This window comes from Gossypium raimondii, chromosome 2 (assembly GCF_025698545.1).
Source record: "Gossypium raimondii isolate GPD5lz chromosome 2, ASM2569854v1, whole genome shotgun sequence".
Classification (NCBI taxonomy): Eukaryota; Viridiplantae; Streptophyta; class Magnoliopsida; order Malvales; family Malvaceae; genus Gossypium; species Gossypium raimondii.
In genome coordinates, this window is record NC_068566.1 from 7986896 (window position 1) to 8058984 (window position 72089).

The window sequence follows — 72089 nt, forward strand, 5'->3', positions numbered from 1 at the left end:
TATCAAAGATGCAGGGGACACAAACCCGTGTAGTCAGCCGTATGGCTCACACGATCAAGAGACACGCCTGTGTCTCAGGCCGTGTGGGCACTCGAAAGAGGGACACACAGCCGTGTCCTAGCCTGTGTCCAAAATTGAGAGCTCTCTGACTTGGGTCACACGGCCAAGCCACACGCCTGTATGTTAAGCCATGTGAACAATTTGAGTATTTTGTTTTACAATTTAAAAGATGCAGGGGACACACGGTTGAGACACACGCCCATGTAGACGAAAATAGGTCATTTTTCTAGCCATATTTCTAACCCAATTTATCTTCAACCTACATTAACATTTTAACACATTCACAAGCCAATACAAGATATTTAAACCAAGCCAAAACCATGTCTTATATATGACATATCATCATATATGACCAAGTATACATGCTTATCAAATTGATCAATTAAATATATAAGCATATTTGTACCAAATATACCAAATCAACCCATGCCTCAATATGCCTATTAGTAAACCATTATTCAATCATACCAAAACACACATCAACCATAATAAGGTCATATACTTATATGTCAAAATGTATCAAACATAAGCCATTCAAATGGCTAATCACAACAAAACATTTACATACCATAAATGACCAAATTAACCTATATATGCCATTATAACCAAAGTTGATTTATTAAATATACAAAAAAGGCCGATAAATAGTGTGATGTGACTCCGACCAGCTTCCAACCTTAACGAGCTTCCAAGTTACTATAAAACATGAGAAATAAAACAGAGTAAGCTTTAAAGTTTAGTAAGTTTGTATAACATGGAATTTAGCTTACCAATTAATTCTCATTTAAGGTAAACAAACTAAACATGCTCAAACCAATTTGGCCAAATGCCTAAACATATATCTTCATCAAATATGTTAGTCATATAATTAATATAATAACTTATAATCACAATTGTACATAGTCATCAGGCAAGTTTCACACACATGTATCTTTCATATCATTTTTCAACTTATCAAGTAACATCATTTTCATGTATTTCAGGTATATACGGGTAATAATTCATTTCGTATTCATATTGTTTCATATCAGAATTTTTTGCCCGTTGAACCATTTAAAATATCGATGGATACACGGGTAATACACACTAAGTGTACAAAACTATAATCCATCAATTCATATAATATTCGTCAATTCATATTTAGGGATGCTCATGTGAGCATATAAACAAGTAGCTCTTTCGAGCTATATAACGGGAAGCTCATGTAAGCCGTATATCGGGAAGCTCATAAGAGCCGCAATTAGGTAGCTCTAGAGAGCCATTAATCGGGAAGCTCATGAGAGAGCCTTTAATCAAGAAGCTCGTAAGAGCCATATGTTAGGGTGCTCATAAGAGCTAAATAACGGGAAGCTCGTGAGAGCCAAATATCAGGAAGCTCAAGAGAGACAATATTGGGATGCTCATGAGAGCGAATAATGGGACACTCTTGCTAGCTGTGGTGTGTCCGCAACACATGCAGGATCACAACCAATCAGAAACCCTTAATGACAATGTCATCTGTATCCATCGATTTTCTAAGGTTCAAACGAGACTCAGTACTTGTCGAATATATGATCAGTACATTATACATGACAATTATATATTTCACATACATAATAATATTCAATTCAAAGCATATAAATATTTTGATTTAGTTGCACGAACTTACCTCGACAAGTGTATGTAAATTCGTAGGCTACTAATCTAATACTTTCTTTTTTCCTCGATCTAACTCCGTATTTGGTCTATCCAGATCTACATGAAAGAATTTAACTCAGTTTAATATAATTTATATTAAATTCAGTCCAATACACATCTTTGACAAAATTACTATTTTGCCTCTATACTGCTAATTAATTACAATTGTCCCTAGGCTCAGAAAATGAAATCCATACAATTTAATCCTTATTCCAAGCCTAGCCGATTTTCATATGTAACAATTGCAGCCCATGTATTTCATAAAATTCAGAATTTTTCCATGAGTTCTTTTATCTTTTCAATTTAGTCCCTAAATCACAATTTCATCAAAATTCACTTTACAGAAGTTGTTTATCTATCAACAACCCTTCATTTTCTACCATAAAACTTCATAATTCAACTATACTCGTCCATGACAAAACTTTGATACTTTAATAACTTTACAAGTTAATCCCCGAAATAGCTAGATTAAGCTATTACGATCTCAGAAACATAAAAATTATTAAAAACTGGACAAAGATACTTACCCAATTAAGCCAAATAAGCTTGCTTACTTCAAATTCTTGTAACTAGGGTTTTCATGTTTTTAATTTTAGGAAAGATGATGAAAATGATGATATTTTTATTATTTAATTCATTTATCATTTTATTTTATCATCTTTCCAATTTAACCCTTAATAATTTGCTAAATTCCAATGAGAAATAATCATCCTTATCTACTAATTCCACTAAATGGTCTATTTGCCATATAAGGACCTCCAATTTTGAATTTCATAGCTATTTGGTACCTTTAGCTACTAGAATTCAACTTTTACATTTTATGTAATTTGTTCCTTTTTATTAGATTGAACATAAAATTAGTAAATTTTTTTAACGAAATTTTCTTATGATATTCCTATCATAATACAAACCATAAAATAATATTAAAATAATTTTTCTTTCGGACTCGAATTTGTGGTCCTAAAACCACTGTTTCGATTTCACTGAAAACGGGCTGTTACATGGCAAGTCTATCTGCCACAATTTCTTATAAAATGTGGTGTAATCATTATTGTAGTGCCTAGGCTCAGGTGTATCCCCTCCCTATAATAAGCATTTGTAATAACTCTTCACTGTATACTCACTAGTTGCCTTACTCCACCAAACCATCCTATCTTCTTGAGGGTGTCGAGATAACAGAATACAAAGGATGCATTCAGCCTCTTTCAGGGAAAAATATCTAGCAATAAGATCTTCTTTCTAGCATCTTTGTCTTTGATCGATTAAGTCTAAAATTGCATTCAGTTCACTATTCCTAAACACTATTGCGTACTTTAAAATCCACAGATCCTAATAGCCACGCATCATCTCAAACTGAGATGTTAGTCCTTGCTCACACTTGCCAACACATACCTTCTTGCAACACTCCTTTGGTGGCCCAAATGCTCTTTCCAGGTATAAGATGTATTGTTCCATAAAGTCGATATTATAAATGTAATATTTGGGTAATATTTTTCCTTCAACATGCCCGCCAATAGAGAATTTAGGTAATTAACCAAACGTTATCATTGCTTCGCAAGCAAAGCAACATTAAACTTTGCTAAATTCCTAAAACCTAACCGCCATCCTCTTTTAACTCACATAGGTTTTCCATTCACACCACTGTATGCCTCTTTTTCCTTTAAAGTTTTGCCATCAAAATCTACTTATAATGTATTCCATATCCGTACAAAGAGAAACAGACATTAAGAAACATGACATTGAATAAGTTGGTATGGCTTGCAACATACTTTTAATGAACACCTCTTTTCCACCTTGAAAGAGGGGCTTAACACACCAACTATTAATTCTTTTAATCAGTCTATCTTTCAATATCTAAAAAGTAATTTTCTTTTTCGTGCCAACCATGTTCAGAAGCATAAAATACTTTTTTGGGTCTGATAAAAATCGAACCTTCAACGTTTGTGACACTAAATATCTGACATTTTCAATAACATTTGAATTGAAAAATAAAAGGGACTTATCAAAATTAACACACTGTCTAGAGCATATCTCATATTCTTTTAGAACCTCTTGCAAGACACTAACACTTCCTTCAATTTTTTCACCAAAAAGGATACAATCATTTGCAAAAAGTAAGTAACTTCTAGTCCCCTCTGACATACTTTTTCACCCCTTACTAGACATTCCTCCTTTGCCAAACGCATCAGTGATGAAAGCCCTTCAATACAAATCAAGAAGAGACAAGGGCTGGGTGAATCCCCTAACCGAATACCTCTTTTCGGTTTAAACAAATCACCTTTTTCACCGTTTATTGAAATTGAATAAGACACTGTGGTAACATATTGCATGATAAAATCCACCCATGACACCGCAAAACCCATTCTTAACATCATATCTCGTACAAAAGCCCATTCGACCCTATCGTAGGCTTTAATCATATTCAATTTGAGTGCCATGTAGCCTTTCCTCCCAACCCTGTGCTGCTTGAATGCATGGAGAATTTCATAAGCCAACAATACATTAATTATAATCAGCCTTCTCGGGATAAAAGCGCTTTAAGATTCATCTATGCAAACATTTAACACTTTTTGGAAGCAATTAGCAACTGTTTTTGAAATTATTTTATAAATTACTGTACATAAATTGATGGGTAAAAAATGTAACAAATTATCTGCGAAGAATTAAAAAATTCCAAAGTGCCTTTGTTAAGAACATTCAAACAAAATTGACCAAATTCCTAACCCACAATATGCCAGTATCTTTGGAAAAACAGTACAGATAGACCGTTAACTCTTGGTACTTTTGTTGGGGCCATATCTTTTAAAGCCATATAAACCTCCTCCAACCTATGTTTTATCGTAAGGATTTGATTCATGCTGTTTGAAATACTTCGTTTTACTCTTGCCAATATGCGTTCAGGATTACCAGCGCCTTGGGTCACAAATAATCCTTGGAAGTAGTCTTTCGCAATCTTAGCCAAGTCCTCCTTATTCGTAACAAGCTGGTCATCCATTCCTCACAAACCCCGAATTTAATTTGTTCTTCGTTGTTGAGAAGCAAATCTATGGAAAAAAGTTGTATTGTGACCACTAAGCTTTAGCCAATTTGCACAGGCCCTTTTTCTCCTAATAAAGCTCCTCTTTATCAATCTCCATGTTCAAATGTAGCTTTGTATCAATCAACTCCCCATTATGTCATCATTTCGCTCCTCTCCATTCAACTGTTCTAACCACACATGGAGCCTCCTCGAAACCCCATTTTATCTTTTCCTTAACAGATTCACCCATTCTTGCAAGCCCACTCCAATTTTATTAAGGCTATCTGGTATATTTCCTTGGTTGCCTTCCCACAATTGTCTAATATCACTTTTCACATGATTCTTCTTGATTCCACCATGCTTTAAACTTAAAATGCATTTCGACAACCTTTGTTCCTCTTGACTGGTATATATGAGCAGCAGGCAATGATCAAAGAACGAATGCAATAGATGCTTGATTGAGAAATTCAAAAAAGCCAAACACTATGTCGAGTTTGCAACTCCTCTATCCAACCTTTCCCGAATATTATTCTTTGGTAAATTCCCCCTCTTCCATGTAAACCAAGGCCTCGTATATCCTAAATCCTATAATTGATAGTCAGTTAGAGTATCCCAACAAATTCTCATTTGTCCTTCATCCCGCAGTAGACCTCCCTTATTTTCGAAAGAATAAAGGATCTTATTGAAGTCTCCGCAAACCATCTACGATAAACCTTGGTCTCGTCCAAGCTCTTTCAAAAGATTTCAAGAATCTTCTTTAAATCGCAGATTGGGTGAACAATAGAACCCAGTAAGTCGTCAAGTCATATTGTCTCCACTTGTTTTCACCTCCACATCAATATGATTTGTTGAGAAGCTTCTAAGAGTTATGATATTGTCCATATTCTAGTACATACAAAGACCACCTCGAGTGCTATCAACAACTACGTCAATCCCATTCAGAAAACCACTTTTCCTTCAGATTTTCTCCATTTGTCTTGAATTAATTTTTGTCTCCATGAAGATGACAATTTGGGGATCTTTTTTCAGTATCTTCTTCAAAAATTGGTGTACTTTATAAGATCTGGGTTAATACTTTCTTTCTCTAATGTTTATTCCCAAGAATTCTATCTCAAATTTGTTGGTTTGTATCTTTCTTTCTGACAACATAATTCCATATTGAATGACCAACTCCTTGAACTAACTCAGAAAAGCAATATTGGCTTGTACATTTGAACTATATAGAAAGACGTCATCAATATATATCAATGCATTATCCATGATGGGCTAGAAAATATTGATCATGGCCTTTTGGAATAGTAATAGAGTTGTTTTCAAACCAAATGACATTATTATCCATTGGTAGTGTTGATTTGGTAGGCAGAAACCTGTCTTGTTCATCCCCAAGAATTCTATCTCAAATTTGTTAGTTTGTATCTTTCTTTCTGACAGCATAATTCCATATTGAATGACCAACTACTTGAACTAATTCAGAAGAGCAATACGGGCTTGTTCATTTGAACTATATAAAAAGATGTCATCAATATATATATATATCAATGCATTATTCATGATGGGCTAGAAATTATTGATCATGACCTTTTGGAATAGTAATAGAGTTGTTTTCAAACCAAAAGACATTATTATCCATTGATAATGCTAATTTGGTAGGCAAAAACCTGTTTTGGGCCTAGCTTTATTCCCAATTGCCAAAATCCAGCTTTGAGATCAAATTTGGAAAAGGTCTTATCTTTAACTAGAATAGAAAATAATTTGTTCTGATTGGGTATTGAGAATTTATCATCTTAAAGAAAATGATTTAAGTGGTTCATAATTAATCACCAATATGAATTTTTCTCTAGCTTGCTCTGGTATTTTCCTAACATAGAATGCTTCACATGTCTATTAGGAATTTAAGGGTTCAATCAACCCTTGTTGTTTAAGCTCTTTGCACTCTTATTCCTGTATAGTTTCCAGTATGGTGATAAAGATATTATTGTAGGCTTTGATTTATACACCAACGTTCAACATCTAAGAAATCTACCTGATGGAGTCCAATTCAAGATGTTTAAACCTTTTGTTTCAATTTCCAAGTTGTTTGACATTTAGTCAAAAAAAAATCCAATAGATTGTCTAGGTGCTCAAAGATGAAGCTTGTGTGGACTCATATTTTGAGTTTTTATGAAAATGTGATGGGTCATTATGGAAGAATTCAGATTTCTTCATCACACTTCATTTCAAAAGAAATGAAGATATCAATCCCACAAAGGCAAGCCATATAGGAATTAATTATGATCATCAAAAGCTAGTTGAACAAGAATGTAAAGAGCTTCAACAAGAAAGGTTGATTGAACCCTCAAATCCCTAATGGGATGTGAAGCATTCTAGGTCAACAAAAGAGCAGAGCAAGCTAGAGGAAAACTTAGATTGGAGATCAACTATCAGCCACTTAATCATTTTCTTCAAGATGATAAATTCTCATTACCGAATCGAAACTCATTGTTTTCCAATTTAGAAAAAGCTAAGATCTTTTCTAAGTTTATTCTCAAAGCTGGACTTTGGCAACTGGAACAGAGGCAGTAGAGAGGCCCAAGACAAGTTTTTGCATACCAAATCAACATTATCAATGGTCAATAATGCCTTTTGGTCTGAAAACAGCTCCATCACTATTTAAAAAAGGCCATGATCAAGATTTTCTAGGATAATGTATTGATATATATTGATGACATCCTTTTGTATAGTTCAGATGAACAAGCCCATATTGCTCTTATAAATTAGTTAAAGCAGCTGGTCCTTCAATATGAAATTATGCTGTCAGAAAGAAATATGCAGACCGACAAACCTGAGATAAAATTCTTAGGGATGAACATTAGAGAAGTAAAGTATCAACTTGGTCCCCATAATGCACAAGAAGATTATTGAAATTTCTTGATGTAAATCTGACAAAGAAACAAATCAAACAATTCCTAGGGATGGTCAATTATCTTAGAGATTTTAATCCAAAATTTTTCAAGTACCTTTGAGCAAGATGTTGAAAAAAGATCCCCCTCCATGGAAGGAAGCTCAAACAAAAGCAGTCCAGAAGCTTAAACAAAGTCTCTAGGATTTGCCACCATTGCAAACACCTTCTGGTGGAAAAAGAATTATTTAGACAAACGCTAGCGATAAATATTGGAGTGCAATTTTGTTTTTTGTTTTTTTGAAGAATTAAATGAGACATTTATGTGAAGATTCAATCCATTACCACTCCTCCTTGTATCTCAAAATTTAAATTTCATCTATTAAGACATCGTTTCTTGGTACACAAATGTTAAAACTCAAGCAAAAAATTTTCCCTCACCCACAGCTCCTGTGATTCTCTAAGTTATCCTTTGATACTAAACATGTTAAAAGGAAAAACTAATATTCTTGCAAATAAAATCATGATGCACAATCCCTCTGCTTCGAAAAAATCCACTTCTAAAAGGTCAAAGTCTCCTCCACCCAATCTTCCTCCAGCTCTTAATCTCGTCCTTGAAAAGAAATTCCAGGATAGAATATTCCGATATCAATTGAAAATTTTTAAAAGATTATTTCTTAAAACCTCCATCTTGAATATCCTTTCATCATACAAAAATGAGGTAATGAGTTGTCATATCTGATATCCAGTGTGACAATGTGCCTAACTTTTCAATTAGATATTTTATCCTTATTATTTACTTTTCAGTTTAATTTGTTCAAATATGGATACAGAAATGTTGGTACCTTTTAATTTTTGAACAATCAAATAATGATTCGATACCAACTACCAGTATCATACCTCCATAATTCCATGTCCCAGTGTGTCAAATTCACTTTACGGGAGTCCAGAGAAGATGGATCTCAATAACAAATAGTGAAAATTATCTAATCACAATTTCCAGCTGCGACCATTTCAATCAAACATTTGTAAGCATATAAAGCAAGGAAAAGGCAAAAAGAGAGCAATACCCAGATATTATTTTCTACAAGTGAGAATCTATATCCTAAAATTCATCTATGGCTAAAAGAGGGATGTCCCATAACATACTCTTCTTAAATGATATATATTACTATTGTGGGTGTTTCATTGGATAACAACCATTTGGAAGACATGTTGTTATGCTATTAGAACAATGACACTGTAAATAACTCCTTTTAATAACAAAAGTTCCTCTTTTCTACCCAACTTCACAGATCATTATCATCAGCAGCAGCATTAACCTCTGCAATGACCATAGAATTTTTTTTGAAAAACTCAAAAGAAGTTGTAGCGAATTCAAAGATCGAGACAACTATCCACAGCCTGAAGATCAAAACAATAAAGGGATTCTGAACAAGTCCTTGCCCTTGTATGTGCAGTAAGAATGAAGTGTAGGAATTATCATACGTTAAAACAAATAGGATTAAATTAGTAAAAATACAAAATACATGTTAATAAATTTTTTATTCATCGTAAGGGCAATTTCTTTAGAGGATGACACTATCTATTTCAATAGGAGCCGAATATGATGCAGAGCATTATTATTATTATTATTAAGAAATGACCTTATCACGATGACAGAAAAATAAAAAAAAGGATGCAGAAAGTTAGAACCATACACATACACAATTTGTAGGGCATCAGCCTCTCCGGTTATCTGTTGTAAGAAGGCCCATTTGCTCTGTGAGATGATTCGTATGTTGAATCCTATCCCGCCCATTATTCTTCCCCAACAGTAATTCAGGTTCACAACTTGCGCCATTTTCTGGAGAACTCGAGTTAATTTCATCAGAGTCCCCACTGGGCGGGCTTGTTGTAAGAAACTGTTCCCAGAAAACATCACTAATTGCTGGAAGCTTGGGGGTTCCATCCAGCAGCATGTCCATATCACGATCACTAGAAAAGTCATCCGTTTGTATTGGTCTTGCACCATTCAAAATGGCTGACACAGGGTCAATGTACTCTGCATTCACTCTCTGAGACCCTCCTCCCGAACTTGCATTTGTAAAGCCAACATCATTATCAGTCACAACCCCTTGCATATGAGGGACAGTTGGAAAGACTGCTGCTTTTTGTGATTTATGCTGATTTATATCAGATATTTTACCCGAGTTAGTACTCTCAGTTGTTAAATGAGTGGCAGTACACGGACAACTGTTAGGAAAACCTGATTCTGCTTGCAGATAAGACTGTCCAGAAGCTGGTGGGACTTCTGACAGTGTCACTCCAGAAATTCGACTGGAGCAGCTCCTGCTGTCTAATGCATTGGAAGGAGGAATACCATCAATCATGAAAGCATCGGGGTTATCTATCGAAGGTTCCAACCTAGGTGACGTGTTCATCTTCAATATCTGGTGCAGCATTGCTTTCGCTGCCTCATTCAATGAAGGCTGAAATTTTACAATCCGTCTATTAGGAAATATGGTACCATGTTCACCGGTTAAATTTTCTTCATCCTGCCTGGAGAGTCTCCTCTTTTTGTTTCCACCAGTAAGGTGTCTGTTGCTTTCATTCTGCTGCTGTACAAGCTGGCTTAAGAAACCTGGACTTTGCATGGCCTTAGCAAGAAAAGACATCATTTGCTGCTGTCTCTGCTCCATCACCTGTACACGCTGGCCAACAGCTTGCAACTGGTTATCTGTGGCTTGTTGCTGCTGTCTCAACCTAACAAGTTCCTGCATGAGAACATTCTTGTCCCTCTTAAGCCTTTCAACCTCCTCTTCGAGCCCAAACGTCCCTACCTCAATGCAAGCTCCAACTGCCGAGCTATGAACTTGAGGTTGTTGATTACCATGGACATTAGCAGGTTTCCGCCTGCTGATAGTTTTCAAGAGATGTTTCTGACCTCTTAGGAACCCCTCATTTGCAAATTCCCAACGGTCTGGGTCAACTTTCCTAAAACCCTAAAGGAAAAAAGTTATGATGATCAATGACACGAGTTATCACATATATATTTTCCATACAATAGCAAGCCCACATATGTGTAAAGCAGGGTTGAATTTTAATATCTAATTGAATCACATATCATCCGTCTTGTTTGAGCCCCAATGCCTGACCACAATCAGTTAGTAATTACAAGCATAAACTTAAACCTGCAGATAACAAACACAATTACAACTCGATGAGTTCTTCAGATCAAGGAGAAGAAAAGGTGATCAGAAGAATTCAATCCATAACATCCACCCTCTCCAACACATAAGCTGACAAATAATACTGTCCTAGTTTCTCGATCATGCTTTAGTTCACTTGTTGGTTAAAATAACATTTTCAGAGCCAAAAGAACTTGGAAAAAGAAAAATCAAAAGAAGAAAAGCTAACATGAGGAAATCAGGAAATGAATTGTCAATTTACTGAATCCCCTGAATTTAGCATCTTACTCAGATCAAATGTAGTTAGATCAAACATGGCAAGAACAAAGAAAAAGAATCAACAGCGGTAAAAACATGGAATATATATGCATCTCCAGAATTGATGGCATTTTAAACAAAAAAAAACATCATTAAAGACATAGAATTTGTTTCAAAAACATGAAATCAATATAAAAAGCACACATGGAACAAACGCAAGACATTTCAGCTACTGATCTGAGAGCAAAAACACTATATATGAATATACTTTGTTTAATTCAAATTCAACATATAAGATTAATAGGAAAGAACTGCAATAAGTAGTATCATTTTATATGATAGTAAAATTGGTCAAAATATAAAAATGGTTAGTTGGGCATGCATGTGCATTCCATGGAAAATGGTTTTCAACCAATCATCCGCATGCCATTGACAATCCTATATAACAACAGGAACTGCATAAGCTAAGAGCTACCCAATATCCAATTTCGAAATGCACTAAGTAATATTTAAGATTGTTGTTATTAATATTAATACTAAACAAAATAATCAGCACATTACGGTTGCAATTCCCAGTTCCTATATTTCAAATCGATATCCCAATTTAATTCAGTTTAGACAATTACTATACCATAAATTCATGATCCAACACCAATATGGTTCTAAAATCTCTCCTCCCACGAAACTTCATCATTAAAACTATTCACAGTTCATTTCAATCTCATCTATGTATATTTCTTGAAGCCATATAATAGCAACCCAAGTTTCCATTAAAAGAAAAAACCAAAACCGTGAAAATCCAAACGAATTCAGAACCCCATTAAACCTCAAAATCGTAATTCACCTCAAGAAATCACACATCAATCAGCCTACATATGTTCAAAGAATTGGAAGTCTAAAAACTAATAACAATAACAATAAGATAGAAAAGAAAAAAAAACAAAAAGAACAAAATCAAAGAAATACCCACATAAGTATTGAGTTGTCTGACAAAGCTGGAGAAGTTATTGTGCTTAAAATACTTAGGCAGAAGGTCCCTTGAAAACTCCGGCACTTTCCAGACAACGAAACTGTTGTTAGCGCTACTCCACGAGATAACGGAGTTGGTCGATGGATCATCCACCACGTCGTAGGTTTTGCTGAGGAACGGCGGCACCGTGTTGCCGTTTGTGGCGACGGCATTCGCCGCTGATATTGAATCATGAAGGGAATCCATTTATCTTTTTTTTAAAATAAAAAAAATAAAGAAGTAGAAAACAAGTATTGGGAAATATTAGTTTTAAAGATCAGATGTGAGGCGATTGGGCATGGAACGGGAGTGAAGGAAGGAAGCTATAGATTCTGTAGAGAGAGAGAGAGAGAGAAGAAAAAGGGTACTGTAATAGTAGGGTGGCTTTGTTTTTATTGTTTGGGAAGGATAGGATGAAGAAGAAAAGGAGGAGAAACACTAGTCTGACCGACACGTTGCTTTTTGTAAAACCATTTTCTAACCGTTTCCCAACCTCGCCATTTTTTTCCTTTTGCTTTAACTAACCGCTAAGGTTTTTTGTTTTTTTTAAATCTACTTATAGAATTGACGGAAATGACAATTTTGACCTAAAAGGAAGGCTGTTTAAACTGACCTGGCCATTTGGACAATCAGAAACTTGTCAAAATATTAGTTTGGAGAAGTGGATTGAATATATTTTTAATATATTTTTTAGTTTTTATTATTTTTTTAATAATTTATTTAATTAATCAGATAGACCGGTAAAATCAGTCGAACCAGTTAAATTGACGAATCAGTTCAACCACCGGTCCAATTTTAAAAATATTGGGTAAAAATATAATAAAAGTCTCTTTATTATATTTTGTATTGCAAGTCGATCTCTTTAATTAAAAAAATGAGTAAATTAATCTTTGTATATTACGAATAAGAGAAATATTTTTTTGTTAGTTTTCTAAGGTTAATTGCTAATTATGTGGAGTTTTACTTTGACAATTTGGATTTAATGTCATGTAAAAACTTTTAAAATTACACAAAAATCTATTAATTGAATTTTAAGTAATTACATGGCATATCATGTAATTTAAATGTTTAAAATTTAATATAAACTCAACAATATTTTAATCTTAATTATTAAAAAAAGTACTCTAAAAAATTATTGAAAAACACATTTAATGTTTAAAGAATTTCAAAGAAGAACCTTATCTCTTAAGTATGGGTTTGGATGGGCGATGCAGTATGTTTAGCTTACTTTTTGTCTCACGTTACAGTATTGCTATAATATCTAATCCAACCACCACCACTGTTTTTACACTACCACAGGTGTAACTCACCGTCCATCTAAATTCACACTAAATTTAACATCCCCAAATTCGAACAACCTTAAGTCCCAATTAAATTTATGTAAATTTTAATCAATTCATGCTACCTTGAAATAGATCACCCAATTAAGTCAATTCTTCTGGTAGTTATGACCTTTGTCGTTATAAAACACAAATCTTAAAATATATGCTTTTTATTATTATTACTTTATATTAATTTAATTAATTAGAGATAAAATAATTTTAAAAGAATATGATTTCTTTATAAATGAGTTTTAAAGGATTTAATTTTTTGATTTATTTCTTTAATAATTAAATTAAATTTAATTAAAGATAAACAATAATGACAAATGATGAATTTTGATTGGTTCAAAATTTCTAGATAAGTCTTAATTTTTTTTGCTTTCAGCTTTGAAGATCTTTTACAAAGGATGCCATCAATATATATATTCATTTGGATGGAACTTGGCAATGAAACAAAGAAGTCTACGTACCCTCATTTTTTAAGGACCAAGTCATAACGTAGTTCAATTTCGTTTTGGATTTGCAATTTAAGCTCATACTCAAGAGCATCATTTTTTTGATGAGCAGTTTATACTCATACTTAGAAGGTTCATTATTTATTTTGTGCGAACAGTTTAAGCGTGTTAAGAAGCATCATCATTTATTTTGGATGAACAATTTAAGCTCATGCTTCAGAACATGATCATTTAGGTTGAATAGTTTAAACTCGTGTTTAAAAGCATCAACATTTTGGATGAACAATTTAAACTTGTACTTAGAGCAATGTGACAATTTAATCTCATGCCCAGGAGCATTACTTTTTATTGGCTTTTTTTATATGTGGCTAGAGCCCAATCGTGATCATTCTGATATCCAAGAAACAAACAATTGCCCCCAGTCCTTTGGAAATCCACTATCTTCCTTGTTCTTGGAATTGGTGTAATAGGATCCAAAGAGCCAAATTTTATAGTTCTATCCATCATATTGAATTCAGAAACCATAGTGGCTGGTTTCAAGTTTGATGATGCTACTTTTTCTTCAAACTCGATTTTCCCTTCTTCATAGAATTGAATAATTTTGTCTTTCAACACAAAGCACTTCTTGAGATCATTTATTCGACCGACTTCTTCAAGTTGCTTCATTTTTTGGCAACCAAATCAACATAGCTTTTAAAAGTTCTTCAAGCATGTTTGGAACATCAACATCAAGGAAAGGATACTATTTTCATTCCTCTCCTTTGGTGTGGCTTTTGTTGTACCTTTGACTTGAGCAGAAAAAGGGCTTCACATGTACGACAATAGACTGATAGACATCTTCATCATCAGTTAAAGTTTGCGCCCATTATGGATTACTTGCTCAAAAGGTTCTTGATTTGCAGCAATTTCCATACTCAAGTCCATGTCGTAAGCTTGAGTACTTAATTATTCAAAGGGCTTTGGCTTGATGCCTTAAAGAATGTAGCCCAAGCCCTAATTCATGCCATGTATGCACATATCAATGGCTAAGGATTCTAGCAATTTCTTCTTTCCATTTAGACTTAAATTCCTTTAGTGGTGGATGTAATTGATGATTGGCTCGTTTTTCTACTATTTGGAGCTTGTGAGCTCAATCATGCTAACAATATGACGAGTGCTATAAAATTGATTGAGAAATCTTCATTCAAGTTCTTCCTAGCTATCAATCATTGTAGGCTAAAGATCAATGTACCAATCAAAAGCATTTCTTTTCAATGATTGACGAGCTACTTCACCATGAGATCTTCACTAGTGTTGGTGTTATTATAGGTTTCCACGAAGTAAGCGACATGTTGACATCAATTTCCTTCACAATTGAACTGTTGTAATTTTGGAGGTTGATAATTTTTAGCCATCTTCAAATGATTAATCTTCTAAGCATATGCCTTTGAATATGCATATGAAGGTAGAGCAGCACAATCTGTTGGGATCTAGTATCCTTAATATAATATTTTCGTCAATGTATACTTGTATTTTTCGAACATATTGGTTTAATAAAATATCCATTGATTACATTAATATTCTTTGTACATTGTCCTCAATATTTTTTGCATGCAAAAATAAAATGGAAGCAAATATTAGCTCACTAATTATCTAACGTTTAACTAATACTAAGCGGTATTACGTAGTCGGATTGTAATACAAAAAGACAACATGTATTAGTAGATAACCTAAACATGTCCTTAGTCTAGTTGGAAATGATCAAACTAATTGAAAGACTACTATGCCATTTATCAAGTCCAACTAGAGAGATGTTTTGCCATGTGCATTGGAACAAATGACTTCTAGAAGATAGAGATATAGATGTGACTAACACAACTGACAGTACATTGGACATGACTCTCATAGAATAGATCTTAGATCCATTTATAAATTTATGCAATTATCATTTTCATAGTGTAGGAAAAAATCTGGTTTGAAAATGGTTTTTTTACACAACGGAAAATTAAAATTTTGAAAACAGACCCGATTTGTGATATTTATAGCAATAAACCTTAACCGAATTCATACATGTGTTTTTGGATAAGCGGATCCTTGATGTTTTTTAGTTTTCAACCAAATGATCTTCTCCAATATTCTCATACCATAAATTACTTTGAGTGTGGGCTCGAACCAATTGAATCAAAATATAGAACTAGAAAAAGTTATCCTTTTGGGGTGAAAATGAAATTCTCTCTTTTTCAATAGAAACTGGTAAAATTGTTATTCTGAAAAATATGTTTATAAGTTGGGAATAAATTTTCTCTATATTTTGGCAGAATAACAATCTCTCAAAAATTGTGTTAATAGCTCTACTGGTGCCATCTATTTATAGGAAGAGAAAGTAGAATCCTTGTAAAGTTATAGAGGTTTATTTTAAATAGAAAAACAACATCCTACTTAGAGTAAGAGAGGGGAGAACAACTCACCCTCGTATTTCTACTAGGGTTGTCGCCCCCTTTTTGTTATATGAAGGGTATTGGGCCTCTCTCACATCAGGTCCAATTACGAGTACTTCTTGGGCCTTTTTGACCTAATACTCTGTAATGTGATCCAACTCGATTCAAATTTTCTATTTCCCAAAATAAACTTTAATATTTACTTATTAAAAAATTTCCCATCCCAATTTTACTCAAATAAATTTTTGACAATTTTACCCCCGATAAAATTTTGACAATTTTACCATTGGTAAAATTTTGACAATTTTACCCCTGATAAAATTTATTTTCATTTCCAGGCTTCAAAATAGTCCAAAAACATAAACTCATTCTTCCATCATTTTTTAAGTAATCCTATATAGGATTGCAAATTTCCATTTTTGAAAACCTACATTCATTTCCAAATGATTTCATTTTTCCATTTCGGAGAAAACCATAATCATTCCTAAATGTTTCTCATTTCTCTTTTTCCATTCATTCCATTCATTTTTATTCAAACACGTAATTCATTTCTAGTTTCAACGAGCTAGCAGAGGGACCGATTGGACATATATAGTTGAGGCTCAAATGATTTATAATTAAGTTTTGACTTTTCACCTATTAATTATGAAAACATTTAGTCATGAATTCATTCCACTATAGTATCGTGACCGAGCTCTCCTCAACAACATACCATTATGAAAGCAACTACTCAGTGCTCGTCCAATGACCTTGTCATAAGTGTGTTACCCTCAAAGGATATGCTTGATCTCTTTGGGATAATATTTGTTCTTCTAATATGATCCAATTTTATCTCATGGTAACCATTACATCTTCCTTCATGAAAAGTCAATTACTATCAAATAGTGATCAAGTTATCCATCACAAATATCTTTGCTAACTCATTGAAACTATTTACAAAACTCAGCGGCAGTGAATTGTACTAGTTTATAGCATGACCTATAGAGTTAAGGGGAAAACCTTGCACTTCAATTCATCGAAGGCTCCCAAGATTTCCCTTTAGCTCTTAAACTATACAAGGTGATCACTGAGGTCCTTTTTCCCATTATACCTAGCCTTTGAGACTTTGAAATTGGTTGGGCATCCTATGGTGACAATGTGTAGGGCCGAGGGGTCATTGGCTTCTAGAATCTATTTCACGTGTCCTAAATGAACCATCCGCAAATCCTGCATCTCTTTTATGAGGATTTCAACTTCATTTCTCCATGCCATTTCTCGAGTTGAAACTAGCTCGGGCACATATTCTTCGTCTCTTCTTGGTAGTACATTACGAACAGTTCTTAGGTCAACTCCAGCCCCTTTTGGCCAAGTTATTCCTCTGTTCACATTATGCTCTTGTCTAATCAAAGAGACTCTTTCCTTTTCATCTTCCCATCAACCCTTATCTCGCCTCTGGCCATTCAAGAGCTCTTGCATAATGTACTATAGTTATTTTTGTTGTTGCCAGTATGTCTAATACTAGTGTTGCTGGGATTTTAGCGATTCTTGGTATTACTCTTGGAGCACCCTAAATTGTTCCTAAAGCACTGATATTTGTTGAAGGTTAAGGTCTGGGTTTTGGTTGGATTAAGCTTGAGGGTATTGGTATTATTGTTGCTGGTAATATTGAGCATAGTAGTAGTAGTACAGGTTATAATAGTAACCTCCTTAGTTCAGGTTGGTTTGATCATGAGCCATATTCTAACCATGGTCTTATGTTTGACCATGATTTTGACCGAAAGGAGTATTGTTATTGGGGTATTCCATTTGGAGTTTATTAAAATTTAGGGAGGAGGAAATGTTTCATGCTCACTGCACCAATTGTTGATATAAGAATCTAACAAGGGTGGTAATGCGGTAGTGGTAGGCGATTCACCTAACTTAAGAAGAGGCGGAAAATCGCTAGAAGTGATGGTAAAAAAGGAGAGAATCTGGAGGAAGCAAGTAGGAAGTGGGGAGTAAAAGGGGGAGAGATATGAATTTCATTTTACAGGATTCGACGTGGGCTTATAACGTCAAGTCAAGAACTAAAGAACAAGTACAACTGTATTGGCTCTATAAAAGGGACAGATCCACTAAAATATCTAAGGTGGTAATTCTCATTGGCAGTTATAAAGATAGGGTAGAACTAGTATTATTTATAAATAAATTTTAAATAAGATGAAAGACAAAAGAAAAATGAATAAATGAGCAGTTCATGAACAGATTAAGGTAGCAAACTAGCTAATATAATCAAATCTTAATTCTTAAAAAAAATTAAAGTGAGCCCTTTAAATTTGTTGCAAAACACACGTACACATTTGAGTTTAGATTTGACAAAGGTTGTAATCATCCTTAAACAAGACAACCTTTTGAACTCTTAATCTTTTTCTTACAAATATTGCATCTCAAAGAACTCTGAAATTTGCAATAGATCCTTCCTGTCTAAGTAAGGTATGCATAAATTGCATATCTTATAAACAAACCCCTAAAACATTTATGGCAGTTTCATTCTTCCTTAATATGTATTTAGGCTTATCAATGTCCAAAGTAGTCACGATGATAATATAGTATTGGATCTTTTATGCTTTTTATTTCTCATATAACTATGATCATATGCTCTAATCAAACCATCAATCATTACCATAATGTTAAACGTCTTATACTAAATACAAAAACTAGTCACAATAATTGCAAATCACTCTTTAAAAAATCTTTGCATCATGCAAACTAACAATATACAAAATAAATTTAAGTGTTGATTTTGAAAATTGTTATTTATTTAAATAATAATATTGTTAGAGAAACAAATTCTAGTTGATTAAAAGAAAATATATGTTAAAAAATAATACCGAAAAGATCAAATTTGCTTTTTAATCTACTTAATTATGATATTCGTGTTAGAAATAAATACTTGAAACTATGTATACTATTATCATTATTATTTTCTAAGTAAGAAAGGTGAAGGATAAGTCGAAGGTTAAAAAAACAAGCAAGATCTTAGAGGACTCTCCTAAAATCCCAAAGTTTTAATCCTTCTGAAAGTTTAGAGTTCAGACATAAATGAGTTTGAAAGCAGAACATGAAAAATTTCAGACAAAATATATACATGAAATATTAGAACATGATCTCAGAAAAACTAAAATGGATGTTATATTCAACAAGAACTAGGAATCTTACCTTTGAAAGCGTGATGAAATGACTTAAGTCACAACCCAAGACTAATCAAATCTCTCCTCACTAACTTGTTCAATTGAAGATGATAACCAGTAATGAAGAAAATCAGAAAAAGATAGCGACTTCATGTAACACCCTTAACCCGTATTCATCGCCAGAATAAGGTTACGGAGTATTACCGGAGTTTACAGTTCAAACAAACAGAAATTCGAGCATTTCATAACATATCAAAAACCAATCAAAATCATTCATATTGTCTCATATACGAGCCCTTGAGGCCCAAAGTATGTATTAGAAACAAGTCGGGACTAAATCAGAAACTCAGAGAATTTTTCAGAAAACGTTGAAAATTTTCAAAGCTGCATGGGTCACATAGCCAAGAGACACGCCCGTGTTTTAGGCCGTGTGGGCATTCAAAATAGGGACACACAGCCATGTCCCAACCCATGTTCATGCCCGTGTAACTCACTAACTTGGGACATACGGCCAAGCCACACGCCCGTGTGCCAGGCCGTGTGCTAGGTCGTGTAACAGCTTGACTTGCAACCCTTTGAAAACTACAGAGGACACACAGCTGTGTCACCTAGCCATGTGTCACACACGGCTGAGACATACGCCCGTGTCTCTGCCCATGTATATAAAAATAGGTTATTTTACAAGCCATATTTCTCACCCAATTTGGCATCAACCTACACTCAACATTGTGCATATAAACAAGCCATATTAATGCATCCAAAACAAGAAAAATCAATCCTTAAACATGTAGTATATTCAAATACAACCAATATGCCTTTAGGCACCTCAAATGGCAAGTCTCAAACATGTGCAAATATAAACACGATTTGATCATTTAACTAACAAAGGCTTAATCAAAACTAAGTTATATTATGCCACTTGATTTACTCTTTAAAAACATATCAAAATGTACTATATATGACATACAAAAACTAGCTCCAAATGGTCATATAATTTACATATAACTTGTGCACTAAAAACACCAAATAAGTCATTCAAACAAGTACCAATTCACAACCATTCAAGGCTTACACAAAATGCATATTCAAACCAAATGCTCATATCTGCAACCAAAACTAACATTAGCCAAAATAACCTATACATGCCATTATAACCAAAATTAAACAAATCGAATGTACCAAAAGAGCCGATGGATAGTGTGATATAGCTTCGACAAGATTCCAACCCGAACAAGCTTCTGAATCATTATAAAACACATAAATTACACAAAGTAAGCATTTAAGCTTAGTAAGTTCGCATAACATAGAATTTAACTCACCATTTATTCACATATAAGGTAAGTAAACAAAGCATATCCCAACATATATTGGCCAAATGCCTAAGCATATATACATCAATCATGTTAGTCATGTAAACACATATATAAAATAAGTCATGGATGAGCTCAACAATTAATCAAATTCCATATACTTGTATCATCCAGTTCAAATACCTATATACCATGTAATATCATTTTCCATGTAATTCATATGTATATCTGTAATAGTTTGTATCAAACTCATGTCTTATCCTATCAGAACATTGCCCGTTGAACCATTTAGAATATTATTGGATACTCGAGATAGCTCACACATAGTGTGCTAAACTGTAATCCATCAATTCCTGTAAATGTATGCTCATACAAGCTATGAATCTATATGCTCTCACAAGCTACAAATCGGTAAGCTCATACGAGCTGTGATGTGTCCGCAACACATGCAGAACCTCAACCAAATCGGTAACCCTAATGACATGTCATTTGTATCCTACGAATTCCTAAGGTTCAAACCGGACTCAGTAATCGACATACATCGTTGGATATGCGATCGATATTTATACATGGAAATTATACAAATCACACACATATAAGTCAATTAAAAATATAAATACGCAATTTAATTACACAAACTTACCTCGACGAGTATACGTAGATACAGAAGCGATTAATCCGAGATTTTCTCTTTGCCTCGATCTAACTCCGTATGATGTCTGACTGGATCTATATGCATAAATTTAACTTAATTCAACATATAATTCATTCAATTTAATCCAAAACATATTTTTGGCAAAATGCCATATACTTTTACTTCTTTGCAATTTAGTCCCTAACTCATAAAAATAGAAATTTACACAATTTAACCACAACTCACTATGGCCAAATATCAAATAGGTCCTTAGCATGCACTATACTTCAATTATTTCACAATTTCACCATGTAATATTTCCTATTTTTCAATTTAGCCATTATTTGACAATTGTACTAAAAATTCCTTTACAAAAGTTGTTTATCTAACAACAACCATTCATTTTCTATCATCAAACTTCAAAACTCAAGCATGTTCATCAATGGTAAAACCCTAACAGTTTAACAGTTTCACAAATTAGTCATCGGGCTAGCTAGATTAAGCTACAATGATCTTGAAAACATAGAAATAATTAAAACATATTAAAAGTTCATACCTAATTGAACAAAATGAGCTTGCTGAAACCTAGCTCCCAAAAATGGCTTTCTTTTTTTTGATACTCGGTTGGGAAAGATGATGCAAAATGATGTTTTAATTTGGTTTTATTTATTATTAACTTTAATTACTTATTTCCAAAATCAACCTTTAAAATTCATTCAAATTTCAATATTGGCAAACCATTATCATCCACTATCTCATTAATGGGCTAATTACCATATAAGGACTTCCACTTTAAAGTTCTATAGCTATTTAATACTTTTAGCTATTAGAACACAACTATTGCACTTTACGCGATTTAGTCATTTTTATCAAATTAAGCATGTAAATGGTAAAAAAAAATTTAACAAAATTTTTATACGGTAATACTATCATGCTGTAGACCATAAAATATAATAAAATAATTTTTTTGACTTCGAATTTATGGTCCCGAAACCACTGTTTTAATTTCATTGAAAACAGGATGTTACATTTCAAACCAAATGGCTTAATGTAGCCGCCTTTTACTCACCTAAATTTAACCAATTACTTTCACCTGGAGTGGAAGACCTCCCTATTATCCCTTTTTCAACCTCATCTTGGTTGTTTTTTTTATGGTCCAAAGAAGAGCTTTGTAAGGATCTCTCTAATGATTCTGTGATTGTTTCCATGTTTGGTGCTCTCATTGATAACCCAATTTAATGAAACAATTATCAATTCAAACCTTTGAGTAAAATTAATAAAATTCTTGGAGAAGCACAATATTGTTATAATAGCAGAGAAAAGAAACTATGTACTTATCCCAAGGCATATTCTTTTTAAGTTATGATGTATGGTTAGCATTTTCCTTGCAAGAAATTTGGACAACCTAAAAAGTTGAAATAGTAATAGATACCATATTGAACAACCAGATCTAACATCTTTATATTTCTAAAAGAAGTGGGGGAACCTAACCCTTTTAACTCATTAACTTTGATTAATTGAAACAATAAACTACGTAACTAGCTAAGGCATATGCCTTGTATTTACTTTAATTTCTTTTCCCTTTTTAATATGCAGATTGGATACATTAACAACCAGTTACAGGAATTTTAAGAGTTGTTTTAACTCAAAAAAAAAGTGCCCTATAACATGAAGTTGAAAGAAGCAGCTACTGTATTAAAGAAGAAGAAGAAGAAGAAGAAGAAGAAGAAGAAGAAGAAAAAGAAGAAGAAGAAGAAGAAGAAGAAGAAGAAGAAGAAGCCGGTAGTTACCTTTTGGTATACAATAGATAAATTGTTAAATTAATCAAATATGCCATTTTTGATTCCATTACTTTGGGTAAACAACTTGCTTTGGAGGGTTCATCACACGTTTTGCTACAAATATATTATACTGTAAAATCCTGGTTTAAATCAGCAATACCTGCAACCAATGCAACTCCCAGTGCATTTTGGGTCTCAGGTGAAGATCTAAAGGTCGTGTGTTCGATCCACGCTCACCGCACCATTGTTGATACAATGAATCAAAAAAAGTAAAGATGGAGGTCCCAAAATGAGAGAAAATGATGTTTTCTTATTTTAGAGAAGAAAAATGGAAGTAGAAGAAGGAGCCCCCTACTTTAAGGTTTAAGGTTTCCTTTTATTATGTTAGGTCAGATCCTAGGTCGGACCCCAGGTTGGGTCATTTTTATTTTATTTTAATTATATAACAGAATTCAATTCCAAGGTTGAGTCTTTGGTTCAAGAAAATTTTGTAATAGGGATCGCTTAAAGATTGAATAAACAACGATATTTTTTAAGGAACAACTGAAGTAGGAGTAAAATTTGTAGAACGCAACTTCTTTTTTCAATTGAAAATTGATCCAAATCCCATTAGATTGTAATATATTTGTATAAAAAAACTTAGAACAAATACAATCATCGTAATATTGAAGAAAACGAATACCAATTTCAAAATAGATAATAAAAAAACATGTTTAGTGGCCAAATCTTTTAGGAATCTATTTGTTTTCTCATCCTCTATTTGTTTTTTTATGTTAGAATAATTTTGGGTTATTTAATTTGAGGTCTCTTCTATTTTTGAAAAAATTCTAGCAAAAAGTGAGACATATCACCCTATAATTGGGCCAAATGTCCTATTATATATGGTACCATATTGATAAACAAAGTAAAATTTTAAATACTAAAATAGACATTTTCAAATTAATTGTACCATATTAGAAGATATGACAAAATACAGGGACTAAATATGATATTATCTTTTTTACGCTTTCCTTTCTTCCCTCTTAATCTCACCTGCCAAATCATATAAAAAAAAGAGCTAGCTGATAAACATTGACGGCCAAACATCTACAATGTTGTTGTTTTTTTGAAAGGGAAATTTATCAATTTATTCTGTGAATTGGATCATATGATATGATATTTGTCATAGGTGATGAAAGATAAATTCTATCAACACAAAAAAGGCTTTAGTCTCAGCATAACACTCTGTCGCAACTTAAGCACAACAAATTTGGAGTGATTACAAGCACTTAATATGGTGAGAAAATCATCCCCGGATGACCCAAAGCGATGGGTAAAAATTGGAAAAAGAATTGAGCATCCACCAAACTGGAAAGGACGATGACAAAACTATCTCTAAGATCACTTGTAAAAGCAAGACTACATGCATAAGTAAGATAAAAAAATTGTACTACAAGAACAACTAAAAACTTCTAAAAGTGAAGGCTTATTAAATAATGAAAAACAAAAATATATACATAAAAAACTTAAGACAACATAGGTCCAAACCAACTCATGAAACCATTAATTATTCTGAAATATTCACAAAAAAAACAAATTAAGGGTCTGTTTGATAGGGAAAATATTTTCCGGAATTGATTTTCCACATTTTCCGGTGTTTGTTTGCTGGAAAATATTTTCCTCATGTAAAATCAATTACAAACACGGGAAAAAGAAGCCTTTAGTTTTGGAAAATGTCTTACCGTTTCTAATTCGGTAAGACATTTTCAGGAAAATTTTCCTTTCCTTTCCTTCCCCTTCCCTTCCCTTTCCCTTCCCTTCCTCTATCCTTGACACCGATCTTACGCTTGCCATCACCAACACCGATTCTTAACACCGGACACCGGCGTTCATCAAGTCTGGAATTCGCTCAAATCAGAACCCGGAAGAGCTTTCTAAGGTGGAAATGGCTCATCAGAGTTTTCGGGATAACCGTTTCCATAAAAACATAGTTCTGATCTTCTCATGAGAATTCAGGTTAATCTGGGTGCTGAAATTAGGATTTGGGGTTTTTTGTTAATTAGTTGTTCATGTAATTTGTTTTCCAATTTTGGAAGAATTGGTTCTCTGCTGTTGGGATTTCCATATAGTTCTCTCTTTGTCATCAACAGGTATTTTTTCTGTTAATTTTCACTTATTTGATTTCTAAATCGAGTCTAGTTCTTGCTTTTTTCTTGCTAGATGGTAGATCGGGTCTGGTTCTATTTTTTCTTGATTTTTAGATCAGTTCATCTGTTTCTAAAACAGAACTTGAAGACATGAGATCGGGTCTGGTTCTATTTTGGACCACAAAGTTTTGGTTAGATTTAATATCACTTTTAGGCTATATAGGTGGCATAATTATTGGAAAATGAAAACTTTCGGCATAAATTTACAAGAAAGATAATGATATACCTCTTTTTCTCCTTAATTTAAAGTTTCAAGGTTATGCAATTTGACTTCTCAGTTTGTGGATATCTTCTTATTTGACGTTTTAAACTTTACAGTTTACAAAGAAGCCTTGAAGCTTGTTCGTTCAATGGTCAGATTGATCTTTGAACTTTATATTTGAGGTTTATTCTCTTCTAAATTGATTGAACATTCCGTAAGCATTGTTGAGTCTGTGGCAATGAGAACAATATCTTACTCGCTTCCTGGTTAATTAGCATTTTCCGGATTTTTAAGATTATTATTGGAGTAATATATTTTAGTGTAATCCATGCATTTCATATTTCTTTCGTCGATTGAATCGGTCTTTGTTTTAAAGCGCCAATTATCGGTTCACTATATTTTCTATTATTTTTGGCAATATTTTTGATGACTACATTTACCCCATCTCAAAGAGGGAAATATGATCGCACCACCAAGAGAAAACGCAATTGCTCAGATCGTGATTGGAAGAGAACGAGTTCTTTTGAATCATGAAGCACTTCAACAGTAAAAAGTGATTGGTTTTGGTTTTCGTTGTCTATTGCAACTAAATATCAAGTTCAATTTTCTCTTTTTCCGGAACAAGGGATTCATTTCTTCAAGCAAATTTTGATATTTAATGTCCGAACTTAAATGGAATGAATCATAGAGTATGAACAAAAATATATTTGTTGTAGATCACTATCATAATAAATTCTAGGATGTTATGCATGCAAGGCAAAATCAATGTAAACCGCTATGCAGAGTCGATTCAAGATACTCTTGGTTTATGTTGGTTTATCCTCGTGACTTTCATTTTCTTCCTCTATGTCCTCTTCGCTTTCCAATTGAGCGGTCATCAAAGCCGAGGAGAAACAAGTTTCTCAAGCCTCTCCGCACAATTGCGTAGTAACAAATGAAGAAAACTCACTATCGAGTTGAGATTCCAGATATTATGTCCGTATCATCATGTCGATCGACTCTACCACCAGTGTGAGCCTCTGCATTGATACTACCCATGGTCCATTTTTCCGTAAGTATCATGCTTTTATTAAAGGAACGATATCTTTCACACTTTCGTAAAACTTGACAACTATGCTATTTAGCAATATACGAATAGCAATCCAACTTTAGTGAGTATTGTCTTCTTCCTTTCGATTCTCGACTCATGGGAATCTCTAAACGGATGGCTTGATGCTATCCGCTTAGTTTACACAATTTATGCAAGAGGTAAGACCGATGTTCTCGCCAGTATCATTACAAGCTAATTATTGTGTTGAGCTTACATTTTGTCCAAGTCCTTTATATCTGTCTTCGATTTTGGTCTTGTATATCATCAAATATTTTGGAATAATGTAAGGTTGAGCTAACTTTTATGTCAAATTATTCATTTGGCATTTAGATGATAATATATTTCTTCTGCTGCTTATAAGGCATTTCCATTCTATCTTCACTAAGACTTGAGAGTTTATTTTTCTTAAAAAGTAAATATATCTAGGCATCTACCATGTTGTAATTGCTGCGAGCTTTGTTTTTGATCCTCCATTGTTTTTGCTTTTTTTGGGGGGGTTAATCTGCTTTTGATGGAGTCTTTGCTATAAACTCATCATGGTTAATCAATTCGGATAATTGAAACAATTTCATCTATTGAAAGGTTTGGAAATTTACTTAATCAATCCAGAATTCGAGATGAATAAGAAATCTATATCCAAGCCTACTTGCTTCTCTAAAATAAATTACAATTATTTTTACATACTAACTAATATTTTCTCAAAAGTAACATATATTTTTGGCTAAAATAAATTACAATTATTCAATACTTGTTTTTTAACACAATTACAAATAATTTATTTGATATTAGTTTTTTCAATTTATAACGATCAATATTGTAGCTTAATAATTGAGTATTATTATAAATAAAATCATTGCAATATATGTAAAAATAATTTAAAATATAAAATTTATTAATATATATTAATATATGTAAAAACAACTTTTCCGGAAAATATTTTTAGGAAATATGTCAAACAACAGAAAATATTTTACACAGATTCAATCAAACACCAAAAAATATTTTCCAGTAAATCATTTTACAGAAAATTAAAATATTTTCCAGAAATCATTTTACGGAAAACATTTTACTGCCAATCAAACAGACCCTAAGAAGTTGACGAAAAGCTGCCCACTTTCCAAAAAAAATGCTAATGGTTAGTGGAGTTTTAGTGACGATAGACATATCATCTGTCCATCATAACTTATGAAAACAACAAAGATACCCACAAATAAATCTACAAACTGAAAAGAGAGAAAGCATATGAAGTGAATGAAGAGAAGAGAGAAGGAGAGAATTGGTGGGAGAGAAAAAGACGAACGGTGATCAACCCAAAGACGGACATTATTGCTTATAAAGTAAAAGAGAAAAAGCAATGGACAAATTATTCCTTAAAATAAATTGGTTTTCTCAATTTGGTACTTCAAAGAATTCTGCACAACGATTCAAGATTTAAATTTTATTTCTGCTACACTATTTATCCTAAAGTGTTAACACTATTAATAAAAACCAGTCGCCTCCTCCAACCAATTAGAAACTACTACGTCACACGCCTAAGTAAAATCACCTTTTTTTTTCTTCAAAATCACTTAAAAATATTTAAAATATATAAATTATAAAATATATATAATGTAAAATATTATAAAAAGGCAAATTTTATATTTTTAACCAATTTTTTTTTTCTCTCTTTCAAGCCTTTTTTTTTTGTTGAGATCCACTTCCACTCTCACTTCTCAGTCTCTTGCATTCTTTTAATATAGAATAAGAACAAAGCAAAGACTCCAAAATCAAAGAAAACATGGTTCGAAAATCAAAGAAGAGAAATGGAGGGAGAAGAAGAATAGAGAAAAAGAAAGGGCGGAAAAATAGAAAAGAAAAAACAAAGTTGACTGGAAGGGAGGGAAAGAGAGAAAATAATAAAATAATATTCTCAATTTTCTACTCATATTTTTCCTTACATTATTAATTGATTAAATCAATAATATTAGGCTTGATGATATTGATGCAAAGACTAATTCCATGTATTCTTTGATATGAAAAAAATAACATTATTTTTTATTAGAAATTCTAAAATTAGGCAGCTGTCTGAGAGAACTCTTAAGGATATGAATTTGAGTCCTCAAAAATAGATAGATTTGGTTTCAAATTCAGTGCTATAAATACATATCACAATCTCATGGATTCAATCATGTCTAATTTGAGTTAGAACATCAACCACCTGATTGGGAAGCCACTGCCATGGCGTCTCTTTCAATCCGCCTCCTGGCTCTTTCCCTTTCCGTCACTGCTTTATTCACTTGCTCCTCCGGCCATGGTCACACTTACGATCCTTATAACGACAAGGCACGGATGATCCACCACGGTGGTCCTATGCTCAACGGGACCGTTAAATTAGCCATCATGTGGTACGGAAATTGTGGCAAGGAAATAAAGAACACCATGAGAAACTTCATTAAATCATTGACCGTCCCAGGCAAAGCCAAACTGCAACCTCAAGTTACCTGTTGGTGGAAAGTAGTGGAAAGTTACCAATCAATGATACCAGACGCAAAGCCTGGGAAAAGCCCCAAAATCAAGGTCAAAGTGGTGAAACAATCAGGAGAGAAAACATATAAATATGGGAAAGTTTTGACTTTGCAAGGGCATATCCCGGAGCTTATCGAGCATGTCACTAAGGGCGATACTGAACTCTTACCGGTCATCGTTGCTGCAAGGGATGTCTCTATTCAAGGAATTTGCAACGGGCAATGTGCGGATCATTTACTTACTGGTAAGCTTTTTTATTTTTGGTTGTGATAGTTAGGTCCTTTGGAGATTATTGCATATGATGATTGACGCTTTTGGAAATTACAGAGGATCCCCATCCGCGACCATACATCATAGTCGGTAACCCAGAAACGGAGTGCCCTGGAGAATGCGGATGGCCTTTCTTCCCGGCTGACATGGGTCCAAAGGGACCAGTCCTTAAACCACCAAGCGGCAACATGGCAGCAGATGCTATGGTTGTTGCCTTCGCGGGTGCATTGGTTGATGCAATCACCAACCCAATGAACGATGCTCTCTACCATTCAAACAAGGCTAAAGAACTCGGCCCAGCCACCGTTTGCAAAGGCATTTTCGGTCGTGGTGCTGCCCCTGGCAACCCCGGCGAAGTTCTCACCGACCCCAAAACCGGCGGAAATTTCAATGCCTACGGAAATAAGAACAAAAAATTCTTGCTTCCAGCCATCTGGAACCCCAAAACTAAATCTTGCTGGACTGTTTAATGGAGGTGGTTTGCAAAATTTGAGACAAAAATAAAATAAAAATTAAACATTAAATTTCTGTAAAATTATTTTTTTATTTTATTGTATTTTCAAAATCGAAGCGGATTAGAGTCATCGAACCGATTAATAAAAAATCGTTGAGCCGTCAACCAATGAAAATCGCTTTTAGACTGCAAATCCAAAAAAAAAAAAAAAATTAGTTGAATCGATTTTTATGTCTTAGATTAAACTATTTGGGCCAAGCCCGGAAAAAAGAAAGCTAAGCCCAATTATTTTAATAGAAACTGACCCACTACAAGTTATTAGATAGGTAAAAGCATAAGTTTTAAATGCTACATATTTTTCCAATAATTTAAAAAAATATTATTTTCACAAAACTATATTACTTTATCATGAGATTATTATTATTTATATAAAATCAATAAAATTTACATTTTAAATATTTAATTTCATTATTTTAATCCAAACTTTTACATAAAATTTTAATAAATATATAAACAGTGCGACTTAATTGAATTTCAAAAGCTCAAGCAATTTAGAAAAAGGGTTAAAAGCAAAATTACTATAGGAAATGACTACAAGGGGTATTTTGGACTTAAATTTTATTTGCATTCCAAGTATTATATTATATAAGAAGTTTGAATATGTTAGCATATTATATTACTTTTTGGCTTAATCACAAATTTGGCCACGACATTTATATGTTTTCTTAAAATGGCCATAATTTTATTTTTAGCCATTAACATTTGTTCTTTTTTCAATTTGCTTTTTCTAACAAATTTAAAACCTTGAATTTATTCATTAAACCTGTTAAAAATATAGTTTGAAAAAAATTAAAAGTTGACCAAAAGGACTCAAAAATATAATTAGGACCATTTTGACAAAAATACAAATGTTAGTGACTAAATTTATCATTAAGCCTTATTTTTTTAATATTGTGGGGTACTATAATAACTTTTTATTATCATATTTACATAGTATAATTGTTTTATTTTCTAAATATATATTATTTGAAGCAAATAGTGAATAGTGAGAGATTCAAATATTTAGTTACGTTTGCATAGTCTAATTGCTGTGTTTAAAAAAGAATATATAATCCCGTGTGTTGGTCTTACAGTAAGGGTGTTCATCGCTCAATATGTGGTTTGAGCTTGAGTCGCGCTAGTCGTATTAGTTTTAGGGATTTGCCTTCCTCATAATTCATAAAAAAAAAAGGATTAAGAGTGTAAAAAGACCTTAAACTTTTTCAAAAAAAGCAATTAAGCTCCTTTTTTATTTTTTATTTTTGCACTCACTTAGGTACTTTAACTTGTACAATACATACAAAGACACTTAAAATTTTTTAAAAAATCTATTAAGTCCCTACTTTTTTTTTGCACTCAATTGGGTACTTGAACCACCCCTAATTTTTTCAGTTAAAACCACCACGTGTAACAACCACAACGTGACATGTGAAAATAAAAATAAAAATAAAAATCAATAAAAGTTATAAAATAATTAAATTTTAATAAAATATTAAAATTATAAAAAAATTATAAAATCGTAAATTTATTTTATAAAAATATAGAAATATAGAAAAATTATAAAATTTTATAAAGTCGTAAGAAGTTATAAAAATGTAAAGAAATATAAAATTAGTAAAAAAATTATAAAAATTATTGTACTAAAAGAAGCATTTTATATTTTTTTCTATAAATTTTATTGATTTTTATTCTTTTTATCATTTTTCGCCACATGTCATACTGTGTTGCGACACATGATGACTTTAACTAAAAAAATTGGGTGTCGTTAACTTTAACGGTCACCAGTTAAAGTTAATGGTTAAAGGGTCTTTTTGATGGATTTTACAATATTTTATAAAATTTTACAATATTTTATAAAATTTTTCTATTTTTATAATTTTTAATAAATTTTTATAATTTTTAATTTTTTTATTAAAATTTAATAATTTTTATAAATTTTATTAATTTTTATTTTTTAAAATTTTTGCCACATGTCACACCGTGGTTGTGACACGGGGTGATTTTAACCGAAAAAATTATGGGTAGTTAACTTTAATGGTCAATTGTTAAAGTTAATAGTTAAAGAACCGTTTTGATGCATTTTACAGTTCAAGTACCTAATTGAGTGAAAAAAATCAGGGACTTAATTGATTTTCTTTAAAAAAGTTTGAGGGTTTTTTTTAATGCATTTGAAAGTTCAAATACCTAATTGCGTGCAAAAAAAAACAATGGTCTAATTGCTTTTTTTGAAAAAGTTTGAAGGTCTTTTTGATATATTTTAAAAGTTTAAGTATCTTATTAAGTGAAAAAAGAAGTAGGGGCTTAGTTGCTTTTTTTAAAAACAAATTAAAAACTGTTAAGTATGGCTCCTATTTTCAGTCAAATTTGAGAAATAATCTTTTAGTTAAACTCTGTTTATTTGTTTCAGTCAAACACTGATTAGTTTAGATTATTTTATTATTATTTGACATATGAATTTAGCCTATAAATAGGCTCTTTTACAACCTTAGTAATAACACCCATTTAGAGATTAGAACTCATAACACATTTAGAGAATTTTGTGTTTATGTTTTGAGAGTTCTTTGTTTTCGGGTTTTCGGGGTTTAGTTTTTATCTCCGTCTTTTATACTTTTCGTTCTTTTGCCATTATAATAAAATTATCTTTGCCCGTGGTTTTTTATCCTCTTTGGAGGAGTTTTTTCACGTTAAATATGTGTGTTCAATTTCTCAATTTATTCCGCTATTTTTGTTACTTGTTGCTTAATTAGGTCGATCCCTAACAAGTGGTATTAGAGCTAGTTCAATTTTCATAAATCAGCCCATTCAGATATGGCAGCAATAAGGTTTGAAATTGAGAAGTTCGATGGTGAGAAAAATTTCAATCTGTGGCAAGTTCGGATGATGGCAATTCTAGTTTAATCCGGTTTGAAAAAGGTTGTTACCGGGAAAAAGCCTGAGAATCTAAATAAAACAGAATGGGAAGAGCTTGATGAAAAGGCCTTGCCTGCAATCCAGTTGTGCCTCGCAAATACGGTATTGCAGGAGGTATTGATGGAGAAGACCTCATCCGCATTGTGGAAAAGATTAGAAACTCTTTATGCGACTAAGTCTCTGGCTAACCGTTTAGTGTTGAAATAACGTCTATTTACGTTTCGCATGAACGAATGTGAGCTTTTTAGAGATCACATCAATCAATTCATTACTCTTTTAAATTATTTAAAGAACGTTGAGGTTCATATTGATGATTAAGATCAAGCTATGCTATTATTGTGCTCATTACCCCATTCATACAAGTCTTTCAGGGAGACCCTAATTTATGGCAGAGACAAAATCTCGTTTGAAGATGTGAATGGTCATTTGTTGAGTAGAGACAAACTCGACAATGAGCTTCATTTGGATAGCAAGGCAAATAGGCAAGCTTTCGTTTTAGTAGCATCAAAGAAACAAGACAAAAGGTGTCGCTATTGTAAAAAATTAGGTCACGTCAAAGCAGATTGTTATAAACTGCGAAATAAAAGAACTGCTGAGAGTAACGAAGAACACTACACCAAAAAAAGCTTTTAGCGGCGCTTTTTTAGGCCTTTAGCGGTGCTTTTTAGCGTCGCTAAAAGTATTTGCGGCGCTTTGAGAAGCGCCACAAAAAACGCCGCTAAAGACCAAGACCTTTAGCGGCACTTTTCCACAATTGCCGCTAAAGACTAAGACCTTTAGCGGCGCTTTTCCAAAAATGCCGCTAAAGACCAAAACCTTTAGTAGCACTTTTCCACAATTGCCGCTAAAGACCAAGACCTTTAGCGGCGCTTTTTCCACAAACGCCGCTAAAGACCATGACCTTTAGCGACGCTTTTCTCAAAAACGCCGCTAAAAACATAACCTTTAAAAAATATTTTAATCAAATTATATTTATTTTTATGATAAATATTATATTATGTTTTTATTTTTTAAATTTGAACTTTAAATATACTTTTAAGGATAAATAAAAAAATATTATTTAATAACACAATTAAAATCCAAAAGTTAAAACTCAAGTTGTTGTAAATATTAAAGTAAAAATAAAAATTTAGAATCAAAACTAAAATAAATAATAGATATGAGAAACTTGTATGGCTTCTTCCATCTGTATTGTGCGGTTTGGAATAACTTCTTAATCTCTCCCCAGGGTCATAGTTTGTGAACACCCGAAACTCATTTCCAAGTTTGCTTGAGTGTCGTGGCCGAAAATTGCATGCACGCAAACCCAAAAGCTCTGCAGCTCTATCACTCTGCATCTCTCCAGCAAGTCATTCTCTTAGCTTTTACTTAAAGAAAAGCCACTAAAACAACCATTGACATCTATACTTATATTCTGCACTATATTGGAGTTATCCATATACGGCAGTAAAGATGACTAACTCACAGCATTTATTGCAAGTTATGTTCAGTTGGAAAGGAAGTAAAAGCTTTACCCGTAAGCAAAAGCAAGTGAGATTCTCGTGGTTGAGCAAGAAAAGATATTGTTTGAGTAACTTTCTCTAAACACTCCTTGCTCTGCAACCATGCACAACATATGTAATATACTGTCAAAAATTTCCTCCAAACATGAACTCAAGTGAACACCAGTACAGCCATGGCAAAGTTAAGAAACAGGTGCTCATATAAAATATCTGTTCAATCGAGATTATGAGAAAAATAAAAACTGATGCTCTAACCCTAAATGTTCCATATGAGACCAAAATAGTGGTTTACCTACCATCTTGTAATTGAAATATGTCAAAATCTTCACATTCTCCGACGATAATATATTTAAAATAGCTCTGTAAAGCAAATCAGTAGGATTATAGATTTCCCAGACTTAAAGACATATCACAGGAGGAATTTTATATCAAGGTAAAGTGGCAGAGAATCTCTGGTATTTACAAATTAAAAGTCTTTGATTTCGTTTTCATCAGAAAGAAAATCTCATATTAATGGGCACAAGATAAATAAGCATAGGCAAGTGGGTTTTATACTCTGTAATCAAGATAAACAAGCAAGTTCATCCTCATATTCAAGATAAACAATAAGATGCTTGGAAGTAATATGTGGAAACTAAGTGGAAAATAAATTGTAGATGCAAAGCATGGGAAGAAAGTGATCTGAGATTACGCATTCTCAAATGATCAAAATAATGCAGGTCAGACTATTGATTTTCATATGCTGCCTGCATTCTTTCAAGATCTAAAACACTTAGCAATCAATAATACCAAACCACGAGAAAGGATGCAGATTAATTGAGACAGAATCTTGCAAAATCTAATCGTAAGTATATTTCATGTTCTTGTGGGGAAAAATTATCTCCCTGCAGAGTAACAACCATAAACCTATCGTTGGAAAAATGTAAAACATGAGGATTGGAGAAAATACTCACCACAGCAATAATGATGAAGAGATCTTCCCAGTGTTTTTCATCTACTAGTTGAATTGCAAGACTATCACTTCCATCATCCTCCTAGAGGTATTAAAAAAGAAGAAAATATAAGAATTGGTTACTCAAAGGTACTACCCTTCCTGATGAAAGATGAACTGTTAAATACATGCAGAAATGAACCGTTCAACACACACAGAAAGAACTTACTTTTCCCATAATCCACTTAACGAATCCACCAAACAAACTCCGACAAGCACTACCTGAACCTTGCCTACAAAATATTTTTAAAAAAATCAATAAATCATCAATTGAATTACAACTAAAATTCTTGCATCTCTATAAGTAAAAAAGGCCATACCTAGCTATAGCAGAAAGTTGACTCTCATCTTCACTGACATTCATAAGTGCAAAAACTGCATCAAACCCAAAACCATTAGTCCTATAAACTGTATTAAACAACAAAGTAAAAAAGAAAAAGAAGGTTAAAGGGTCTGCACAAGGCTAGCTGAATGTATTCCACTGCTTAGCATGGTTTATATTAACTTCATTGACCAGATTCAAAGAACAACATATAATCTGTAACTAATTGAATTTATTTCTTAAACACGGAAAGCTACAAACTGATATATGGTCGATATAAAACTCACCGTTAGGAACCAATAACGAGACCTTCCCGAGCGATGTTTGTTGTCACACGAAGCACTGCTTTACAAGACAAATATTTAAATATCAATACAAATACATAAACTCTTCTTTACAAGACAAATATTCTAAGCTATCAATACGAATCTCATATTTAGTAAGTTTGAAAATTTCATAATTAAAGCAAAAGATATTTAAATATCAATAATATAATAGATATGAACAAAAATTAATTATAACTCATAAACTAGTAAAAACCAAATCCTAAATTTATAATATTATAATATTATATATTAATTTTGCATTATAATATTATATATTTAATTTAATTTAATGTAAATTACATCACATATAAAATAAAACAATATATTATTAAATATAAAATAGACTAGGTTGGAGTCCAAATCTAACCCTCCCGTACATATAAATTTAATATTTTAAAATAAATAAATTTGGTTGATGTATCAAACTTAATATAAGAAATGTAAGGAATGAAGAGGTAATGGCAAGGAAGAGTGGGTTGGGTAATGAACAAATATCAGGATGGCATTAAGGAATAAGAAATTTATATTATTAACATTTATGCTATTCTATTTGTTAAAAAAAAAAAAACATTAGTTGTCAAAAATTATAACAATTAAGTATTACTGACATACAACTAACGATTAAAATAAAATAAAACATATATGTAACAAATAAATTGTTGGTCAGAAAAAGTTGTAAAAAATGAAAAAGAATTGCACTCAACTGGCTCATGTAAACTGCAGACTTTGAATACAGAATATAGACACTTAAATTCCTGCACATGGTAAAAACAACAGCCTCATTTGACCTTAACAACTTCCTACTCAACTAACCATTCTTGCATATCCTAGAAAGCATGTTTCAGATGCAAAATAAACCAAAAACAACAAACAAATTAACCTGAGGCTCAACTCAGGTAGTTTTTTGAATATTGTCTTCACCACCTCCTTGAAATTGGGAGGAAACGGTGCGCCTAGCAAATTTGGAAGATGCAATTTAATATAGAAAAGTATTGAGCATGATACAAGTAGGAAAAAAGAAGTATTCATCAGTATCATCATTGTACATAGACAAACAGCTACCTTTCTCTAGTGACAGTATGTCAAGACTTCACCATAGAGAATTAAAAGATGATTAAGCACATGACTAGTGATAGATATTACCAAGCTTTTGAGGAAATATGGATTCATAATCAAGCTGTGATTCGATCAACGTACTTTGGAGCAGAAACTTCGATAGGCTTCTTGATTTGCACATCATCAGCCCATCTATATTCATACCTGTAAGTTTGTAGGACAACAAATAATCAACTCCAGAAAACCCAATATATACAATTTGAAAGAATTTTAAAAAATAAGTAAATTACAACGGAGAACTAGTAGTATGGAATTGTTGAATTAATTGACCGAAAGCAAAAGGTACATGAACCAAACAAAATAAGAAATTTTACAGTAGTTAGGGGAGAAAATATATAAAGTCAATTTATATAAAAAGGTAAAGATATTACTAAAGTTATATATATACTAAATAGAATAGAAAATCACTTTCCTAAGCATTTGAACTAAGCAGTAAAAAACTTATGATCTCAACCCTAAACATAGCCACTAATGTCAGCTACGGGTCATCATCATAAGGTATGTTTAAGGCTACTGACGACGGAAGAATCAAAATAGGCTTTACGTTACGTTGAAATTCAGCGAGCATGGTATCATGGGAGGACTGATACTCACAGATATTCCCCCTCAACTCCACTTGCTCCACATGACCTACACAACACCACACACAACTCTTTCATTCAGGTAATGTGAAAAAGGATTTTGGATACCATTAGGGAACATATATATTTAAATCCTTTTGGATTTCAGGCCCCAATAGATGCTAGTTTCTGCACTGTCTAAAATTTGAAATCTAACATGCATAATTGCAACTCGTTGAGTGTGATTGAAATTGAAGAAGAAATGATATTTCCAATTTTGCTGTCAATATCTGATAATGCCGACACCAGAAGGGAAATTCTATTTTCTTTTCGATGGTTTGATTATCATACACGGACAATAGAGTTTTTAATTTCACAAACAAGTGGAGAATTCATCATAAATCCTAAACGGCTTATTAAATTCCACTGTTCTGTTCGTTTCAGATATGGGAATGTAGGCATTGCACTAATTTTCTTCTATAGAACTTAATCCATAATAAATGCAGAAACCAAGAAAAAAAATTAGCTGTGGCTGATGAACTTGTTGTGTAAAAGAAAATTAAAACTATATATGTTCAGGGAACTTACTATTCACTGTGTATAAGATTTTGAAATCTTTAGGAATCTGCTTCCATTTGACTGATCGTTTATGCCAGGGGGAGATTTTCCGGTGCCGAACATGGAAAAACAGAGGAGTCGAGCAGTATTAGAAACCAACGGATGCCACCACAAAAACCCCGATCTTTCAAAGCAGGTAAAAGTTCTTAATGAGCAGATAATCTTAAAAGACTGTAAAGACGCGATAAAGTAAGGCACCCTGGATGGGAGGAAGGATAAGATAGCCAGCACGTCAGATAAGATGATGAGGAATCCTTAGACTTACGGGCTGGAATGTGCCGCTCCGCTTAGTCGACTTACAGGCATGGAGAAGAAAATCAGATTGACCTAACTCTAAATGAAACTGTGCATAACTTCTCTTCTTATTTAGATTTCTCCCATTTGAACCACATTCTTCCCTTGAAACCCTAGTCTCTGATATGGGTTTGTCGAACTTGTCATCGCCAGATTCTTTTTTCTTGTCATTCCTTAAAAAGTCCCAAAAGTAAATAAAATTAAAAAAATAAAACAAAACAAAAAACCAGGATATCAACAAACCCTTCTATCAGTTTCATCATTTCTTCCAGCGATATGTCTGGGTGATTCCATCCCATCTTCTGGTTTTCTTCCTTCAAGTCTGTTGTTGGAAATGGGAAATTTGGGGATTTCAGCTGAAGAAAAACAAACTTTTATTTGGGGGATTTAGGGCGCACGACGGAGATGAGAAGAAGTGGGAGTAATGAGCGGCTAACCAAATTTTTTTTTAGAAGTGAGCGGGATTTTGATTATCTTTTATTTTCTTCCACATTTGTGGCGTTTTAAAGAAAAAACGTCACTACCTAAACTGATCTATTGAAAATTACAATACATATTTGCATCGTTTTTATCAAAACACCGGTAATGTCTACCTTTTACGGTATTTTTGTTGAAAACGCCACTAAAAAATTTAAATTTTTCTACCCAAACGGCGCCGTTTTGGGAAATTTTAATACATAGTAATGGCGTTTTTTGCTGAAAACGCCGCTAAAGCTCGCATATTTTTTTATATTCAATTATTGTATCTTTCATATAAATTTTACATAAAGAATTATTAAAATTTTAAGTAATATTTAAAAGAATTAGAAAAATTATAAATTTCATTTTTTTATTTCATTTTTATTTTTGTATTTTATTTTTTCTTATAATTTGGTCCTATCCGAATTAAATAATTACCTATCTATCAATATTAAATATATCAAATGGTTTAGATTAAATATTTTTAAATATAAAAGCATTAATTAATTGTATAAAATTGTATCATTTAACAAATCTCAAATAAACCTTAAATCTTAAATTAACCATTCAATATACATAAAGTCTATCTATTATATATCTCTTAAATAATATAAACTATACTCATAATTTCAATATATTAAATTTATTATTATATATTTTAAAATTATATAAGAACATATTTAATATATAAATAAAAAACTAATTAATCTAAACTCTAAACATTAACCCGACCTTTGAAACCCTAAATCCCTAGCTCTTAACCCCTAACTCCCTAACTCCTAACCCCTAAACCTTAAATCCCAACCCTTAAACCATAATCCCTAAATCCATATATAATCCCCAAACCTTAAAATAGTAACTCCTAAACTGGCCTTAAATATTAAATTAACCATATACCGTAAGCCATATAAACCCTAAACTATAATGATAATTAATTAAATATTTTAAAATTAATACTATCTTATCTTTTTCAATTATATATGAAATTATTTAATATATAAATTTAAAAACATATTTAAAATATAAATAAAAAAATTAATCTAAACCCAAAACCCTAACTCGACCCATGAAATCCTAAACTCTAAATCCTTAACTATTAACCCCTAAACCTTAAATCTTAACCCAACCCTGAATCTCTAATCCCTAAACCCTAACCCAACCCAGAATCCATAACCCCTAAACATTATTTAATATATAAATTAAAACACACTAATTAATCTAAACCTAACCCCTAACCTCTAACCCTTAAATTCATAAACCCTAAATCCATAACTGATCTTAACCTCTAGCCCCTAACCCCTAGCCCCTAACCTATAAACTTTAAATCACAACCCTTAAATTAGAATCCCTAATCCATAATCCCTAATTTCATAATCTATAAACCTTAAAATTGTAACTTTTAAACTGACCCTAAATCCTAAATTAACCATATATATACACTCTAAACCATATATATTAAACCCTAAACTATAATGATAATTAAATTAAATATTTTAAAATTAATACTATCGTATCTTTTACAATTATATTTGAAATTAATACTTAAAATTAATACTCTAATTTCATTTGTCCCTTTTCATTCATTTTAGTTCTTACTCTTGAGTAGGTACTATTAGGTCATTGTTGTGTTCATGTTTGATTAACTAAATATAAAATTATTTTTGGTAATAAAATTATCAATGTATAATATTATTTATCACCATATGTGGTGTTTTATATTTACTTTATTTGATTTATTTAATCAAACGATCAATTTAAGTTTTATGATATTTTATTTTACTCATAATTTAATATATTTTTCTAGTAAAGTAGTTTAAATAAACTGTGATTGAAAAATAATAATAAATAGTTAGGATTAGGACTTCTCTTTAATAAAAACATTTTGTATTAAACAATATTATTTGTTATCATTTAAATGTAAATTTGACCAATATATAATAAATACAACGAAATATCAATTTTTTCAACTTATAATAAAAAAATATAATTGAAACATTACTTGAGAATATATCAAAGAATGAGATAATTGAAATGGTTTTAGATTTTATTATTATTAGCGGCGTTTTTTTTAAAAAACGCCGCTAAAGGCCAGAGCATTAGCGGCGCTTCTTTAAAAATGCCGCTAAAGATCTGAGCATTAGCGGCGCTTCTTCAAAAACGCCGCTAAAGGCTAGAGCATTAGCAACGCTTCTTCAAAAACGCCGCTAAATGCCCGAACACTAGCGGCGCTTCTTCAAAAACGCCGCTAAAGGCCCGAGCATTAGCGGCGCTTATTCAAAAACGCCGCTAAAGGCCAGAGCATTAGCGGTGCTTATTCAAAAACGCCACTAAAGGCCCCAAAAACTCAGAAAATGGTGTCGTTTGGCTTAGGCTTTTTGCGGCGCTTTTCAGAAAATGCCGCTAATGCTTATTTTTAGCGGTGTTTTTGGAGAAGCGCCGCTAATACTCTACCTTTAGCGGCGTTTTTGTAAAAGCGCCGCTAATGCTCGATTTTTAGTGGCGTTTTTTTGTCCAAACGCAGCTAAAAACGCCGCTAAAAGCCTGTTTTGGTGTAGTGGAAGATGTAGCTGGTGCTAATTTGGCCGATGAAAGCGGTGATGATTTCTTGTTAGTGTCAACGAGCGATAACTCCAAGCTCACGTCCAAGTGGATCCTAGATTCGGGATGTTCTTTCCACATGTGTCCCAATAGAAAATGGTTCTTTACATATAGTTCGGTTGAAGGTGGAGTTGTGCACATGGGAAACTATTCATCTAGTAAGGTAGTTGGTATTGGAACTATTAAAATCAAGACACACGATGGGACAATTAGGACACTCTCAGATGTCAGGTATGTACCTGATTTACGAAAGAATCTCATCTCCTTGAGTAATTTAGACTTGAAAGGATGTAGAATCAACATCGAGTCGAGCGGTATTAAAGTATCTCATGGAGCTCTCGTTTTGCTAAAAGGTAAAAGAACTGGCAGTCTTTATATTCTGGAAGGTTCTACAGTGACTGATGAAATCGGACGTCCCTCATCCATTACAGAGTCGAAGTCAAGTTGTTTGGAGCGGAGACAACTTGGTCATAGGAGGGAAAAATGTATGACCGTTTCGTTGAAGAGAGGTTCTCTTTTGGATGCAGGTTTTGAAAAGTTAAGGCACTGAGTTCGTGAAAATCAGACCCGGGTTAGTTTTGATTTGGCAGTGTACAAGTCAAAGGATAGAAGTCTTCCAGCTTCTAAGCACAGATTCGACTTAGTTAATTCCCTGCATAGTTCAAGATAGGCTCGTGGCGGGTTTTGGCAAAGATGGCGTTGTGGAAATATGAATCAATGTGGAGATTTGTTAAGTATGACTCCTATTTTCAATCAAATTTGAGAAATAATCTTTTAGTTAAACTCTGTTTATTTGTTTCAGTCAAACGCTAATTAGTTTAGATTATTTTATTATTATTTGACATATGAATTTATCTTATAAATAGGCTCTTTTACAACCTTAGTAATAACACCCATTTAGAGATTAGAACTCATAACACATTTAGAGAATTTTGTGTTTACGTTTTGAGAGTTCTTTGTTTTCGGGGTTTAGTTTTTATCTCCATCTTTTGTACTCTTCGTTCTTTTTCCATTATAATAAAATTATCTTAACCCGTGGTTTTTTATCCTCTTTGGAGGAGTTTTTCCACGTTAAATTTGTGTGTTCAATTTCTCAATTTATTCTGCTATTTTTGTTACTTGTTGCTTAACCGGGTCGATCCCTAACAAAAACGCATTTTAAAAATTTAATTACTCGATTAAGTGAAATTGTTTTTTTGAAAATGTTGGAGGGAAGCTTCTGCCGTTAAGCTAAAAAAAAAAAAAAGATAGAAGCATAAAATAAATATTTAATATTTAGAAATAGAACAAAGATATAAAAGAATTAGAACATCAAAAAAACTTTTCTTTTTGTGTGTGTGTGTGTGTGTGTGTTTGTGTGTGTTGGGTGTGTTGGGTGGGTGGGTTTAATATTTTCTCTCCAATTTGCATAACCACTTCAATTTGCATAACCACCTCCCTTAGAGAGTCCAGCAAGCTTTAGTAGCGGGGTTCCAGATTGCAGGAAGCAAGAATCTTTTTCTATTATTGCCATGAGCATTGAAATTTCCACCAGTTTTGGGGTCGGTTTGGACCTTGCCAGGGTTTCCAGGGGCAGCGCCAGGGCCAAAAATGCCTTTGCAAACAGCGGCAGGACCCATAGGAGTGGCGCTGTTCTCATGGTAGATGCCGTTCTCCATAGGGTTTGTGACCGCATCAGCCAAAGCGCTGGCGAAGGCAATGACCATAGCATCAGCTGCCATATTGCCACTTGGTGGTTTAAGGACTGGTCCTTTTGAGCCAGGTTTAGCGGGAACGAAAGGCCATCCACATTCTTCAGGGCACTCAGTTTCTGGGTTCCCGACGATGATGTATGGGCGCGGCTTGGGATCCTCTGTAATTTCCAAAACATTATAACCAATAAATAATAATATTTAAAGAGATTCAAAGGAAGAAAAGGAAATTGGTTACCAGTAAGTAGATGATCGGCACACTTTCCATTGCAAAGTCCTTGAATGGAGACATCTCTTGCGGCAACGATGACCGGAAGGACATTAGTATCGCCCTTAGTGAGTTCCTCGATAAGAATTGGGATATGTGCTTGCAAAGTCAAGACTTTTCCATGTTTGTATGCTTTATTAGTCAATTGTTTCACCACTTCCACCTTGATTTTGGGGCTTTTCCCAGGCTTTGCACCTGGCATCATGGCTTGATAACTTTCCACCACTTCCCACCAACGGGTGACTTGAGGTTGAAGGTGGTCTTTGCCTGGCAACTCCAACGATTTTATGAAATTCCTCATCGTATTCTTTATGTCTTTTCCACAATCTCCGTACCACATTAAGGCTAGTTTAACGTTCCCAGTGAGCATCGGACCATCATGGTGGATCATTTTGGCCTTATCGGTATAGGGGTCCCAAGAGTGACCATGGCCGGAGGAGGAAGTGAATAAAAGAGAGACTGAAAGTGCAAGAGCAAGGAGGCGGGTTGAAAGAGAAGAAGAACCCATTATTCACAATCTTTATTCGGATGGGTTTGTTTATTTATTTATTAGTCTAAATGATGTTCTAACTCAAATAGACGACATGATTGAAACAGGGGAGATGGTGATGGGTATTTATAAGGTAGAATTTGTGGATAAATTATTCAAAAAGACAACTAATTTTAAGGATTCAAATTCCCAGACATCCTTAAAATTTTCTGTGGTAGCTATCAATCAAACCAACCAAACATAAGCGCTTCCTGTCCTTGAAATATATTAAAAAAATACCTGTCAAGTTCATGTTGTGAGTTATAACCCCATCCATCGGAGACGGTAAAAGAGTGCTACGAAGTGAATATTGTTAAATTTATTATCGTTCTACAATTGATATATTTTACTTTGCTATCTGTCCTGTTTCATTATATATGTATAATTTTAAAATTTATTATTATTTCCACAAATGTTAGATACATTCATCTCCTCCCACCCCATTTTGCTCCACTCCAATTTAATTGTTACTACTTATTTTTAATTTATTTTAATTTTTTTAAAGTCAAGTAAATATTTAAATATAATTCTCTAGAAAATATTTAAACATAAAATGAAAGATTTTTTTTATATATTACGTTATTACATTTTTAACTTTTTAATAGTTTATATATACAAGGATAAAATGGTAAGTGTATATAGTGGAACGGGTCGAAGCAAGACAAGCAATTACCATAACTGCTCTATACCACTATCCAAAAGAAAAAAAATTTGCCCGCCCTGCATCCACTTTTCAAACAAAAAAATTCGCTCCAAATTTGAAATCCATGGGGAGGATCGGATTTTGTCATCCTTACCATCCACTCATTTCGACTGGAAGCTTGGTTGAGCTTTGTGTGGATCCTAATTTACAAAGAGGGTCAATACAATTTTTTTCTTTTTCATGTTGGGTTTTGAATTTTTTTTTTCAATTTAATCCCTAAATTTGGTAATTTTTCTCACATTAAAGCTTGATCTTTTTTTGTCCAAGTTAGTCAATGAAATTTTCTTGAAAACCCTAAGTTTAGACCTTAATGTGTGAACAATTATTAAGTACAAGACTAACGTGAAAAAAAAAGCTCAAGCCTCAATACAATAATAATTACCTAATTCAAGTCTCAATATAAAAATTATTGTCAAATTCAAGAACTAATTTAAAAAAAAAAAATTCAAATCCCAATATAAAAATAGTTACCAATTTAGTTTCCAAATAGTGATTTAACCTTTCCAAAAATTACATAGTTGAAATCTAAAAAACTCTAGTGTGTTTTTCGAAGTTAGTAAAGGGAGACAACTTGGAAAGTTTCGCACCCATATATGATATGTCACACCCCAAATCTAGATGAATCGAATTGAAGGCGTGTTTACGTAAAGTTGTCTATTCTGGCACACTCTGGTGGTTAGTTCGCCAAACTATAAATTCTGGCGAATTTATTTCTTGGCAAATTGAGTATCTGCCCATGGAAGTATATCAGGATTTAGTTTTTGACGTGTTCTTCAATAAAAGAAAGAATTCAGTAAAAGAAAAATAAGCTCTTGTAGGTTACGGCCAAATGTATAATTTGCCTAGTTTGTTCAAGCACTGTGAAGAGCAAGTCTTGATAACTAGATCTGGTTATAAAGCAATTAAACTGATTGGTCAAATAGTTTTTGGAAAAGACTCTCATTTATGATTCTTCCGGATTCTGTAACCCATTAAGAAGGGTATATTTTAAAGTTTCTTAACACTTGTCAAATTCTACTAAGTAGAAGTGGATTATATATATGTGTGTGTGAGTAGGGTTAGTGAGAAAGTTTCTTCTTCCTTCAAAAATGACTCTTAAATTCTTAAATATAAAATGTTTTTGGTGGTTGCTATTCTTATGTAAATTGGAAGGTAAGGATTCTTAAGAATAAACAGAGGATGTTCTATCTCCTGGTAAGTCTGACAACTTTGCATGTTAAGATTAAGGGTACTATGATATATACATGCAGTAAGCTATGATTAAAAGGTCATGCATGGGGGTTATCTGTAGATGTGATGTTAGCAATATGTTTATAAATGATTTTTAATGGTTAACCCACGTTCTTTTAAGCAATTGATGCTACGAGTTTGTGAAAGACATTCAAAATTGAAGATTTTGATATTTTGCAAAGTGAGTTTCAAGTGAGTCTCTAATATCAACTCATAAAAGTTCATATAAGTATATTGTTTGTGATTGATATTCCTGAAAATAGTGTATGAGTACATGAATGATTGCTGAAAAATAAGAATGTATTTCTTAATATAAGTCTTTGTGAGTCTAGAATATGATGAATTGTGTGTATGAGTGTATGTGATACTGAAAAACTTATGTCTGGAATGTATACTGTGTGATGTGATTGTGTTGATGCATTTGAAGCATGTATTGAGGTACGATTTGATTAAGAAAATGAGTTAGCCTACTTGAATATAGGTTTAAATTGGATATGTTATGTAAGATTGAAAATGTTTAGGAGTGGGGTGTATCTGAGTGTGGAGAGGTTGTGATGTGAGTTTGGACACCGCGGTGGTATTCGATGAAGTCCGTTGAGACAGTAAACACGAATTCTGATATGAAAATTCTGAAGAAAAGTCCATGGCCATGACGTATTCTAAAAAGGGTGGCTGAGTCACATTTATCGACTGGGGTTCTCTGCGTGTCCTAGGGTGTTGAGGGGAAAACCTCACACAATTTGAGTTTAGGCAAATCCATATCACAAATACAATAGTTTATGGGGTGTCTTGGTGGTATTCTGTTAGCCTTTGTGGCGTATTCTAATTTGGCCTTTATGGCGTATTCTAGATGGGCCTTTGTAGCATTCTGCTAGCCTTGGTGGCATTATGTTAGCCTTTTGTGATATTATGTTAGCCTTTGTGGCGTATTCTGTCTAGCGCTAGTGGCATATTCTGGTAAGTTTATGTTAAGGATATGATCTATCCGAAACTTTAGTGTTAAAAGTTTTGTGATAAATTGAATAAGTTTTAAAGGAAGTTTCTTGAAAAGAAGTATGATTCAGCATGTCCAAAGAGGGTATCTGCCATTATTATCTGTCAGTATAGTAAATGGGCGTATTTGATATAAGAGTCCGTCAATTTGAATTATTATGCTATGAAGGTGAAAGTTTGAGTTAACTGGTATTCATTGTATTTGCATAGTATTATGTCTTGTTTTGAGCCCTAATGAAATTTGAGTTGTTCAATATATTGGATGTCTTGTGCTATAACAGCCCAATTTTAGTTAAATCAGAATAGTGGTTTTAGAATCATAAATCTGAAGTTAGAAAATTATTTTAATATTTTTTGGTATTTACAACATGTGATTATATATGTGTGAAAGTTACGTAAAGAAATTTTACTGTTTGAATGCTTAATTCGGTAAAAAGAACTAAATCGCGTAAAGCGTAAAAGTTGTGTTCTATAAGCTAAAAGTGTCTAATAGCTATACAACATTAAAGTTTAAGTCCTTATATGGTAATTAGACCATAAATGGTGATAGTGGAATGTGTTGGCTTGGTAATTTTGAAATTAGTAATACTTTATAAGGTTATAAAGGTAAAATAATTAATAATGATAAAATAACATAAGAATTATATGTCCATCTTCTTCACAAAAACACTTCAACTAGTTCTAACATGGAGAAACCATAGCTAGAATTCAGCCATGCTTATTTTGCTCGATTGGTAAGATATTTTGTCCTATTTTTAATTATTTTTATGTTTTTGAGATTGTTGCTTCGTGTTCTAGCTAACCCATGCCCTAATTTTTGAATTGGTTGATGAATTTGTGGGTTTCCATTGATGATAGCTTGATGCTTTTGAATGTTGATGATGGAAAATGAATAATTGTTGATAGATTAATATGTTTTGTAAAGTAATTTTTGACAAAATGTCAAAAAGGGATTAAATTGTGAAATATGCAAATTGAGTGGTTGAAATGTTAAATAATGAAAGTTTTGGGCTGCTAGGGGCACTATAGCAATTTGGATAAGCTTGGGTTATATTGAATTATGTGAATTTTGTGTATTTGTAAAATGGGAACTAAATTGAATAAATGTGAAACTTTAGGGGCTAAAGTGCAAAAATGTCCAAATAGGTATTTGTGGATGAAATTGAATGAATAGGTGATTAAATGAGCTAAATTTGAATTCGTATAGATCAAGAAAGAAAGAAATCAAATTTAGATCGGGGGAAATCGAAAGTTGACGAGTAGTTGATCTGATCCGTTCGTTTCCATACGAGGTAAGTTTATAAGTAAATAAATATTTTTGAATTTAAATGTATATGTTTTATACATTGCCGAATTTGAAATCTTAGTTGCAAGAATTAATCGATACAGGATTTGCACGATTGAGTTTCTCTCCTTAGGGTGCTCTGGTATTATTTGTGAAAAAGAAAGACGGAACTATGAGAATGTGCATTGATTATAGACATCTCAATAAAGTGACAATCAACAACAAGTATCCTCTGCCCAAAATAGATGATTTGTTTGATCAGTTGAAAGGGGCTACTGTGTTCTCAAAAATAGATCTAAGATCTGGTTACTATCAATTGTGAGTAAGAGAATCCGATGTGCCAAAAATCACTTTCTGAACGAGGTACGAACATTATGAATTTTTAGTTATGCCTTTTGGATTAATGAATGCTCCTGCAATCTTTATGGACTTGATGAATCGAATTTTTAGACCGTACTTAGACCGATTTGTTGTCATCTTTATTGATGATATATTTACTCACGAGATAAATTGAGCATGCCGAGCATTTGAGAATCGTGTTGCAGACTCTGCGAGATAAACAATTATTTGCAAAGTTCAGTAAATGTGAATTCTGGTTACGAGAAGTTGGTTTTCTGGGACATATAGTGTCAGCATTGGGTATAAGAGTCGATCGGAGCAAAATTTCTGCAATAATGGATTGGAAAACTCTAACAAATGTATCTGAAGTTCGTAGCTTTCTGGGATTTGCAGGCTATAAACAATTTGTGAAAGGCTTTTCAATGATTGTGACTTCGTTGACGAGATTGCTTTAGAAAGATGTAAAATTTGAATGGTCCGAGAAATGCTAGAAATGTTTCGATCAGTTGAAAGCCCTGTTAACTGAAGCTCTCCAGTGTTAGTACAACCAGAATCGAATAAAGAATTTGTGATCTATAGTGATGCATCGTTGAGTGGCCTGGGTTGTGTTTTGATGCAGGAAGGCAAAGTCATAGGTTATGCCTCGAGACAGTTGAAAATGCATGAAAAGAATTATTCGACACACGATTTAAAGTTAGCAGCCGTTGTGTTTGCATTGAAGATTTGACGCTATTATTTGTTCGGTGAGAAATGTCATGTGTATTCTGATCACAAGAGTTTGAAATATCTAATGACTCAGAGAGATTTGAATTTGCGACAACGAAGATGGTTAGAGTTGCTAAGAGATTATGAGTTAGTAATTGATTATCATCCGGGAAAAGCAAATGTCGTTGCTGATGCATTAAGCCAGAAATCTTTGTTTGCTCTACGTGTATGAATACTCAGTTGACTCTATTTGACAATGGCTCGGTTGTAGTTGAGTTGAAAGTGAGACCGTTGTTTTTGCAGTAGATTTGTGAAGCTCAGAAAGTTTATAATGAAATATTAGCAAAACGAGCTCAATGTGATTCAAACCCTGATTCAGAGTTTCAAGTTGATTCCGATGACTGTTTAAGATTTAAAGGTCGATTATGTGTTCCGAGAAATTTAGAATTGATTCAGATGACTTTGAATGACGCACATAGTAGTCGTTATTCTATTCATCCAGGAAGCACGAAAATGTATAATGATTTGAAACAGCTCTATTGGTGGCATGACATGAAACATGATATTTCGGAATTTGTTTCGAAATGTTTAATCTGTTAGCAAGTCAAAGCTGAGCATTAGGTACCGTTTGGGTTACTGCAGCCGGTTATGATTCCCGAGTGGAAATAGGATAGAATCACGATGGATTTTGTATCAGGTTTTCCTCTGCCACTGAGTAAGAAAGATGCGATCTAGGTAATTATCGATAGATTGACTAAGTCGGCTCATTTCATTCCGGTACATATGGATTATTCACTTGATAAGTTAGCTGAGCTATATATCTCTCAGGTTGTAAGGTTTCTAAGGAACGTGTTACTTGGGAGTTCTTTCAGACTAAATTTCAGAAGAAATATATCAGTTAGAGATTTACAGATCAGAAACGTAAAGAATTCCTTGAGTTGAAATAGGGTCGCATGACAGTGACAGAATATGAAAGGGAATTTTGTGAGACTCAGCAGATATGCTCGAGAATTTGTATCGACCGAAGCAATTATGTGTAAGAGGTTTGAGGATGGTTTAAATGAAGACATCAAGTTATTAGTTGGGATTCTGGAAATCAAAGAGTTTGTGGTACTTTTCGAGCGAGCATGCAAAGTTGAAAAACTCAGGAAAGAGAAAAGAAAAGCTGACTTTGAAGCTAGAGATTCACGAAAAAGATCATCGAGTAAGATTTCAGTCGACATCAAAGAAGTTTTGAGATGATTTTAGCCATTCAAAGGCTGCTATGGGTTATTCTAGACGAGATCGAGGCAGACCACCTGTGAGTTTGAAAGCGACCTCAATAGCTAGTGTTGGTAACATCAAACCTAACTGACCCGAGTGCAGACATTGTGGTAAGCGTCATCCCAGTGATTGTAGATTGAATGATTGGGGCTGTTTTAAATATAGATCGTTAGATCATTTCATTCGTGATTGTCTCGAGTTGGTTGAAAAAGAAACTGTACAGAATATGAGACCGAGTAACATGATAGCTAGAGGTTGACCACCCAGAAACATGGGTAATGTGAGTAGTAGCCAGAAAGGAACTAAAGACACTGCTGATAGATCTGAAGCTCGCGCACCTGCCAGAGCTTGATATTATGGCATATAACATGTATAGACTATGGTTAATTTTGATTTGTATATAAGTGGCCATGCGAAATGGCTTGTTAGAAATACTAATTATTATATATATTTGGTCATGTTATAAGCTCTTTTGGGAAGTATGTTTCGAAGTATATATGTATGATAATGTTTGGTTATAAGATTCGGCTTGAGTAATGATTTAGTTGGTTCAAAAAAAATGGTTTGTATATGAAATATGATTAGTAGACATGAATTGTGATAAATGACTGTGTTAGACTGTATTGAGTTAGGTAGTGCCTCGTAACCCTAATCTGGCAACGGTTACGGGTTAGAGGTGTTACATATGCCTTGTAACAAAAATGTGTATAATTCTTCTGAACGATCTAGAGGGTTCTCCATCAATATGAGTATGAGTTGGGTTGAATCAGGGTATTGTCTAAATTATGATTTGATTTAGCAAAATCAGTATGGGTATCCACCAAAAGTATGAACAGTAAGTGGTATCCACCAAGAATAGTGCTTGTGATTTTCTATTCGAAAATAACTGTTGAAAGTTGTCTAACGAGAAAAGAAAAAAGATAGTATCGACTGTCAAGACCTGAAGTCAGCCAAGTAGTTGGATGAATGGCGATATGACATAAATGATAAGTAGGGTATAAGTACGAAATTATATAACTGATAGTTTGAAGGTATCCGCCAAAGATATATATATATATATATTTAGGGAGATTCAACATTCAAGATGAAGAATTTATCAAGAAAGGTTAAAAGGCATATTGTGATCAAAACTCACTAAGTTCCTATGAGCTTACTAGTGATATGTTTATATTTCAGGTATTGTTGTTTAAGTGAGAGGGTTAGGAGAGACAACGCCAGGAATGTGCCAGAGATGATGCCAACGGGGATACAATGCATACATGGGTGTTTTGGAAAAATTGGCATTTAGTAGGACTACACCGTAAGAGATTGTCTTTTGTAAACCATGTGTTACAATAAATTGTACCAAGATCAAAGCAATATGTATATTTTTAATTAATTACTTTCCTTTGTTATTTTATATGGAGTTTTTCAATAAAATAAACAGATAAATATTTTAAGTAAGGGAAATTGCTAACTATTTTACTAAATTTTGTTAAGTGATTAATGTGGTAACACCCAACATCTGGACCCAATGAATCAGATCAGGTTGAAGGATTTACATGATATACATATCTTAGTATTGTAGTGGGCCAAATTCATCTGGCCCAAAATAAAACCAAAAATAAAAAGTCCAAGTCCATTTACAAAAATAGATTGGCCCAAATAAAAAAGAGCCCAATAGCCAAATCCATCTGCTAAACCTAATGCCCAATAACCCAAAGCCCAATAGCCCAACTATCCTAAACTAACAGAAACCCCAATTTCACCTTAAGAGTTTTGGTGCCGCTCCTTCGCCACGTTAGTGGTCACGCCGCTCAAGGTCTCTCCCCCTTTTTTTCACCGAAATGGCAAGGAGAGGCCTCCTAGCACCGTTGACCTTGCAACGAATACCTACAAAGGAAAAAAAAAGAAATGAGACAGAGGACAGAGATAATAGAAACAACGAAAAAGAAACGAAAAAATATATGTAATTAGCTATAGAAGCCTAATGAACATATTGTATTTTTACGGATGCATAAAGAAATCAAATAAAAAAATGCAACAATTTTAAAAAAAGGTAGTTTGTTTTATCTATTTTATTTTTGCAAAAATATAAATAAAAAATTTATTATTATTTCTTACCTGCGCCACTTTGTTCTTCACCATGAGAGGCTGAGGCCACTGTCTCTGATGAAAGACAGTCTCGTCGGAGTTTCGTTGTATGAGAAAATAAATCAAGAAACTGAAAGGTTTCTTAAATATCTCTTAGGGTTTCGTCATTTTACTTCAAACAGGGGCCGTAGGGGTTAAAAAGGGCTAAAAAAGTAATTTTTTTGTAACTTCGGCGACCGGAGGTGGCAGTCGTTGTCGCTGATGATAGGTGGCCATGACGGGGCGACGACGACCCTATGGCCAGATAGGGAACGACTCAAGAGAAAAAAGTGAGCCCTAGGTTTTTTTTTTCAAACTGAGTGGAAATGAATTTTTTTTAAAAAATTGGCTTATATAGACATCATCAAACGACATCGTTTTGGCCAGGTTTCAGAAGTCCCAAAACGGCGTCGTTTCAGGCCTGAGTCGCTGACCCGATTCGGATCTCCTGGGATTCGCGTGTTTTCGTGGGAATGGTCTATTTGCTGCCTTCGTCCTTCCCCCTTTGAACCCTTTTTAATGTGGTCCTAAAATCTATTTTTTTTCTTTTTTTTAGATTATACCATTTAATTTTGACTCGCTTTCAGTTTGGTCCTCAGTTTGCTGACCCTCCAGGGAATGACGCGTGTCTTGGGGTTTGCAATAATTACCCATTTGGTCCCTGTTTATTTTCGCATTTTTATTTTAGTCCTTTATTTATTTGTTTATTTATTTTTATATATAATTCATACTTTTAATTTCATTTAAATTTCAATTCAATCATTCATTTATTTAATTTCACCCCTTTATGAACTATTTTATTTATTTATTTATTTTATTTATTTCTTTACTTTTTTAATACTTAAAATTTATGTTATTTATATTTCCTTTTATTGTGCATTTTTTACCCTTGTTATTATTATTATTATTATTAGTCATATTCATATTAATATTATAGTAGTAATGATGACATGATTATTGCTATTATTACTATAAATTGATGTTTTTATTATCATTATAGTTGCATTATTATTACTCACTAGCATAGTATTTTTATTTTATCTTTTATTTTATTTATTTATTTATCTATCATTTTAATATCATCATTTCATTTTTTTACCCATTACTATGTTACTTTATTTTGCTAATATCCATGATGTGTATCGTGTTAAAATATATTTATCCATTTTATTACTAGGCCTAGACAAATTAAAAAGCATATTGTTTTAAAAGGTTACATTCGTTTTACTTTACATATAGGAAATATTTGAAATTGAGGCAACGTTCATTATTTTTGGGATTTGAGGAGCCTTGCTCCTAACTTACGGAGTATGGCATCCTCCTAGAACGAAAGTAATCGAATGTCCTATTTAAAATAAAAACAAGATTTAAATAAGGATCAAATGGTGACTATTCTAATTCTTGAGGATTCAAAGCATCGTGTCCTAACTTACCGGGCATGATATTTTCTTCTCGACTAACTCGAAATAAGGCCTTTTCGTAAAATTTAATTTAGTTAATTGATTTTAATTAAAAAGAACATCATGAAAGGGGGGATCGTATTTTAACTTCTTTCCTAATTTTCAACTTCTAACATTAAAACATTAAGTAACCAAGTAGGTACCAATTTTGAGCGTTATGAGGGTGCTAATCCTTCCTCATATGTAATCGACTCTCGAACCCATTTTCCAGATTCGTAAGATCGTATATTATCATTTTAGTAAATCTAACATTTTATTAAAATGATCGAGTTTTGAGATGATCCAATCACACCTAAATAAAAAGTTTTGGTGGTAACTTCATTTTCGTTTTAAAAAAAAAGAGTCTATTTCCAAAAAAAAAGGTTTCGATAGCTTGGCAACTCCACCGGAGACTAATAAGAGAGTCAAGCCACGAGTTGATTACTTTTTGGTCTTTTTGTTGAAAGTTGATAATTTGGCTTAAATTAACGATCCCTTCATTTTATTTCGTCCTTCATGTTTTGTCTTTGTTACCTCGGGTTTCATAGCGATCTAGTATATCTGTTTTTGTAATGGCCCAAATTTGAGGTTATCGGAACAGTGGTTTCGGGACCACAAATCCGATGAGAAAAATTTTATTTTTCTTATATTTTTATGGTCTACAATTTCACAAAATGATTTTTTGAAAATTTCTTCGAAAATTTCGACGTTTGGGCACTCAATTTAGTCAAAAGGACTAAATTGTAAAAAGTGCAAAAGTTGAGTTCTACATGTTAGAGGTGTCCAATTGTTATGAAACTTTAAATTGGAGGTCCTTATATGGTAATTATACCATCGGTAACTTGGTAGACAAAAATGGACATGAGATAAGTGAAATAGAAAATTTTTAAGTTAGGGGCAATTTGGTAATCTAGTAATTAAAATGAATTAAAAGGAAAAAGATGGCAAAATCATCATCTTCTTCATTAGGACGAAATCAGCAAGGGGAAGCCATAGTTAGGGTTTTCAAGCTTCCAAGCTCCATAGTAAGTGATCCCAAGTCCCGCTTTTAATGTTTTTACGTTTTTGGAGTCCCTAGCTTAATTTAGCTTATTCTAGCAATAATTTAACCTAGGGTTTATATTTGGAAAAATACCCATAGGTGAAAAGTGTTTATTTTGATTTTTATGATACAATATGAAGCTAGAAATTATGTTAAACAACTTTTGCTAAGCGATTTTAAGTGAAAACGAGTAAAACGACATAATAGGTAAAAATACCTAATGTTCATAAGTACATGTTAGAGTGGGAATTTGATGTTACCATAGAAGGAAAAATGTTCAGAATGTTATAAAACATAAGAATAAGAGATGAAGTTTAATTTCCGAGCCTTGGGGCAAAAATGTAATTATGTAAAGTTTAGGGCAAAATTGTAATTTTGAAAAAGTTAGAGTCGAGGCTGTTTTGATGAATGTGATTATTAAATAAGTTAAATTTACTATTTTAGATCAAGAAGTACGAAACTCGAGGTTAGACAAAGGGAAGAATAAAGTTGAAGACTAAGTTGGTGAATTTGGCTATAATTGGTACCGAGGTAAGTTTACGGTAAATAAATGCAATATTTCAATATTTATTATCAATGCTGTTATTTTCCAGCAACTATGAATTTATTTTATGAATTTATTTGATGATGATCTAAGCATGAAATGATAGAGAATTAAAATTAAAAAGTCCCGTTGATACATAAGGATGGTACTGGATACGAATGTCATGACATTTGGGTAAAGAGGTCCCATGTAAGACCATGTCTGGGACATGGCATTGGCACCGAGATGAGAGGTCCCATGTAAGACCATGTCAGGACATGGCATTGGCACCGAGACGAGAGGTCCCATGTAAGACCATGTGCAGGACATGGCGTTATACTCGAGATGAGAGGTCCCAGTAAGACCATGTCCGGACATGGCATGGGCACCGATATGAGAACATCTCATGTAAGACCATGTCTGGGACATGGCTTTGGCATGTTATTATCAGAAGAGACCCGAGTATCCTTATTATTCCAATGTAGCTCAACGGGCTTGTAAACGAATCATGTTCATGAAAGTTCAGTTTAAAGCATAAATGGCAAGCTCAGGTAAGTTGTAAGACTTAAGAACTTATTATACTATCAATTGATGTTCAACGATGCAGTAAGAGTTGAGTAAGTTATGCACACAAGTATTCTAAGTAAACAAGTAAGAGAACTAGTATGAGATTAACTAAAGAGTAAACTAGAGATATAGTCACTTGAGTTTAATTATTTGTGTGTAATGTTGTTATTTATTTGCTAGTAAACTTACTAAGCTTTATGCTTACTTCTTTTATTTCTCTTTCTCTTATAGTATTGCAAAGCTACTTCAAGGATCCTAAAGAAGTCGGAGATCGTCCACACTATCAACCACAACCGCTTTCGGTATTTTATATCGAATCACGTTTGAGTTATGGCATGTATAGGGATTTAGTTATTTTGTATGTTTGTGATTATGATTTTGCTAAAAATGGTGTGTAAGTATTTGATGATGTATGGTTATTAAAATGGTTAAGTATGAAGGTATTTGTTGTTATAAGAGTCTAGGTGATAAATTATGTATGGAAATCATGAAAGGATGAAATTTTGCAAAGAAACAGAATTCAGGCAGCAACAGTGACATGACTTTGAAAAATCACCCAAGATAGTATAAAATGAATTATAGGGTGAATGATATATGAAATTAAAGCTTGTTGAGTCTATTTTCATTGAAAAATAACGGTGTAGCGAAAGGAATTTTATATTTTAAGATATGTGAATTTTCGTGAGACAGGGTCAGAACAGTTTTGGTGTCCCCTGTTTTGAGTTTAGAAAATCATTAAAAATTGTACAAAAATGGTTATGAGTTGAAATTTACATTCTTAGATTCCTTAATGAGTCTATTTTCTGTAGGAACAAGTGGGAATAGCATATGAAAATCCTATAACAAGAAAAGTTATTTTTAGTAATAAGAGGTCAGAATAGTCGAATGGTGAAACAGGGGAGACTTTAACTAATAAACTGTACTAATTTGCTGAACCAAAAATTCTAAAAATTTTATGGTAGGAAGATATATGAGTCTAGTTTCAAGGAAAATTTACGGAGTTAAATTTTGAGTTCTGTAGCTCAAGTTATAATTAATTTAGTGACCGCTGCGCAATTGGACAGCTTTGCTGTAAATAGTGAAAATAATTTGCAAAAGTAAATTTTTATGCTCCGAATTAGTAAGATAAGTTAAGTAATGCCTCGTGCTCGACTCCGGAAACGGTCTCGGGTAAGGGGTGTTACAGTTTTATTGGTTCAAAAGTTTCTCTTTGTATATTGCATTGTATAATCATTCCATTTTACCCCTTTTAAGTGAGAGTGGGAAGCTATTACTTTGTGAGGTCTTCACCTTCGTATAGGATAGTGGATCGCTTTCGGGATACATCCATACCTATGTTTTCATGAGGTTTTCACCTCCGTACGGACATAGGGAAATGTATTCCCCTGAACTGAACTCAGTCTTTATGAAACTATAATTGTTAAGGATTAAGGAATCCACTGGTTCAGGTACCATTACTTTAGAACCAAACCGCATATAATGAACCCTAAGAACCCACCTTAGGTAGAACCATATCAAACTTTTAGTAGTCACCCGAATAGATGTTCTATTTATTATTTCTTTCTTTATATTCGTGCTTTATATAAAATGTACTGACTTGTTTCATTTTCTCCTGGCTGTGATTGCATCGTATTTTTATCATAGAAAAGTGTATTGATTCGTGTTCAGTTGCTAAATAGAGAGCTTGTCATGGAAAAGAGATTTCTTGATAAAGTGGAAGACAATGTGGCTGTGCGAATATGGTCCTATAAAAGATAAAAAGAGAAAGGCGACAGCCTATACGGAGGGGTACATGTCGAAATTATGGGATTTCACTTGCATTAGTGTGACTCAAAATAATCTTTAAGAGTTGAAAGAAATATGAGACCGATGGGATGACGAGATCAAGTAGTTATTCTACTGTGAATATGGTGATTTACCTTATTTACTCGATGTCAAAGTAGATAAGTACCTATTCAAAGCTCTTGCCTAGTATTGGAATCCCACCTACAACTGCTTCACTTTTGGGAAGGTAGACTTGGTGCCCACCGTAGAAGAGTACACAACTCTTCTCTGTTGCTCGAAGGTCCAAGTTGACAAAGCCTACTCTAGAGATGCCAACATCTCGACTTTCTTAATAAGGCTAATAAGCATAATTGGGATGAGCGAGCAATGGATCGTGGCCCAATTTAAACAAAAAGGAGATAGTAAATGCATCCCTTGAAAAATTTTGCGGGATTTGATCTTGGCACATCTGGACAAGAGGAAAAGGGTTGACGTATTCACTTTGAGTATTTACGGGTTGATCATCTTTTCCAAAGCACTGGGGTATGTAGATAATACAGTTTCAGATCTATTTGATTGACTTGAAAAAAGGTCACTCCTGTCCCGGTAATTTTGGCTGAAACTTTTAGAGCTTTAAGCTCATGTTGGAGAGCGGGTAAAGGAAGATTTATATGATGTGCAAAACTTTTGCTAGTTTGGTTCCATAGCCACTTTAGGAAGGTAGAAAAAGTCTTTTATCAAGTGTTCTCCGGGGATTATTTTCTGTTGAAAGAATTTGTGGCTATCCTAAGATAAGACAACATTTCTGAAGAAAAGTGGATGGCAGTTCTCCAAAGTCTCCAAGATGAATATGTTGAATGGAGGGCCCCTTGGATGATCCCTGATGAAATTTTGTATCAATGTGGAGACTTTGACTAGATCCCTCTACTCGGGATATGGGGAGCTATTGGATATAACCCTCTACTTGTATCGAGACAATATAGGTCTAGGCAATTTATACCAGTAACGCAATGGCTGGCTGAATGTGAGTTTGCATACAAAGGTCATAATTACAAAAAGAAGGTTCGTGAAATTTCGAATGCATGGAATCAAACTCACAAAATGAAGAGATTTTCCACAAATCTCATGACGACCCCAGAATATTATTGGTGGTGGGGTAAACAAATCAATGATAATGTCTCTTTGGTGAGCTAAGAAAGTACCCGACCAATAGAAGAACACTTGCAAGTGATCCCGTCTAAATTAGAGATCGTAAAGCAAGACTGTAAAAAGAAGAGTTGGGAGTTGGAGAAAAGGACAAAAAAGTTGGAAGAGGAAAAGATTTAGTTAGGATTAGACGTTTATGTCCAAAAGTTGGAAGTTGAGAAAAAGAGAAAAGGAAAAAACAAAGCTGAGGAAGACTTGGACAACTTAAAAACAAATTATAAGAAAATACGTTTGTCAATGAAGACTGCCGGGTTGGGTAAAACATCGGAACAATGGCGGCAAGAAATCCAAGAAGAAAATATTAGAGCTGATCAGTGGTAAAAGAAATTCCAAGATGCTCAAGTCCGAGAAGATGCTCTAAAAAATGATTTTTTTAGATAGCCGAGATGAAAAAGTTGGATTGAGAGCCTGGATAGCAGAATTAGAAAGGTCTCTGCACCAACATCATGGTTGCAACTCTATGATTGAGTTGAAAGCAAGACTAACTAAGATTGATGATTTGAAAGCAAGGCTAACTAAGATTGAAGAGTTGAAGAGAAAGATAGAAGAGCTCGAGGCCGCATTACAAAATTGTGAACTCCGAGTTGAACTTCGTGAAAGGAACAATGAACATTGGAAAGAGCAACTCCAATGCTCTCAAGGTCAGATTAGGGATAGAGATCACATCATGGGTGGAGGTTTAACTCAAGTACAAGAAGTAGCACACCATTTGCAAACCCTAGTGGTTCAAGCTGGCATGCTGAGCTTGAGATACGAATTAGAATCAGATCGGAGTCAAGAATTAGCTTGGCTTCTTTGGAAAGTCAAGGCTTTGAGTATTAGGGTAAGACCGTATATGTAAAATGTATCCGTTTTATGTAAAGAATTTTGTTTTCTAGTAAAGTTGTTCTAATAGAATTGAATTAGAATTCAATACCAATTTTTGCATTCATTTTTTATTCATCAGCATCACATTTCATCACATGCATTAAATCTCATAAAAAGACACTAATTAATCGAAATTATGACAGTTACCCTGGAAACCAACAAGAATCTACCAATCGAATATCGTTACGGTACCCGCAGTAAAACCAAAGCCATGGATCAAAGCTCAGAGAGATTAGAACAAATTCAAAAAGACATGAAAGATTAGTTGCGAGCGCAGCTGCAGGACCAATTAGCTAAGGTACAACAAGACATGAATGACGAAATACAAGAGTCCCAACGAAGCATAATAAGTTAGTTAACCCAGTTACTGGCCAGAGCGATTGCAAAGGGGAATAGTACTGTGATTAACTTAGGCTTCACCCCAGTGAATGTCCAACTCCAACCAGATACATATCCATGAAGAGTACCCGTTACCATAAAACTAAAACAATACCAGGCCGGCATCTCAAGACCGATGAATTACCTAACGGGTTTAGGTTCCAATCCCAGAGATAATCTGGCTAACCCTGTTGTTTTAGATTTGGACGACATGGCAAAAATGGATAGAGAAAGAGTATAATTGCCAAAATAGCTAGAAGATCGGTGCAAGTGGTTAGAGGAGAAATTTGGAGCTATAGATAGTGCTGACTACCTTTGCAGGGTCGATGCCAAGGAATTGAGTTTAGTCCTGAATCTAGTGCTTCCACCAAAATTCAAAACTTTAGAATTCAAAAAATACAAAGGGACTAGTTGCCCTGAAGCCCATATCACAATGTTCTGCCGAAGAATGACGGGATACGTTAATAATGACTAATTGTTAATCCATTGCTTCTAGGATGGTTTGATCGGGTCGGCCACCAAATGGTACAATCAGCTAAGCTGTGCCAAAATCAATTCATGAAAGTCTTGGCATAGGCTTTCATGAAACAATACAACCATGTGACCGACATGACACCCGATAGAATCATGCTACAAAACATGGAGAAGAAGCAAAGTGAAAGCTTTTGGTAATATGCTCAAAGATGGAGAGAAGTGGCAACACAAGTTCAGCCACCTCTTGGAAAAGGAGACAACAATACTTTTCATAAACACTTTGAAAGCCTCGTTTGTTAACCATATGCTGGGTAGTGCTACCAAGAGCTTCTTAGGTATAGTAATGTCTGGAGAAATGATTGAGAATGCAGCAAGGAGTGGGAAAATAGACGTGGGGGAAAATGTTAAAAGGTCTGCCTTGAGAAAAAAAGAAAATGAAGTAAACACTGAGAGTGTGTATAACAAGACCTATTCAAAATCGGTTACTGTAGGTCAACCAAAGTCCATGACAACCAGCCATCAAGTCTCTTCGAGGCAAGAATCTAACTAAAGGCCAAACACGAAAAAACTCCAATTCACACCTATCCCGATGACATATGGAGAGTTATATCAGAATTTGTTTAACGTGCATGTAGTATCTCCTTTTTACTTAAAACCCATGCAACCTCCATTCCCAAAGTGGTATGATGCTAATGCTCAATGCGAGTACCACGCAGGAATAACAAGACACTCGATTGAGATTTACACTATATTCAAGAAGTTGATCAAGATGTTCACAAGATGGGGTTGTAAGGTTCAATGATCTCTCAAGAACTAATGTGGCAGGAAATCTGTTACCCAATCATTCTAACCAAGGGATAAACGCGATAATCGAGAGTGGTAGAAAGAGGACCAAAATTGATGTTACGAGGTGAAATCCCCACTAAAATGGGTTTGACTTAAAATGATAGACGTGAGATAAGTCATTCAAGATTCAGAAGAGATGCCCAAAGGAGTGAGAAACTACTGTGAGTTCCACACTAAAGAAGGTCATGAGATCCAGGAGTGTATCGAATTCAGAACTCTAGTGCAAAGTCTGATGGATAACAAATAATAGGAATTCTTTAAAGATGTCAAAGGCTCAGAGGTAGGAGATGTTACGCCTCAGAAGAAGGATCAATGGAGAAGCTTTACAAGGTCAACCATCCAGTGGTGATTATTTTTCGGCCAAGAAGCAATGAAGTGGGAGCACAAGCTATGCCAAGAGTCATAATTCAGAAACCCATGGCTTTTCCCTACAATAATAGCAAAAAGGTTCCATGGAATTATGATTGCAACGTGATGGTCCTTGGGGAGGAGAACTCGGTTGGCACTACAGAAAGGGGCCAGGATATTAGTTTCTTCAAGTGCAGTGGGAGGTGCTATGACCTGGCATTAGTTTCTTCAAGTGCAGTGGGAAGTGCTATAACCTGGCAAATGCAAGGATTGAGCCCTTTAAGGAAAAAACCTTGGAATTCGAGCATAAGAAGAAAAATGGCTAGACTTGAATCACTTGTCAATGAGCCAGTAAGTGAGAACGAGGCTAAAGAATTCTTGAAGTTCTTGAAACATAGCGAGTATAGTGTAGTAGAACAGCTACACAATCAACCAACTCACATATCAGTATTAGTCTTACTCTTGAGCTCAGAGACACATCGTAACACATTGATAAATGTGTTATATGAAACTTATGTCACTGATAATATCTTAGTAAACAAGCTAGATCGTTTAGTTAACAATCTAAGTGCCAACAATTTCATTTTCTTCAATGATGATGAAATACCTCCAGGGGGAATGGGATCCACGAAGGCTCTACACATCATTACCTGGTACAAAAGATATACATTGCCAAGAGTGTTAATCGATAATGGATCCACGCTGAACGTCTTGCCTCTATCCACACTGAATAGGTTTCCAGTGGATAGCTCTCACGTGAAGGCGTGCCATGATATAGTGAGAGCATTTGATGGGGCAGAAAGAAATGTGATGGGGAGGATTGAAATACCACTCTTAATTTTTTCGAACACATATGAGGTAGAATTTGTGGTAATGGATATCAAAGCCTTTTGTAACTGCTTGTTGGGTAGGCCTTGGATTCATTCGGCTAGTGCAGTGTCATATTCACTGCACCAAAAACTAAAGTTGGTAACAGAGGGTTGACTGGTAAGATAAACGCTGAAGAGGATATCATTGCATCTGTACCGAGTGGCGCACCGTAGATAGGAGCACATGAAGAGGCAATAGAATGTTCCTTTCTATCACTAGAATTTGTTAATGCAATGTTCATTGTTGAAGGAAATAAGATACTAGTGCCAAAAATATCCAAAACCACGAGGATGGGTCTGCAGTTGACGATTAGGAAATGAGCTTTACTTGGAAGAGGACTCGAAAAATATCTTCAAGGAAGAGTCGATACACTAATGCTGATGGACAAACAAGACTGCTTTGGTTTGGGGTACAAGCCATATGTGAGATAGAAGAAGAAGGAACTGGAAAAGAAACAAGAAAGAAGAAGAACACGACTAAATGGGGGACAGGTCAAATAGGAACCAGTGATTTTTCCCCATATATCTAAAATATTTGTGAAAGGAGAAATCATTTATCTTAAACGAAAAATTGTAGAAAAAGGGAGCCCGTTAACAAAGACTATGGAAGGAATTTTGGGAAACTTAAGCATCAATGCCATATCTGAAGAAAGAATTGGAAAAAAAACCTGTCAGGCATTTGTCCTTATATCATTGGAAGTGTTTTGAACAATTGGACTGCAGAAGAGATCCATGTAATGTTTTGAAGTATTTCAGAGTAATGTTCAAAACACACTTATTGCCTTAAGCTTGGGAGTAATAAGAATCCTTTTGTGAAAAAGACACATGCCCACTATTTTTCTTTCAATAAAATAATGCATCTTTGTGTCTCATTTGGAAAATATTCTTTTATTTTTTTCATTTCATTCATACTCATACCACACAGATAACTATTCTTAAATTTATTTTTTCTTTGGGTCTTCTTTTATTCCTATAATAGGTCTCCGAATATCAATGATATGAGCGACACTGCTGGTAACTCAGAGCCTCCTTTTGAGTAAGATATGTGTCCAGAGGAACCTTAAGACTTGGAAGATGATCGAGATTGTAACTTATCTCCCGGTTTGTTAAGGATGGTAGAATAATATGAGAAACAGATCCTACCTCACAAAGAGTCAGTGGAAATTGTGAGCTTAGGAGACAAATAAGAAAAGAAAGAGGTGAAGATCGGAGCTTGCATCACTCCAGAGACAAAGCGAGACCTCATTGAGGTACTCCAAGAATTCAAAGATGTTTTCGAATGGTCGTATCAAGAAATGCCTGGTCTAAGTACTGATATCGTGGTACACTGGCTTCCTATAAAGGAAAAATGCAAGCCAGTTCAATAGAAACTTCGAAGGATAAGGCCCGACGTCCTGTTGAAAATAATAGAAGAGGTTAAGAAATAATTCGATGTTGGTTTCCTACAAGTGGTTAAATACTCGGAGTGGGTAGCCAATATAGTCCTCGTCCCTAAGAAAGATGGGAAGTACGAATGTGTATAGACTACAGGGATTTAAACAAAGTCAGCCTGGAGGACAATTTTGGTTGCCTCAAATCAATACCTTAGTGGAGAACACGGCAAATTATTCACTGTTCTCCTTCATGGATGGCTTCTCCGGATACAACCAGATAAAGATGCATTTTGAAGACATGGAAAAGACCACATTCTTAACAATGTGGGGAACATTTTACTATAAAGTGATGGCACTCGAACTTAAAAATGGGGGAACAACATATGAAAGAGTCATGGTAACTTTGTTTTATGATGTGATGCACAAAGAAAGCGAGGTTTATGTTATTGATATGATTGAAAAATCCCGAACAGAAAAAGAACATGCGAAAGTCTTGAAGAGATTATTTTTAAGGTTGAAAAAATTTCAGCTAAAGCTGAATCCATCAAAATGTACCTTTGGGGCAACATTAGGAAAATTGCTAGGATTTGTAGTCAGCGATAAAGGGATCGAGATCGACCTGGATAAAGTCAAGGCTATACAGGATTTGCCTCCATTGCGCACTCAAAAGGAGGTCTAGGTTCTCTTAGGAAGATTAAATTACATCGCCCAATTCATTTCACAACTAACCGAGAAATACGGCCTCATATTTCGTCTATTTAAGAAACATAATCTAGGTGTATGGGATGAGGAATGCCAGAAGACTTTTGACAAGGTCAAACATTACTTGTCCTATGCCCAGTGCTGATGTCGCCTAGCCCAGATAAACCACTAATATTATACTTGGCAGTATTTGAGAATTCTATGTAATGCGTGCTTGGCCAACATGATGAGTCAGGGAGGAAAGAAAGAGCAATAGATTACCTTAGCAAGAAGTTCACTAAATGTGAGACAAGATGCTCGCCAATTGAGAAGTTGTGTTGCGCCTTAATCTGGATAACCTAAAAAATGATGCAATACATGTTGTACCATATGACTTAGCTTATCTTAAAAATAGACCCTCTAAAGTACATGATGGAGTCGACTGCTTTAAATGGAAGAATAGCCCAGTGGCAAATTCTGCTATCCAAATTTGATAGAATCTATGTGAACCAGAATACATTAAAAGGGAATGCAACAACAAATTTTCTAGCTAGTAGAGCTCTGGAAGATTACGAGCCTTTGAAGTATGATTTTTTGAATAAGGATCTGATGTATGTTGCAACCACTGAAGAAGGTGCTCCAGAAGAACATCCCTGGAAACTAAATTTTGACGGGGCCTCAAACGTTATGAGTAACTGAATTGGGCAGTCCCAGTATCTCCAGATGGAGATCATTATCCTTTTACCAGTAAACTTAATTTTGATTGCACAAATAACATGGAAGAATATGAATCATGCATCATGGGCATCTGTGCAGCCATAGAATGCAAGATCAATGTACTAGAGGTATATAGGGATTCTGCACTAGTGATCTATCAACTCAAAGGTGAATGGGAGATAAGAGATCCCAATTTAATTGATTATCGAAGGCTGGTTTTAAGTTAATTAAAGAGTTTGATGACATCACCTTTTGCTACCTCTCGCGAGATGAAAATTAGATGGCTGATGCCTTGGCTACCTTAGCTTCCATGGTTAAAGTAAACAAAAAAGAGGATATAAAACCTATCCAGATGAGTATTTATGAGGCTCCGGCCCATTGTTACAACATAGAGGAAGAAGAAAAGGATGATCACCCTTAGTACCATGACATATTGCAATATGTAAAGAATTGTGGAAACCCTGATCAGGCAATCGAGAATGATAAAAGGATGCTAAGAAGGCTGGCCAACGAGTATGTCTTAGATTGGGAGATCCTATACAAAAGTAGAAAGGATCAGGTGCTACTAAGATGTGTAGATGTAAACTGAAAAATATATAAGATTTTTCCTATATAATTCATTACCTTTTACTTAAATTTGTTGTTAAAACCAAGTAATTGTTTAATAAATTAATGAAATATGGAAAAAATATGAAATTAGGACATAGAAATTATTAAAATGTGATTTTATACCTTATTATATAGTCTTCATGCATAAAATGGCATATTTTATATTAATTTGAGCATATTATATTTTTAAGCTATTGTAAACGGAAAAATATAAAGGATTTTTCTTATATAATTAATCACCTTTTACTTAAAATTGTTGTTAAAACCAAGTAATTGTTTAATAAATTAATGAAATATGTGAAAATATGAAATTAGGACATAGAAATTATTAAAATGTGATTTTATGTTTTATTATATAGTTTTCATGCATAAAATGGCTTATTTAATATTAATTTAAGCATATTATATTTTAAGCTATGAAGTGGGCCATGCATGATTAAATTAAATAATAAAATATAATTTTATACTTTAATAATTCATTTTAAATATGTCATTAATAAAATTGGGTTTAATTAATTAAGTAAATTGATTAATTAAAGTGGTTAAATTAATTCATTTGGTCATCTAAACTATCGGCTATTTTTTATAGGTATAAGAGTTTTCTTCTAATTGCAAAACGGTCCAAAGTGGGGACCAAATCAAACCAATTTTTGGCTGCACATGGCTGATTATAAACCAAATTTTGGTTTAATTACATAAGGCCCTTGAAGAGTTAAAGAAATCAGAGATTTACCTGAAGATTTGCTAGAGACCGAGTCTTAGTCCTAAGTTGTTATGCCATTCAAATTGACCAAAAATCAAGGAAAAATTAGGATGAGAGACCGAGTCTTAGTCCTTTGAAACATCCTATAACCAGTCTTAGTCCTAACGTTTCAAAGGATGGACACTCCTAATTTTAGCAAACTAGCACCTTTGCCTCACCTATAAATAAGAGCTCATTTCTCACTTTTTCAATCATCCCTCATCACTCATCCCTCTCATCTCTCATCTCTCATCCTCTCTCTCAACTCTCTTAGCTCTCACACCTATCATCATCCTTGCATAAGGATTTTATCAAATTAGCCTCTTAAAGAGCACTTGGTCGACCACCTTGGAGAACCATTAGCAAAGGAGCAACGCAAAGAAACGAAGGAGCCTCATCAGTTAGAGTCTTGGGTGATAGCCACTCTGAATTGGGTTTAATCTATCTTTTCTTTAATTTAATTTAAAGATGTTTGATATGAGTTCTATGTTCTTGTTTACAACAATGATAGCTTAAATTTTATTAAAGCTAGGATGGTTATTTTGATTAAATAATATTTATGTGATTCATGCTTCTAATGATTGTGCCTCAATCGATCATGTTTTCAATTAAAATCAAGTCTATATTTCGTTCATATGTGATTGAAATGCACCTGAATTAGCTGAGCGATCCTAACCAGACCACGGTTAATGGACGTATAATTGAAATGTGCATGCTCAATTTACATCCTAACCCGATTAAATTCTAGGTTGCATAACAACCCTAACCAGGCTCTGTTGTCTGCATAGTTTTTAGATTTATGTGATTAAATTGTTTCAAACCTAACACATCCATGTTACCTCACACGAATGCTAAGAAACCCTTAGTAAATAAGGATCATTAAAATGCGTATTTACTAAGTAAAGGATTCCGAAAGCACCCAATTTGGCTTTCAAAACTCATAAAGGATCGAGTTGCCATGGAATGTTTTTTCGAATATTATTAAGCATGATGATAATAAATTAACTTTAATTAAAGTAATTGTCCTAGTTTATTTATGTTATAATTGTTGCAAATTCTGTTTAATTTTACTAAAATCTATTTCATTATTATAGTCTGCATATTAGGATAATTTACATTAGGGATCATTGCATCTAGTTTATACCACTTCTCAACTCTATTTTGTTTTTATTTTTTCAAATTGTTAATATAATTTTACAAATTAAGTGACTTAGCACAAATACAATCCCTGTGGAGACAGTAACTCGATACTTACTTATTACTTGATAAAGACTGTGTACACTTGCACAAACCCCAGCGTTACAAGTTTTTGGCCCCGTTGTTGGGGATTGTCAACTATTGCCATAGCCATTTTTTTCGTGAAATTATTTATTTTCAATTTGATTTATTTCTAATATTACTATCTTATTCTTTTTAATTTTTGTGATTTTCAGTTCAGGTGTTTATGAGCATAGATTGAATTATCGATTTACTCCATGTAGACCCTGAAATTGAGTGAACTTTTAGACAAAGAAGACGTGAATGAACAGCTCAAAGACAAGTTGAGATGGACCTTGGAAATCAGAATCAAGACATAGGGAATGAGGCCAATTATGTACGAAATCCCATCCTCATTGCTGATGGGGATCGATGCATCAGACAATATGCTGTGCCACTTTTTAGAGAGTTAAACCCAGGAATTAGAAGGCCAGATATTGAGGTAACCCAGTTTGAATTGAAACCAGTGATGTTTCAAATGATACAAACGGTGGGCCAATTTAGTGGCATGCCCACGGAAAATCCACATCTCCACCTTTGATTGTTTATGGAGGTGAGTGATTCATTCAAGATAGTCGTTGTGACTGAAGATGCATTGAAGTTGAAGTTGTTTCCGTACTCATTGCGAGATCGAGCACGACCATGGCTCAATTCATTGCCACTGAGTTTCATATCTACATGGAAAGAATTAGAAGAGAGATTTTTGGTTAAGTATTTCCCACCAAGCAAAAATGCTAGGTTGAGGAACGTGATCACAACTTTCCAACAATTGGATGACGAGTCTTTGTTTGAGGCTTGGGAGCGATTCAAGGAGTTACTTCGTAAGTGTCATCATCATGGGATTCCTCACTGTATCTAGTTGGAGACATTCTATAATGGTCTCAATGCACATACAAGATTGATGGTAGACGCTTCCACGAATGGTGCAATTTTGGCTAAGTCTTATAAAGAGGCTTATGAGATTATCGAGAGGATCACGAGTAATAACTATCAATGGCCAACAAATTGAACAGCTTCTGGAAGACGAATAGCCGGAGTTCATGAAGTTGACTCTCCCACTGTGTTATCGACTCAGGTATCATCTATTTCCTCTATGTTAAACAGTTAACCGCTAATATTACTAATAATTTTACAGCTCAGCCACCAAGTCCGTTTGAAGTAGTTTTCTGTATGTACTATGGGGAAGGTCATTCTTTTGAGAATTGTCCATCAAAGTCCAAGTTAGTGTACTATGTAGGGAACCAATATCAAAATAGGAGTGGACAAGGACCCCAGTCCAACTTCTACAATCCTTCATGGTGTAATCATCCTAACTTTTCTTGAAGCAACCAAGGAAATGGATCGAGAAACAACTTATTGCAGCAGAAACCCAAGCAATCTCAAGGGTTTAATCAGCAAGCTCCAAAACCACCTCAAGCTGATGCATCAAACAGTTTGGAAAACTTGTTGAAAGCGTACATGGCAAATAATGACGCTTTGATCAGGAGCCAAGCAGCAACATTGAAAAATTTGTAAAATAAAATGGCTCAGTTAGCTACGAAGTTACGTAATAGACCACAAGGAACCTTGCCAAGCGATACTGAGAATCTAAGAAATTTGGGTAAAGAACATATCAAGGCAGTGGCATTGCGAAGTGGTAAAATTCTAGAACCCTGATTGATTGATGTCGAAGATAAGCCCGTTGAGAAGAGTCAACCAGATGTTGAAGTTCTTACACCAAAGGAATCAGAATCTACAAAGTCTGACAAGGTAAACTCTGACCTAGTGAATTCAAATATTTTAATATCTTCTTTGGATGCAGATTTACCTACTCAGAAAAGTTGTCCGGTTCAACCGAAAGCTCCATCACCTCCATATCCGTAAAGATTGCAGTAACACAAGTAGAAACATGAGGTGCAATTCAAGAAGTTTTTGGATGTTCTGAAGTAGTTACACATCAATATTCCGTTGGTGGAGGCTTTAGAACAAATGCCAAATTATGTGAAGTTTACGAAGGATATACTGTCCAATAAGAAACGATTATCAATTGCCACCAAAATTGAAAGACCCAGAAAGCTTTACTATACCCTGTAACATTGGTGAATCTTACTGTGGTAAAGCTTTGTGTGACTTAGGAGTGAGTATTAACTTAATGCCTAAGTCTATTTTCAAGATGTTAGGGATATGTGAAGTAAGACCAACAACTGTGACTCTTCAGCTAGCGGATCGATCCTTAGCATATCCCTAAAGAAAGATCGAAGATGTTTTGGTAAGAGTCGATAAATTTATTTTTCCTGCTGATTTCACTATTTTAGATTGTGAAGTAGATAAGGAAGTGCCAATTATCCTTGGGAGACCATTCCTAGCCACAGGAAGAACGTTAATTGGTGTGCAGAAAGGTGAACTCACCATGCAAGTTCAAGACGATCAGGTAACCTTTAACATTCTTACAGCAATGAAATTTCCCAATTTTGAAGAGGAGTGTTCAATTATGGAAGAGATAAAATCCTTGGTTTCTTTGGAAAGCAATTTTGAGGAAGATCTGTTGGAGAAAGCTTTAGATCTTGACCCTTTAGAGGATGAAGAAGGTGAAGAAAACATGGTTTTGATGAAAGCCAATCCGAAAAATTATATTCAATCCACATGGTTTGAACTGTTGGAGTTGGAAGTCAGAGAATTTGTGCAACCCAAGTTTTCAATCGAAAAACCACCTAAACTCGAACTAAAGGTACTTATTTTCCATTTGAAATATGTGTATTTAGGTGATTGCTCTACTTTACTTGTGATTATTTTAGCGGAACTGTCAAAAGATGAAGAGGAGCGATTAATTGCTATTCTAAAGAAATTTAAGAAAGTAATTGGTTGGACCATAGCTGATATTCGAGGTATAAGCCCTTCTTTTTTCATGCATAAAATCATTTTAGAATAAGGTGAAAGAGCTCAAATTGATGGGCAAAGAAGGCTCAATCCTATTATGAAAGAAGTTGTGAGAAAGGAAGTGATCAAATGGTTAGATGTAGGAATCATCTATCCTATTTCAGATAGTTCGGAGGTAAGTCCAGTGCAGTCTGTGCCGAAGAAAGGTGGAATCACGATTGTTGAAAATGAGCGTAACGAGTTAATTCCAACAGGAACTGTTACCGGTTGGAGAATCTGTATTGATTACAAAAATCTAAACAAAGCCACTCGGAAGGACCATTTTTCGTTGCCTTTTATGGACAAGATGTTAGATCGACTGGCAGGTAATGAATTTTATTGTTTTTTAGATGGCTATTCGGGATATGACCAAATATTTGTAGCCCAAGAAGACCAACATAAAACAACCTTTACTTGTCCATACAGTATGTTTTCTTTTAGGCGAATGCCTTTTGGTTTATGCAATGCACCTGCTACTTTTCAACGATGAATGATGGCAATATTTACTGATATGGTCGAAAATTTCGTCGAGGTTTTCATGGATGATTTTTCTGTTTTTGGTAACACTTATGATATTTGTTTGAGTAATTTGGCTATGGTACTGAAAAGATGCAAAGAGACGAATCTTGTCCTTAATTGGGAAAAATGCCATTTTATGGTCAATGAAGGAATTGTCTTAGGTCATAAGATCTCAAAGAAAGAAATTGAAGTCGACAAACAAAAGGTGGACATAATTGAAAGATTGCTAGCCCCAATTAATGTGAAAGGAATCAGAAGTTTCATAGGGCATGCC

The 72089-nt window shown here is 33.9% G+C and overlaps 4 protein-coding genes, 1 long non-coding RNA gene and 1 other non-coding gene across 33 annotated transcripts; 1 reads left to right on the plus strand and 5 right to left on the minus strand.

Annotated features, from left to right (window-relative positions):
- Positions 1 to 472: 472 nt before the first annotated feature.
- Positions 473 to 12571, minus strand: LOC105787939 (heat stress transcription factor A-1e). Of its 14 annotated transcripts, none has more exons than XR_008191988.1 (6): positions 12033 to 12571; positions 9341 to 10618; positions 8535 to 8637; positions 7753 to 7860; positions 1709 to 1794; positions 473 to 756 (listed from the first exon to the last, which is right to left on the minus strand). XR_008191988.1 is itself a non-coding variant. In XM_052625537.1 (3 exons), the coding sequence occupies exons 1-2, from the start codon at positions 12276 to 12278 to the stop codon at positions 9356 to 9358; spliced, it is 1509 nt and encodes a 502-aa protein (XP_052481497.1). In that variant the 5' UTR covers positions 12279 to 12571; the 3' UTR covers positions 473 to 756; positions 9335 to 9355. The 14 variants fall into 14 exon arrangements, 6 of the variants coding, with proteins under 6 accessions (XP_052481497.1, XP_012470005.1, XP_012470004.1 ...); XR_008191989.1 differs by having other exon boundaries at positions 7753 to 7863; XR_008191984.1 differs by having other exon boundaries at positions 9335 to 10618.
- A 16059-nt stretch (positions 12572 to 28630) lies between these two features.
- On the minus strand, positions 28631 to 29433 carry LOC128035552 (uncharacterized). The gene is made up of 2 exons (XR_008191994.1): positions 29292 to 29433; positions 28631 to 29097 (listed from the first exon to the last, which is right to left on the minus strand). It is a non-coding gene; the product is annotated as an uncharacterized LOC128035552 (long non-coding RNA).
- Positions 28835 to 30021, plus strand: LOC105787942 (protein EXORDIUM-like 6). The gene is made up of 2 exons (XM_012614558.2): positions 28835 to 29366; positions 29450 to 30021. Exons 1-2 carry the CDS (start codon positions 28835 to 28837, stop codon positions 29860 to 29862), a joined length of 945 nt encoding a protein of 314 aa, XP_012470012.1. The 3' UTR covers positions 29863 to 30021.
- Positions 30022 to 33837: 3816 nt separating this feature from the next.
- Positions 33838 to 39014, minus strand: LOC105787943 (diphosphomevalonate decarboxylase MVD1, peroxisomal). 15 transcript variants are annotated; one of them, XM_052625547.1, is made up of 12 exons: positions 38768 to 39014; positions 38201 to 38697; positions 37602 to 37682; positions 37080 to 37196; positions 36817 to 36889; positions 36641 to 36691; positions 35609 to 35641; positions 35458 to 35521; positions 35251 to 35331; positions 34594 to 34657; positions 34310 to 34391; positions 33838 to 34126 (listed from the first exon to the last, which is right to left on the minus strand). In XM_052625547.1, the coding sequence occupies exons 3-12, from the start codon at positions 37618 to 37620 to the stop codon at positions 34009 to 34011; spliced, it is 702 nt and encodes a 233-aa protein (XP_052481507.1). In that variant the 5' UTR covers positions 37621 to 37682; positions 38201 to 38697; positions 38768 to 39014; the 3' UTR covers positions 33838 to 34008. The 15 variants fall into 15 exon arrangements, with proteins under 15 accessions (XP_052481507.1, XP_052481527.1, XP_052481508.1 ...); XM_052625567.1 differs by having other exon boundaries at positions 37647 to 37682; positions 38201 to 38251; positions 38496 to 39014; XM_052625548.1 differs by having other exon boundaries at positions 38201 to 38251; positions 38496 to 39014.
- Positions 39015 to 42831: 3817 nt separating this feature from the next.
- On the minus strand, positions 42832 to 44123 carry LOC105787946 (protein EXORDIUM-like 6). Its single transcript, XM_012614572.2, has 2 exons — positions 43511 to 44123; positions 42832 to 43433 (listed from the first exon to the last, which is right to left on the minus strand). Exons 1-2 carry the CDS (start codon positions 44046 to 44048, stop codon positions 43021 to 43023), a joined length of 951 nt encoding a protein of 316 aa, XP_012470026.1. The 5' UTR covers positions 44049 to 44123; the 3' UTR covers positions 42832 to 43020.
- Positions 44124 to 69137: 25014 nt separating this feature from the next.
- LOC128039353 (small nucleolar RNA R71) lies at positions 69138 to 69244 on the minus strand. The gene has a single exon (XR_008193857.1). It is a non-coding gene; the product is annotated as a small nucleolar RNA R71 (small nucleolar RNA).
- Between the last annotated feature and the right edge of the window lie 2845 nt (positions 69245 to 72089).

Bases quoted from the DNA above. Each gene is read 5' to 3' on its own strand.
- LOC105787942 (XM_012614558.2), top strand. From the start codon at position 28,835: ATGGCGTCTCTTTCAATCCGCCTCCTGGCTCTTTCCCTTTCCGTCACT. The intron at 29,367-29,449 runs GTAAGCTTTTTT...TGGAAATTACAG, and splicing joins TGCGGATCATTTACTTACTG to AGGATCCCCATCCGCGACCA.
- LOC105787946 (XM_012614572.2), bottom strand. From the start codon at position 44,048: ATGGGTTCTTCTTCTCTTTCAACCCGCCTCCTTGCTCTTGCACTTTCA. The intron at 43,434-43,510 runs GTAACCAATTTC...TGGAAATTACAG, and splicing joins TGCCGATCATCTACTTACTG to AGGATCCCAAGCCGCGCCCA.
- LOC105787943 (XM_052625547.1), bottom strand. The intron at 36,890-37,079 runs GTAATATCTATC...CAAATTTGCTAG, and splicing joins CATATTTCCTCAAAAGCTTG to GCGCACCGTTTCCTCCCAAT. The intron at 35,522-35,608 runs GTATGGCCTTTT...AATATTTTGTAG, and splicing joins CAACTTTCTGCTATAGCTAG to GCAAGGTTCAGGTAGTGCTT.
- LOC105787939 (XM_052625537.1), bottom strand. From the start codon at position 12,278: ATGGATTCCCTTCATGATTCAATATCAGCGGCGAATGCCGTCGCCACA. The intron at 10,619-12,032 runs GTGGGTATTTCT...TTTTTCCTTTAG, and splicing joins TCAGACAACTCAATACTTAT to GGTTTTAGGAAAGTTGACCC.